The sequence below is a fragment of the Polyodon spathula genome, chromosome 13 (genome assembly GCF_017654505.1).
Source record: "Polyodon spathula isolate WHYD16114869_AA chromosome 13, ASM1765450v1, whole genome shotgun sequence".
Classification (NCBI taxonomy): Eukaryota; Metazoa; Chordata; class Actinopteri; order Acipenseriformes; family Polyodontidae; genus Polyodon; species Polyodon spathula.
This window is the reverse complement of record NC_054546.1, coordinates 8,877,368-8,949,456: the sequence shown is the minus strand read 5'-3', so window position 1 is coordinate 8,949,456 and position 72,089 is coordinate 8,877,368. Positions and strand designations below refer to the sequence as shown.

The 72,089-nt window shown below is 38.4% G+C and overlaps 1 protein-coding gene across 1 annotated transcript; it reads right to left on the bottom strand.

The window, feature by feature from the left end:
- Window positions 1–31,549: 31,549 nt before the first annotated feature.
- On the bottom strand, window positions 31,550–69,248 carry LOC121325144 (zinc finger matrin-type protein 4-like). Its single transcript, XM_041267455.1, has 7 exons — window positions 68,944–69,248; window positions 61,435–61,539; window positions 60,235–60,327; window positions 52,479–52,647; window positions 48,548–48,772; window positions 43,721–43,817; window positions 31,550–34,064 (listed from the first exon to the last, which is right to left on the bottom strand). The coding sequence occupies exons 2-7, from the start codon at window positions 61,537–61,539 to the stop codon at window positions 34,046–34,048; spliced, it is 708 nt and encodes a 235-aa protein (XP_041123389.1). The 5' UTR covers window positions 68,944–69,248; the 3' UTR covers window positions 31,550–34,045.
- Between the last annotated feature and the right edge of the window lie 2,841 nt (window positions 69,249–72,089).

Sequence of the window (72,089 nt, the reverse complement as noted above, 5' to 3'; positions counted from 1 at the left end):
GGAAAACTTTAATAAGGGTTGTGGTTGTCTCGCAGCTCTATTTTGTATTTACAGCTTGCTGGGATACTGTATGTATGTTTTTGTCATGCTTGTTGAATCTGTTTTCATCAATAATCATTCGTTGCAAATTATTAAAAAGAAAAGGCAGCGAGAATATACTGTAGGTAAAAAATAGAAGCACTTCCAGATCAGCGTTTACATTCACAGCTTCATAAAAGTGTGCTCATAATAACTGTGTTACTACAATGCAGAATTACTGATGTACTAAAAGTGAATACAAGAATCAAAAGAAAAGGTACGTAGAAATTGATGTTAATATCTGTCCTGCAAGTGGGGGAACTGTTTGCTATGCTACAAATCCCATGTTGATTAAATGTAAATAACCATAATAGTAACCCTTTCATGGATGATATATTTTTAAAAATAGCTGACAAAAGTAGCTTTGGACACATAAAAAAAAAATCTGTTTGGTTTTGCACATTCCTATTATCTACGTAGTATGTTGTGCATTAGTAGAACTCTGGGGAAATTACTTCACATGTCATTTATTCAAGGCAGTTTTCCAACTCTCCACATTCATTGCCTTTGTTATTTACAGCCAGTTATGTATGGGAAAGTAACCTTCTGTCATTCATAGAGGCCAATCCAATTGCTGGTATATGATGTAGTGATGAGGCCTAGGACCTTGCCAAGGGGTAATTAAACTCATTGCCTTTGCACACTGCTTAATGATGTATTCCTGGAAATGACAGCTTCATAATCAAGAACAGGGAATAGAGTTTGTGCAGGGGTCTCACGTGTATACAGTGCATTCATTTCTTGGCCAGGGTTTTAGATGGGATCAGCCTTGTTATGTTCCAACTTGAACATTGTGTGGATAAACAGAGCTGCACATTACCTAGTTATGAACTACTAAACACAGTTCTACTTTTTCTAAGTTAATTTTTTTTTTTGTGCGCATGTGTATCATTTAAACCTTATTTGTACATGAAAAACTTACATTTAAATGAAATGCACACTAGAATATTAAGGATAAACAAAGAAAACTATAAAGACACAGTAAAGGTGCACAGAATACAACATAAATACAAAAGCATTTCGGACATTTTGGACATAAGAGTCCTTCATCAGCTAAAATGCCATAAAGTAAAGTGAGTTGTTTATTTTTCAGAATTCATTTCAAATAAAGCCAAGTGGTATTAAACTGTTAAGATGTTTAATTATTCCCCATACGATACACCTAACATTTCTACTGTAGTTTTAGAGAATGCTAAACAAAAAAGTTGTTGTTGTAAAACAAACATTTAAAATAGTAATGATGTTTTGTTTTTTAATTCATGCAATAATTCTTACAAGACACCTTGCTGGAGATGAAAAATCTGATAATTGAATTTCACTGAGCTGCTTAGTGCAGGGTTTGGAATGTCAGCTTTACAAGTGTGTGTGTGAGAGAGAAGTGTTTCACAATCACCTTAATGCTTACCAGACATGACACAGTTTGCAGAGTGAGGAACCGGCTTTGCGTTGGACTGGAAAACCTGGGGTTATATATCCATTGGTGTCTGTACCATTCTATACTCACTGTGACCGAGACCACATCATAGGCTAGTTCATAGGATTGGGTGGACAGACATTTCTTTGAACCATGCTGCTAGGCTGTTTTAATCATCATTCCAGTAATTGAAGACGGCTTTTGTCTAGCCTTGTGACATGCCTGCAGTCATACAGAGTGTAGTTTTTTTTTTTTTTTTTAGAAGGACCTAGACCACTGAAAGAGTACTTTCAGAACTAATTCATTTGTGTTTTAAACTGTTAAGATTTAAACTTTAGGTTTACTGGACAAAAGGAAAGTGCCCCTTTAAATGTGTTTTAGATGACCTCATTTTCTTTTTTTTTATTGCCTGTCCTTTTTCTGCAGAGGTCAATAACAAGGGGGAAAAAAAAATCAATAACAGTTTCAGACACAACATTCCAGTCAGGACCTGGGGGAAGTGACATCACTTCCTGCCTCTCTGAGGCTGAATTAGCCCTCTGTTCCAGCAGCATGTGGCAGAGGAAGTGCTGTTTGTGGCCTGTGGTCCTATTGGTAGGATCCTGGAAATGCCAGCTGGTTCTCTACTGCCAATTTGTCACAGATGGTAAGAATGTGTTATTCAATGTGCTGCAGCACTGCCAAGAAGCCTTGCTTCTGAGAGGCTCCTTTTCCATAAAACAATGACCTCACCTCTATGCGCTCCATAGGTCATAGGAAGCAGCCCTTTCTTTGAAAAGCAAACAAAGCACTCAGAGTGAGGCAACTGAATACAGGGCATCTACAGCGGGTGAGAGATTGTTACAATTAAGCAACAACATGCATGCACATGGTGTAGCGGTTCAGAGGGATAATTCCCCAGCATTTCATACCTTTCATGCCTGGGTTCAAATCTGGTACAGTTCAAATGTACTTAACCACTACAGAAAACAGCAGTGCATCTATTGAGTGAGGACCAGAAGTTTGCAGCATTGTTTTTTTTAATGATTACGAGCACCAAAATTTAAAAATAAAACTCAAACATTAGCATTTCAGATCAGGGGCGTAGCTAGGAATGGAAATTTGGGTGGGCCCCAATTTCGGGTGGACCGGCAAGTACCAAAGGTCTGACGTCACAGGAAATAGTTTACATTACAAACATGATTTAAATCAATTAAAACTCTGAATACATCAAATATCTCCCTGGGGTTTGGGCAAAGAAAAGTAGTCAAGACTGAAAATGTATGCTGCTGAGTGAAGCAAAGCAAACATCGTTTGCAGTTTATAACAGTGGTTGCACGTATACACTACAAATACAAAGCACATATACATACAACCTACAGAAACAAACACACTGTGCACAATAACTGCAAAAACTGTTTCATTGGACAAAAAAAGTGTAAAAAATCTGTATTTTTTTCTTAGCTGTACTGTAATCTCTCAGCTATACTGTAATAACTTGTTACATCTGTAAGTCACCCTGCATAAGGGTTCGCCAATGCTGCAGTACACATTCCAAACACACACATATTTTTCAGTTCCCAAAATATTTTTAAGATGGAAAACTGTCTATATAGACAGAACACTCCCAATCACTATATCTCCCATGTAAACCATTTAAAATGTTTTAAGCAGACAAAAAATACATGTACTTACATATATTCACTGTGAATGCATTTTAAAAAGTCAAACCAGAGTCACCAAACCAGCGAGAACACAGTATTACATTTTAAGCAATTACTAAATACAATGAAAGTCAGTAGATTACCATTGCCTAGTTAGCATCCTCTCATCTCCTCTCCACCTTACACAGGATAAAGCGTCAGGGCTTGCAGTTATATAGTCATGTCACTCCATAAAATCGCACATATCTCCTCAAAGGACAGCAATTTTAAGCTATTTGCCAGCATTCGGCCAGCTGTCTTAATCCTGTTCACTCGAGACCTTCTGCTAAACTAAACTCTTAAAAGCTAGTGCAGCTTTGTTTTGCCATGTCGACTGCCACACTACTACTAACTTACTTTAAAAATGCACATTACAATAAACATCTCAGACTTTTCAAGAGACTTTCACAGATCACCGCCAACTGTCTTCAAACTGTCAATCAAACGTGGCTTGCACATGATTTGTTGTGTGAGAGGAAGATCCCACCCGACTATTGCATCACAATCACTACTTTGCTTTGTTTGGCTATAGCCTGCGGTATTTAAAAAAAAAAAAAAAAAAAAGCCTATTTGACTCAAATTTAAACACCCGCCATTGGGGCACACAGTTGACGTTTATTATTATTATTTATTATTATTATTATTATTATTATTATTATTATTAATTAATTAATTAATTAATTAATTAATTAATTAATTTTTGGGTGGGGCTGTGTGCAAACTGGGTGGCTCACTCAGGTCCACCTGTTTCAGACCCTTTTGTACAGCAACAGCATATTTACAGTATTTCTGAAGGAAAACACGCAGAAATAAACTTGCTCTCTGTAATGTTGGCAGAGATAACCCTCCAAAATGGCATTAAGTTATTTTTATTTTTAAATCGAATAATCAGGATGAAGTGCAAGTGCAGTTAAAAATGCAAAGTGTCAATACGTGCAATGATATAATAATATAATTCTGAAGAAAACCAAGAAACATACTGCACTGGAAGGACCCACAGTTGACTGACCTCTACAGAGCACTATTCATAAATTAATAAGAGGCTGGCTATGAAACTACGATGTAAGATATTCAACATTCCACACAAAATTACCAAAGTAACATGCACTGAAGAGTACTTAATATTTCTGCACAGACCGTTGCCAAAAAACACAAAAGGTTGCCAACATCTGATTCCAATTAATATAAAATGTGTTCTCTCCCTTTTGTAACCCTCAAAACATTTATACAGAAACCAGCTATCTCGTGCTAAAGATAACGACTTTGAAAGGCAAAGGCAAGATTTCAATACGTTACTGGGTAAGTGCTTGTTGCGACTCGCTTAGATTAAGGATTGTTGCTGGAATTGACAGACCTGTTAAAGCATGTATTAGCTGCCTGTCAGATGATGATAGCAAACCGGGCTGATCTTCTTTATACATGATTATCTTTCAAATAAAAATAACATGCCTTTTTATTCCTCCTGACATTTTAGTTTCAATGAGATCTATGCACAAAATAAAGTGTTCACCTTTGCTGGCTCTGTGTAACTTATATGACGTAAATAACGTTTGCTTGGTGGAGAACGATTCTGTTTTCGCTGCCTCTTGGATCCGGGGCCTTTCCTTGTTCAATTTCCAACAAGAATATATACTGGCTGGTAATCATCTTTGAGATTTATACTAGCCATCTCTGAGGTACAAAAAAGCTGAACATCTTAATGCAAGGGGGTTGAAAAGCTTAACTCTAGAAATCCTACAGTCATTCAATTAGTAACTTTGATACTTTTACTACTGTAGTACTGACAACCGATCAATATTGTGCGTCTTATGCAGTAATATTGTATCCTGACCTATCTAAATTGTGCTAATTTAAGGTACTGGCATTGTGGGGTTGTTGTAGCAATCTACATGGTCGTGGAAGAGGGAGATTAAAAACGGGATACGTTTAAAAAACGGGATTTTTTAGTGTCCCGGGAAGGTATACTGAAATCTTGGGACACCTTCCCCAAAATGAAAAAAGTCACATTAAAAATTGAAATTGAATTTTTTTTTTTCTTTTACAAAAATGTGTTTTTCTTTAGCTAATTGGCTAGAAAGACAAACCACAACCTATACAGACATTGAACAGTACGAAGCGCGGTAGTAACCAGATAAAGAGAATTTGACACTGTCAGATGCAATCTATGTTGCCATCTAGTGGTAGTTCTTTAGTAGAGCAACCAATTTAATTAATATACCAATGGATCTAAATTTGCCTTAAGCAACAACAACAAAACCAAGAGTGTTTACATTAATGCAATAGCTTTGCCAGCTTTTCAGACTTGCAGAGACTTCTTCAATGACATCCACTAATTACTGGCAGATTCCAACACAATTTTTTAAATGCAGCTGTCATTTCTTTTTTTCTTTCCTACTATTTTTACACTTGTCGTGCCAACCGTATTGTAGTTATGGTATGTTTGGCATTGTGCTGCATGATAGTAATATAGTATTTTGATCGATGAGAAACAGTCCTGCGCTGTACTCTATTTTCACTATGTGGCACTGTTGACACACACACAGAACTATAAGGCTTCCAAACCACAACCATTATTTATTTCTTTATGACTTTCTGAAAGTGTTAATTTTCCAGGTTTTGTTTTTTGCAGTGTGACTTAAAAGGCTGACAGATTGAAAAAAAAAAAAAAGGTGTTTCAGTTCCATTAGGGATGCAATCATTGCAACGGTTTAAATGGATGAAGTAGAACAGCAGCTGTAGTATCTCATTCTGAGCTTGTGGGCTGATTGCCTGTGCAGGGGATTCCTTTGTGTGTTCTGTGTCTGTATGTGCACTGACTCAAGATCAGGATAACCTTTGCCTTCCACATTCTGCACGCTCTTTTCAGAATGGGGAATCTCTTTTGGAACCTCTTTAAGCTCAGGGACTCGTAGTGTAACAGAGCACACCAGTGTGGTTTAGAATTGACAATACTGAAAATAATGATAATCAATCAATCAATCAATCGCTAAATAATAGCGATTGATTGATATCTGAGCGATTAGGACAGGGAGATTGAAATTAGATTCTGTGTGATTTCTTTTGAATAATGATACTCCCTGCTTGGGTCATTTGGTTGTCAGAGAACTAGTGGCATTATTCGTACAGTCAATCTTAGTCCAACATGGTGTAAATTAAGTCGCACGGTACATAGGAAAATATTTATATTACTGCGTTGTGTACTGCCCTTAATGAATGGATGCATTGGAGGAATGGGCTTCAGCTTTATGTTGAGGGGAGTCCCCAATTAGAATATTTATTGTTGGAACGCTGCCTGTGCAACGACTCTGCCTGCAGAATGCCCTCTGATTTATTTTCCCATTGATGGGGAATGTTTCACGGAGCTGAGGACCCACTTACACTGCAGATGGATGTAATTTGGGAGGGTTAAGTGTCTTTCCTCACTTGCAGGATAAACATCAAGCCAGCTCAAAGCCACCAGATATCTCCTCTGTATCAATTACCACCAGCAGAAATGGATTAGGGAGCCTTTTCCACGAGCCCCTATCTAATCTTCCCTGGCTGGCTGGGTGAGAGAGATCTCCAGCTTTATCTCATTCTCACATGCACTGTGCGCACACAGGAGCCCGCAGTGAATTTCCCTCCATTCCTGAAGCCCCTGTTGGTCAGCTTTGTGTGAGCTTTGCTATCACTAGGCTGCACTAGGAAGGGAAAATATATATGAGTTGACCCCGACAGAAAATAACACCCAAGCTAGCTTTGCCTGACTTTTTTCTTGCGGAGCTAGAAATAAAAATCCTCATAGGTTGGAGATTAGAGGTTTGAAGTCTTACAGAAATGCTAAGTCTCTGGTGTGGTATACAGTATTGTGGAAATTGTGTTCTTTGTACCACAGATTTGAATCTTTTTCCCCACTTTTTCTTTATCACTATCATACTGTTCCTGCCTATTCTTTACCGTACCTTCTTGCACAATGCTTTTTCTACACACCATAGCAAATTTTTAAAAGCATGACCCGGATGGACCACTGGCTTACACTCCCCTTCTCTGCCAGATCGTATGGTATATTTTGTGACAGACTTGAAGTGAATGGGGGTGGGGGCTGTAGCAAGGCAGTGAGATTTGGGGAACCATTGAATGCAAAAAAAGGGAATAACAACATCCCTAAAGCTGTAAAATAAATTGCTAAAATGTAGAATTGCGGTAATAGATATACTGTATATATATTTTTCTAAGTTACATGTCAAGAAGTCAGACACTTGACCGTTACTGAGTTAAAAAATGACACTAATCAAAACAGGGATAGACTTGACTCCTCAGAACATTGATTCTTGTTAGATGTTTGAAGTAGAGAGGCAGAGAGAGCTCAGACTGCAACAGATTCAGCCAATGCCTACGCTGAAGCCGACAATAATCCTTCTACACCTGTTATATAGAAGGAGGCAACGTTGAGGGCAAATTAATGCAAAAACAATCTTCGTCAAGGGCCTTTCATAAGAGAAGCTGTTGGAAAGCTGACAAGTCTCCACTTATTGACCAGCCAGTCTGGCTGTGTGTTTGTCTTCCCCCAGCAGGATTGACAACTTCTGGGAATCGTGCATTTTGGGGAATTCTGGCTCTAAATCGCCGAATTTGACAGAGCAGAGCACAAGGAGGTTAAGTGACTTGCTCAGGGTCAGACACAGTGAGTCAGAGGCTCCTAGTATCCAGCTCTTTTCTTTAACCACTGGACCACAAGGTGAGGTAATATTACAAGGATACAATTGTGCAACCTTTTCGAGCCTGACCTGCCAGACGAAGCAACCCTGTTGTTACTGGCTTCTAGGTATGTTATTCATCTTTTGAGCTGCTGAGACACAGTGCATGAAACTGAACAACATGGACCCACTGCTTTATACAGTATACAAACTACAGTGTGCTCTGTGACTAGCCTGGGCACCAAGTGATCCACCGCGATCCTATCATCGCACAACAACTGAGCACACCTGTTTATGAAACAGTAAGCCTAAGAAGAAAAAAAAAAATAAAGCCATCTGTGAGAACATGTGTTGTGTTCCGATTTGCTTCGATAGGGGTTTGTAATGCTGGTAAAATAATACACTCACCTGGCTTTGAAGGGTAAACTTTCTACAGAGCTCTGTTGCCTGCCAGCCAGCAGGAGTTAGTTTCAGGACAGAGCTGATTTAATTTGATTACTCGCTTTCCAAAAGCCTCAGTGCTGTGCTTTTCTAATTATACAAATAACAGAGTAATGTGTTTTCATTTATCCAACTTTAATTGCTCTTTGTTTGTATATCTTAATTACGTTATGGCTGGTTCAGTAGAGGCAGACAGTGCAGTGCTGCAAGCAGACTCCCTCCATCCCTCTCCATGCTCTTGTTGCCTGCTTTTTCACATGTATTCTTCCTGTCCAAGGTGTACAGATCATTTTGATCCGCATCTCTTCCTGAAGACTGTGAGTTGACAGATATTTCCTGGTCTGGAGATGATTCCTCTGTTCTTATGAAGGTGCATTAATGAGTGTATTGTGTATTGATTCCTATCAAGATAACCTTCAGCTTTATGTACCAGGTTATAGAGTACAGTGTGATGTCTTATTGTAATATACCATGCAAATACATAATGGCAAACATCAAGGAAATAAAGAAAAGTCTATCTGATGTTGCTGTAAATTAGCTGTCTGTCCTTGGCAAGTCACCTGATTGCATCGTGCAGTAAACCAAAGTCAAGAGCACCCCTAGCTGTGAGTCATCCCCTTCTTGACGTCCTGTTAGAAATGTCTAATTTTAGTTCATTGGCTTTATTAGTGTTAAAATGATTTATTCTTCTGCTATAATTGGCGTTTCAGCAAAGTTATTCTCTTTATGCTTGTCTAATAAATAATTGCACCGTGGTACGAAATGCTATTTCCATTATTGTAATATAAGCATATTGTCACTGCTTCTAGAACGATCATTGAGATTCAGGGGGGTCAATGGTCCAGAATGGCTTTCCCAAGGTGTTAGGAATTGTTTAAAATTGAATTTGCTTCAGTTGTGCTAGAATATGTATACAGTGGAGTCACAAACTTCACCACCACCCCTCCACTAGGACTAATTTACTCACACTTAAATAACAATTATAAATACTTAATAGATTATATCCAATGCATTATTGCAGTATAAGACAGCAGATTACCCTAGTTGAACTGCAGTGTTTTCTTTGTACAACACAATCCCACGCAAACTTGACCCCCCATATATTCACAGAATATTCACAGGCAAGTAACACTACACATTTCAAGTCTTGTAGGTGAGTCAGACCTAACAAGGTTTTAAAGAATTGGGTGAGCTAGTTTCTGGTACCTATATCTGTATTTTTGAAAAAGCAATTCAGCTATGAACCTCTTTCTTGATATTATTATCTTACTTGCACTTTTGCATATGAGGGTACGTGGTCGCTCTGACTCTCAAGTGGTTTTGTTTCTATTTATACCAGCAAGCAAGGAATGATTTTTAAGGTCTCCAGCCCTCTAAGTAAAAAATGTGAAAGACACTGCTGCTTGTGACTGCTGTCAATCTGGTACTGAGAGTCTTTGCAGGCCAAGTGGAAACTTTTTTTTCTTTTTAATTGGGCCTCCAACAGATCCAATCTCTTCCAAACTGAAACATGTGACAGGACAGTTGAGCATTTCTGAAGCGGTATTAAACAAGACTGTTCCCAGTTCAGCTTTAACCTGCGCAGGTCAGTCCTGCCTTTATTTTTATATCGTTAGCAGTCATGCATGGTGGTTCTGATTTCTGCTGGTCCAATTTTGAGTTTAAAAGCTGGAGTCTGATTACACAAACCCAGAGTCTCAGACACTGACAAGAAGCTGGTTGCCAAGAGTATTGTGTACTAGCAGTTTTTAAAAATAGGAAACAGAATCCATTTCAAAGTGCCGTGATAACCATCTTAATATGAATGAGTCTGTTCAAAATGTTTTTTACCAGCGATTTGTTTTTAATGTCGGACGCCAGAAGTGATTTAGCACTGAACCTTTTCCGAATCCTGTTTCTTTTAAATTATTCAGCCCTTTTCCACAAGCCTGACATCAATGGAAACGGAGCAGGCAATGAGCAAATTATCTGAACAGGGGCTTGGGTTATGATGAAAGGACTCTACACTGACTCGGGGCATTCAGCTGGTGCATATTTTATTTATTTATTCAAATAAAAGAAAAATTAAATGATGATTGCAAAACAGAAAAAAATGAAATGATGTTTACATACTGTTATCCAGTCAGTGGATTAGTGGTGTCTAGAGTGTGTGCCTGATATTTAATCTTTGTGTAAACTTTCTTTTTGCACCTCACTGCTATTCTGAGAGATAGGGGCACAACGGGGGGGGGGGGGGGGGGGGGGGGGGGCACTACATGCTCCTGCTGTGGAAAATATGAGGACGGTTACCATCTTTGAGATAAGAAAACATGGCAGAATTTTCAAAGTACACTCAACTCATGATGTAACAGGCATGCATCTTTTAGAACACATTATGATTAGCAACACAGCAACACATTGTGACCAAGCTATTCGATCATCATTCTGACTATTCCTACTTAAATGTTTTAATTATTATGTCTTGTGAAAGAAAAAAAAACAAACTTTGACTTGAATTTTTCTTTCTTTTTAGGGCAGAATTGTATTAACCATTAACAGTTTCCCAGCTTTCTGTATTTTACAGATATATGTTCCAGTTATACTTATTTCATTTACGCCAGTTATATATTTTGTATTTCCATAAAACTTGCTTATTTGCCTAAATGAAAGGCAGTGGAAAACCCATCTCCTGGATCACCTACCGTGTAATGAAGTTAGTAATTGTTCTTACTGGCAATATGAATTTTATTATATTTTCATATTTAGTTTGATTAATTTTACTCTGTTTCTAACAGCTAAGTAAATCGCTGGTATTGAGTATGCATTGTCTTTCCTCGCTCCAGGCAGGTATGTGTTGCTAGAGCTGCTACAGTCATTAGAAACTGTTATTGGGAAAACAAATTAAACACAATTTTGAATCACCAGAGCTTAGAACCACTTAGAACACCCGAAAAGATCATAAATAAAACAGTAACATTAAAAAACATGAATTGGTTTGCTCTTTATAGAAAGTAAATCACATGAGTGAATTTAAGGCTGCAGCTAGTTTCACAGCATCCAAGTTAATGTGGAATGGGAGAGACATATAAGAACTGACATCTTAAAAGCGCTTGAAAGGAACATTTGCGTGTCAATGTAAATGCTGTGAAAAGTGAGAATTTACTGAAAGGGGCTATGAATAGTGTTGGTTATAAAGCTGCCCTATGTAGAGATTAATGTAGAAAAGACAGTGTTACCCTTTGCAATAAGAGCCCTGCTGTTATACCCTCTGTGGGGCCACGTTCTCATCTAGTGGTGTGTCTTAGAGAGAGACTGAGGAGGAAGGTACATAAAAGTGCGCAAAAGAAACAGGATAAATATGTCAAAAGTAATAGTTGCCTATGTGGCTAAAAAACCACCAAAACAGCAACAGCTTGTGATGGGATGAACAAGGCTTGTTATGCTTGATTACTGGATGTCAAAAACAGTAACACAGTGAAGCTAAATAATGTACCCCACTGAACCAGTTTGCAAACTAAGTAGCATAGGTATAGGTTTTTGTGCTTAAACTTGCTACTGTGCATTTGTTAAAACAAAGAAAAATAAGAAAGGAAGATGGATGAGTAAATCTATTTTTAATTCATGTCCCATGTGGTGTTGATCAATTTCAACTCATCAGTTTATTCACATGATGCAATTAATGTAGGTTCTACCATCTGCTAGTCTAACAGAAATGAAAAATGTATTCATCCCAAAATACCTCTACTTTTTGAGTCTGGCAGGAATGAGACAATTCTGGTAAATGATGCCTGTGGAACTGAGTGTTATGGCTAAGCAATAATGTGAAATGATCTAAACAAGAAGAATGCCATTTCATGGAGTGGTGCAGAGGTGTGAATCCCAATAAACCCAAATACTGTCGATATTTTAAAAAGTTACAATAAACGGTGCAAGGTCTGTGTTGTCATAGTCTTCTCTTACTGTGCTTCAGTGCCTTACCTACAGCATGTCGTAAATAGAGAGAAGCAGTGTACTCAGAAAGCCAGTCTTTGGGGTCCTCCCTACACTGCCATGCCAGCATGTCTTTCAATAACACTAGGTAAGGCTGAAAGACTTGTTGTGTTCTTAATAAAGGCAGTCTTTTTTAACACAAGCACTGTTTTTCTCACAAAGGGGGTTCATTTAAAGTAAATGTCCCTACAAGGTGATAAAAAAGAAAAACAAAAGCATAATTAAAAATTTGAAAAAAATAAAACGGTGAATGCCAAGAACACCTTTAAACAGTACATTTATGAAGCTGCCAGTGTGAAGCAGTAACAATCACTCAGAAGGCGAATACATCTGGTAGGCGGATGAGACTCTCCTACTGCTATAATTTCTCCCTGTTCTCTGCAATACCCATGCCACTATCTCCTCTGTCAGCCCTGTCTAGTTACGAAGCCCTCCTGAGCCCTCTAGTCTGCACTGTCCAAGGGCACCACTTTATGCCTGACTTTAATATCCCAGTCGCTCTTATAAGTAGCAGAGCCACCCAGAGCCTTATTAAAGAGGAATAAAGCAACTGGGAAAGAGAGTAATTACACATCTTTCATTGCTTTTCAGTTAACATTTTTTTAAAAAAAACAATTACATTAACAGAGGCAAGAGCGATTATGCAGTTTACCCAAATGGGACGGCAGCTATTACACACTGGACTGGTCAAAACAGACTCAGGTTAACTACAATAGTGCCCATAGATTTTTACCCAAATGCACTTTTAGGATGGTTTAAGTGTTATCCAGATAAATCAACCCCAGAATACTGTTTAATGTAGGTTGTGAGTGAATTCACCATAGAGACCTGCCCAAACTGAGAGGCAGTAACATTTAAAAAAAAAAAAAAACCTTCTCTGGGCATTGGTTCAAATCACACACTGAAACACTGTTTTTCAGAGCGGACTCCTGGAAGAGATTACAGACAGAAGCTTTGAAAAGTTGTAAGTAACTGTCCTGCTGCTAAATGGACAGAAAGCTGCTGGCAATATTTTATTGTGGTGAATTTTCCTCCCACTCTCCACAGACATGTTCAATACACAATGCAATCCACACACTTGGTGCCCCATGTGTACTCGTTTACACTGTGGACTCCCCTTATCCTGCCAGGCTCTGCAAAAACAATACCTCTTTACAGAGACAAGCAACAATTGACTTCCAGCAATAGTTATGGCAATATCCTAGGTTCCCCACGAGGTTTGGTCCTGCCTATATCTCTGTAGTTTTTATCCTCTCTGGAGGTGTAAGACAAATGCATGCTAAAACTCCATTTTGTTTTCTTCAGCTACCAAACGCCTTTTGCCAAACCACCAAGGAAGAAAATCCTTGCAGAAAACAAAGTCGACAGTGCAATACAGACGCAATGCTTCGCTCTGTGGGAGACTGTCAAGCTGTATCAGGCAAACAAGCAAGCATTCCATACCTCTGCATGTGCTGGTGGCTTCACGGCAGTTTTTTTGTGTTTGTTTATTTATTTGGAGACTTGTTAGATGTTGGGACTGTACAATACTATATCCACATTTCTGGTGTCTATGACTTGTACACAAAGCCCTGAGTCTGTGCATGTCTTGGGGAAAGAACCATGGCTACTCTACCAAAACCCTAAGCATATAAGCGAGCACTGTGATTGGGCAGCTATCGACGGTTTAGTTGGCGCTGTCTGGTCAGCAGAGAATACCTTGAAGGTCCTGATGGCACGCCCCTGAACAATTCACTAACTTAATGTCAATCAACATTAAAATCGATGGTATCTATATTGTTTGGTCCAGGGATCACATGGTCAGTAAAGTAATCAGCTTGACTGTACAGACGTTTAAAAATGAAAATGGATATGGCTATACAGAGCAATGCATAAATAAGCTATACTGCAGTGTCTTACAAACAAAATGTCCATGAGCTTACATATATCTCACTTTGTTAGTCCCAAGGGAGACGATAATAAAGTTAACTCTTGCCTGTTAGTCAGGCCTCCAATAAATCCAGCCTGGAAAGCAGTCAGTGATTTTTACTGAATTTGCTACACAATCAAGAGAATCAAGGGGCCTATATTTCAGTGACAGTGAAAGAAATGTAATTTATGTAAAAGAAGTGCTGCGGTGTATAGTGGTCACATTTTAAAGAAACGCCTTTTCTAAAGTAGTAGATCCCAAAGCTATATACACAAAAATCACAGTGGTGTACTGCGACAAAATCTACTGGGGTAGCAGAGTCAACAGAAGCTCCCCCCCCCCTGAAACTTTTTAGAGGTACCCGAAAATACTCTGGCCGTTGACAAGTGATTGCTTAACATGCTGTCATAGTCAGAAATCAGAAAAAAGTAATTCTACATAATTACCTCTATTTGAGGAGTTGGTGCCTCCATTGTGCCCTGTGAAAGCCAGTTATTGCTTGCCAAGGTAAACAACAGAATCAATCAAGCGTTAAGAACCTCATGATTTTTTCTTACTTGTTCATCATGGTGTATTGTATCTTATGCTTCGGCTCATCCAGTTGAACATCAGTCTGGGTTTGTCCAAATGTTTTCAGTGTTACAGCTGTTTGCAAGTGACTGGGAATGCTCATGTTTTTGTGCTGACTTTGTTAGGCATCCTAAGTCCCTTTCATACTGGCACTCACACTCGGGTCCTGACCCAGGTTCTGGCTACCCGGGTCACAATCCCGCATCGTGTGAAACCACGTGATTTGACCCGGGTTGAGTGAGACAAAATGCATGACGGCTGTTCATAAGCCGATGAAATACCAAACAGCCACACCTGCTTGAAGATTTCACTTCCGCAAGGAACGTTTCTGCTTATTCTGTTAAGCCATATTTTTATTATTGTTGATTTGAGACACACCATGAGCCAGATTGCAGCAGGGATTAAGAAACATTTGCTCTAATCAACATTTGGGCTGACGGTTCAATCCAGAGAAGCGTCCGTAACAAGCTGCTTCCGGGTCATTGATACGCTCATTGTGCACTTGCTTCTGTCACTCAGGTCGACCCTGCTCTATCAGAAGCAGCGTGAAATCACGTAGCCGACCTGCATGACACCAGGTCCTGACCCACACAGGTTCTGACCCGGGTAGAGCATGCCAGTGTGAAAGGGACTCTAGATTACTGTAGCCAGTGCTGTTCCATATCTCCATTTCTGTACTGAACATAATGCAATTCCATCAGTATAATTTTTGTAACTCACAGTTACCGATAAGACACAAACACATTTCATAATTTGAATTTTGGAAGTGGCGAGTATATTCTTCCCCTTCCTGTGCCAACCAAATCAACTACGATGTCTCCCTTGTCTGACGACATTTAAAAAAAAAAGTGTAAAAAGCAATTCCAAATATTACTTAGACGTTCTCAATATAACTCTCAATAACAGTCTCTATAATAAGCTATAAACTGCGAAATTCAGCTATTCTTACACAGTTTACCCTATCATATTTATGTCCCGCCTCTGCTCACTCATGACTGGACACCTGCATAACAAGGCTCTGATCTTTCACTCTTCCATTGGTTCAACTTTCTCAAGACCTTCAGATGAGGCAGAGACTACCTTCAATTGTTTACGTCCTGCCTCCACTCAATTATGATTGGACTGCCGCGAAGAAAATGCAGATCTTCTATTGGTAGATCAGATCGCAGGCCCATCAGTAAAACATTAGAGTATGTTTCGCAGCATATAAGCCAACACTGTGAATGGGCAGCTATCGACAGTTTAGTTGGCACTGTCTGGTCAGCAGAGAATACCTTGAAGGTCCTGATGGCACGCCCCTGAACAATTCACTAACTTAATGGCAATCAACATTAAAATCCATGGTATCTATATTGTTTGGTCCAGGGATCACATGGTCAGTAAAGTAATCCATATGGTACAGACAGGGCTACATCACATGGTTCTACATACATCAGTACATACATTTGCAGACACATCATGAGTATTGCATACATAACGCATGGGATGGTATAATGCATCTACATTAATAGTTATAGACATAATTTAATGAAACGGTTCCACACATTAACATGATGTACTATTTACACACATACCCTTACTGGACTCACTCAGGCAAGTACCTTCAATCAACATCAAAGGATATAAATATCACATGATTGGAATACTATAAATTAACTTTACAGATTCAACCTATTTTAAAAATGTAGGAAAATGTGCATTCAAACCTGAACAGGAATGCAGACTTCTTTCTTCAGGGCCTGTTTGAAGGAATGGGAGACATTTCGTAAAAGAGCATTCAAACTTCAAATGGTGCTCTGCTTCAAAGTAAAACAGACCTGTCAGAGTATATATATATTTCATGGAAATCTGCAAGCCTAATTCTGGAAAATAGAGTATCTATGTCAGTTCAAATTATTTAATTAAATAATTGACTTTTTTTAAAGGTGCTGAACTTAGAGAAAAGGGGTAAATTTTCAACCTGCATAAATACAACTTTTTAAAACTTTTAAAGATTAATTGTTCACATTTAATCCGTGTTAACAGTGACAGCTGTTCTTGTACTTTTAGACTGCAAGACAAAAACTCAAACATGTAACCCAAAATAGCAATCTTGATTTCATAATGTTTTGTAAACTTCAAACAAATAAATACATAAATAAGTATACAGTTCATAAATGTGAAACTAGAGTTTAGAAGTGTTGAAACAGGTGTTGTTTAGCACGTGTCAAATTTAAAGTACTTGCTGCGTGAAATTGCTGCATAGCTTGGTATAGCTTTGTAAGAATGGTGTGTCAAATTGAGTATCTCTAAAAGAAATTAAAAAAATTGAATTTCTTTTTTTTACACTTTTAACACCTAAGCAACAGAGCACCTTTAAAAGCATCTGGGCGTGCTGAGTGTGAGTGAGGGTCCTGCCACAAAAGCGATTTTCTGTTTTTAAAGTAAGACATGTTCTCTATGTACCACAGAACCTGGTTAACATGCAGAACAGAGTGCCAGAACAATGGTTTAAAACCTCTACTGTGAAATATTTATAACTGAGGGAGAGGAGGCTGTGTGAGGGAGACCCAGGAGGTAATGTTGTGAAGCTTGGGTATAGAGCAGAAGACACTTCTAATGGACAACTGCATTTCATCTGCCCTGCCTTCCAGCTGGAAAGAAAGAACATCCTGTGGTTTGAACTTGTTTCCTGGAGTTTCAGCTGAAAGAGTCCCAATCCCCCATGCTCTCTGCTCCTCTCCCCAGGGCAAGACACATCGGATCAGAAATTTCTATCACAGAGCAAGTGTAGCTGAAAGGAAAATTGAAACAGCATTATCTTTAAAGATGAAAAGCATGTGCATTATAGATTCAATAATGAAACTTTCTTATATGTTTTATGTGGGGGTGTGTGGGTTTTTTTAAGATCTACTTACCCTTCTCACTCTGCTCAGCCCTTAAATTCCAGTAGAACATTCTCTTCTCTTAAACTCTCAGTAGTGCAGATTTTTCTTCCTGATAAAATTCCTAACCATATGAAAAGACTCAGGGGACAAGTACTGGGAGTTACACATACTTAACAGAGAGACCTGGCTAGCTTAAAGTCCCTAAGAAACCCAAGGAGTCATCAGCTCTTAGCATCAGAGAATGAGACTTTGCACGCTTGCAGAATCAGGAGCTAAGAGAAGTGCCAGTCAAAACTCTGAGGATGACTTTTCCAATGACATTTATTGATAGCATGTCTTTTTTTGTTACAAATTTTCTCACCCCATTTACCAGGAATGTTCCTTTCTAAATCTCATGTATTTTTCAAGGGATTTTGAATCAATGTAATTGTGGAACTACATGTTGCTAGGATTTTAAATGCATACTAGTCTATAAATAATGTCTTAAAGCTGCAGTTCCCCTAGTTCAACCTCAGGTTCAAAGGTGATTCTTCTGTAACTGCTTACATTCTTCCACCTCCTCAGAAACAAAACCTTGCAAAAAAAAAATGTATTTGTTTGTCCCAGTTTTCATATAGATTTCAACTGTATTTTAAAGCAGTTAAAACGTTGGAGCTGCAAACAAATCCATATGGTTTTCAATTGCACTGCATTAGAATTTATTATATACCGAGTGTCTTTAAACTGTGTTGTACCTGAACAAAGTGCCCTGTCCCTGTCACCCCTCCTCTGCAATAGTAAGCTGCTTGCCAGATCTCACATCCAAACCTTGATTGACCCCTTCCAACAGCTTCTTCTTCTTCAACCAGCATGGGTGCTGCTCGCTTCAGGGTGCAAATGTGAGACCCTGGCCTACATTGAAACATCATCTGATTAAAAATGTATTTGACAATCTAACTGTGCTGCAGCCTTGCTTCTTGAATTTAATAATTCAGTTGATGAGTTTCCAGTATTGGGTATATTAGCATAGAAATAGCTCACCCTGCTCCTTTAGGCTATATCCTCTGCACCTTCTCAATCCTTGCCTTGTGGAATTTTGTTACTAATAATACCAAGTTTTCAGCAGTGTCTATTAAAACATTTAAGACTACTTCAAATCTACGGTAAAGACTTTAAGAAAAGCACAATTGCAAAGATATTTATTAGTTAAAGTACTTTTCCTTCATTTCCTTTTGTGATCAACTGGGCAGTTAGCTTTACATTTCTGCACACGGTTGTCACAGTTATTTAGAACTTCAAATAAAAGGTCAGGTGTTGATCAGAAGCAAAGCAAAGAATACAATTTAAATTAGTTGTTTTGCAAATTTCAATAAAGAACCAGCGCTGGTTCAAAAATAAATACTTTACTCTGAAAAGTATGTTGATTTATTAGTATTCTGTGAGCTCCTGAAAAATAAATGTGGACAACGAACAAGCCTATGCTTAGCTACTGTTTTGGGATGACTTTTTAAAAGACTGCTGGCACTATTTTAGTAGCAGAGCTCAAAGTAGCCTGGGTTCAGACCAGAGTAAGTGGATTTGTCTGTGCTCAGAATGGCTCTGTGAAAACACTTAGCTGCCTCTTCAGTTCAGTGCAGCCACAGCCAGCCCTCCACACCCAGCTGCTGGTATCGGACCCTTCATGTCACAGTTTTAGCATTATTGCTAATGCTCAGCAGTTTTTTAAAGAATAATTTGCACTGTTTAATTGAACTTGGGAACAGCAATTTTATTCTCACCGGGGTGCTGATACTGCCCAAGTTTACAGCTATACTGTAGTTAGGCTACGAGTAAAGATATGCTTGATGTAAGTAGGAATTCTATTAATATTGATTTGCTTTGTCAAATGTTTTCTTTTGTTTTTGCATTGTTTAATATTGATTTACCATTACTTTCCCCCTATTATCTAGTTCACAAGTAAATTGTTTTGAGCTCAATAATGACAATATTGCTGAATTCAACAAACTTTCCCTCTCTCTCGCTCCCCCCTCCCTTCTCCAACTTTGCATCGTGACATTCATGTGGGCTCTGAGGTCTAATTGAATTGCCCTCTCTGCTGCTCACTTAAATTAATATGCACTTTAATACAAACAAAATGAGGGTACCACTTAAGCTCTGACCCCCAAATGACTGCAGTCATTGAAATTAATTAGTGTAAGTAAAGCAGTGTATCTCCTGCTGGCTGCACAAATGAATTGAACTGGAGGGGACCGATTGTATTTGTACTGTCTAATTAATGTTTTCACACAAGAGGCTGTGTCCTCTTCTCTGTTTCTTCTTATCACAGCTGCCAGGGTGTAAGTTTCTTTTTATAAACTTGTTTCTTACAGTTCCTTCTTGCTTCCCTGGAGGCTGGAGAAGTCAATGAAATGTGTGGCATTTCCACACATGCAGATAATGCTTTACTCTAACCTTGTAGAGCAGGGAGACTGCGTTTGGAAGGTCTAGGTCAATGTCTGGGAGTTATGCATTAACATACCAGAGGAGGCAAATTGTTTTGTAACCCTCACTAGTGCAGTCAAAGCATGGTCGTGTTCACTTCTACTAGGAGAATGATAAGTTCTGAATGTTCCTGATTGTGGTGGAGCTGTATGAAGTAGATAAAACATTAATAAAACATTCATTTGTATAATTTTTTTTTAGAAAAATAAATATTGTGATTGGTGTCCCAGTACTTTAAGATGCAGGACTAGATCACTGTATGTAAGGTTGGTGGTACCTCCAGCATACTTTACTTCAGCCTTGCATAGACAACATACCAGAATGATCTCCGTGATGCACCCTTTGTGTTAGCACTGCTCCCGTAAAGAGTTCTCCAGTAGACGTTTCCTGAATCAGTTTAACCAAAAATACTGGTGTTGGTGTTCAAATACCGGTTTTGTATTGCCTAATGAATATTGCAATATATCGGTATATCGGTATTATCGCACACTCCTAAAAATAATAATAGAATAAAACAGCATGGTGCCATTTTATTAGGCATGATTTGACTTCCGCTCACCTCTTTAATAATTTTGTTCGCGCCGCAAAGCTTCACACCCACCTTATGATTTATGATGTGCCCAATCCTAGTAATATAGATCTTGCCCAAAGAATGAATCAGCAAGACATGTGTTGGTAGTTATTATTTTTTATTGTTTCCACTTGATATTATGGGCCATATTCATAAAACATTTACCACCAATGTAAGTTTATTCCTTTTTATAACTAATAAGAAAACAACAACATTAACTTGTAAAGTGTAGCCTAATGTATAAAACTCATGATGTTCATTTAAGAGTCCCTTTAGGTATTTTAAATGTTTGTATTTTTAACACTAAATACATTTAAATTTAGATTTTCTTAACAGGACAGAAAAAAATGCCAAAAAATCAAGAGCAAAACATATTCAGCATTCAACACCCAATCAAGATTTTAGCAGAAATATTATGTGCTGGCCTACTACCAGCCAAGTTCTTGATGTTCTGAAAATATGGGATATCTAAAAGAGGAACCAGACCCTTTTCTCAACTGCCATCCATGCATCACAGGAAGACTCAGAGGTCCAATTTGGACCTTTTTTTGATGACAAAGATGGTTGCCTTGATTCAACAGTCCCTGTGATATTTAATGCACATGACCTATGTGACCAGTAATTCTTCTTGCACGTTAGGGCCCTTTTTATTAAGATGGTTACAGACCTACTTTATTAATACCCAACTAAAGTTATTTGTAAATGAGAGACTATAGTGTACATCTCATATTATATAAATCTGCTAAAATACAATTGGGTTGTTAATGTCACTATCGTGGATGCTTTATTCCTAATTATTGTTTTGTATTGTGCAGGTGTCAGGCGCTTCAATGTTCTCTAGCTTCAAAAATGTGGTGACAGCACAATGCATGATTTAAAAAAAAAAAATATTATACTCTATGGTGAAAAAAGACTAAGTATAAACAAAGAATAAAATGATAAGTACTGTGACTTGGCTTTGGGGTATACTCAATTGTGTTTTTCTTTTGTTAACTGGTATACTATTCTTATATTTTAATTTTGCAGGGTTCAGTATTGAATGATCATTGAATGATATAGAATCTGTGGCATCTTTGTCAAGAAATGATTGTCTTCCACCAGGACCACCTGAGCAATGAACAAATATGAAAGAGTAGCCATATGTAAAAATACGATGGGTATGGTTATCAACGATCTTTTGGAAATTTGCAAATTAAATTGAGTTTGGAGATGATTTATAACCATGCAAGCCATAGACAGAATTACGTTTAAACATCCCAAAGTACAATAGGTGGCTAAAAACTGTCCCCTTTATAAAACTGTAATTCAGTCTATGGCTATTGATTTGTTATCAATCACATATAATACTTTATTAGCACTCTATAACATAGTTATTAAGCATCTATTATATATTAATAAAACATTTATAAAAATTAATAAATCAGCGAAACTAATAATATAACTAACTTATTTTGTATCTGACCTGCCCACTCCCACAGTCACCAATGGTGAATGCAAATTAATATTTGATCGCTGAGACCAATTTCGGTCACCCCTTGCGACCCACAGATCGCAAATTTGAGCCCTGCAAAGTAACAATTGAAGTACAGTTGGTTAAAATAACATTTTATTTTAAAATCTGTGTAAATTAAAAATGTGTCTTTATTGAACTAGTTAAAACACTTAATTAGACATTCATTTAAGAGTGCTAATACTATTGTCTAAGTGTAATATAGTTAATGGAAGTGTAATAATTAGTTAATGGAAAGCCTGCTATGGAATGCAGGCCTGTGGCACATGGAGCTCTGCTTGAACTAGTGCATACTTTGAATTCTTAGTTTTTTACAATGCTCTGTTTGGTGATTGCTTATGTACTGTAATCCACACCAGGATACTAGGGGCCAAGTAACGAAGTTGCTGGTTATTGTTGTTATTCTACTAAATTTTAAAATGTTTGTAACATCAACAGTGTGGCACGAAAACTCATGAAACTTCAGGCCATAAATCGAATTGCATTTCTTCTAAAATATACACACATTCCTCATTTGCACAATGCCTGTATACAATACAACCCCCTTATCCGAAAATCTTGGGGGACATGAAAAACTTTCCACTTAACAGGGTTTCAGTTGGGTGAGGGAACAAGTTAATCTTGCATGAATTACCAATTGTACATTGGAGCAACGTTAAGCAAAGCTAGGCAATGTACGAATCTTTATTAATGATTCCAAACATAACAAAACTGTAAATAGAATTGGTAGAGTACAAAGAAAAACATTTTTTATATGAAGCAATGTAAAGTACAGTATTACAATTGTTAACAAAGAAAAATAAACATTACTGAGCTTTCATTTTTAGTCTTTGTCCATCACTTATTTTTAAGTAGGCTATTTTCATTGTTGCATTTATGTATTGTTTTGGAAGACGATGCATTCACGCCTTTCTTCCAGGGATGCAGCAAAATATCATATTTTTTCTTTTGTCTGCGTATATCGCAAACTATGGCATTGCCAATTCCAAAACGCCAGTAAACTTCCACAATCTTTTTTCCAGCATCCAGAGGCTCCAAAACACAGAGTTTCTGCGATATGTCTAGTACAGTTCTATTTCACATAGCCATGCTGTTTTATTGTTGTTTTATTGTCCATAAAAAGACCCACTACACTGTACTCGTGCCACTAGCTCACGAGGCCAAAAGCTACTTAACCAGACAGCTCGGGGGACAGGTCTAACTTTCAGATAACTAAGGGTTTCGCTTTTCTGAGGTTCGGAATAACGGGGTTGTACTGTAATTCTTAAACCCCCACCTACAATATATTGTCACAAAATATGCTCCTTTATAATATTATGTATTCATAGGAAGAAACTAAACCTTTAAAAAATCTTACCTCCAAGTTGCCCTCTGTAGAAACACAAATCCTCTACTAGAAGAGAAATCCCCTGATCTGACTATACCTGGGTGAATCCTTATGGGTTCCCCAGATGTTGGTGACATACTTTACAATCACATTGTAATAGGCTAGCACTATAACCCAGTTTGAAAGTGGGTAAAAGAGAGTCTGACATAGACTATGGTGAAAAAGCACTCCCCATGTGCAAATTCATTCAAGCGTTAACACAAAAAAAGACAGGACAGTTACCCCTGAATAATATAAAGCACACATTTTAAACAATCAACTGTAAATACATTCAAAAAATATTTTACCATGTTACATGGTTTTTCCCCCAGATATTTCAGATTCCTACATATTAATTTAGTTAGAAAACTGAAATTCCACAAGTTATTCCTAATACATTCACACGTTCCTTAAAAGAAGAAAAGGGGTTCAGAGATGGTAACTTTCAAAGTAGTTGCGTTGGTCTGTGCTTGACACTGCTTGGATCAAGTTCTAGCAAAATTAAACAAACTACTTCTTTTTTTTTACATGCAGACCCCTTTCTCTGCATTTAGCATACATGCAGCCGTATAAATGGAGTTGAAGCTGCGCATGGCTAAAATTGACAACCTCGTCATACTTCGTTGTATCCATTTCAGCGAAATAGTCTTCTGGATTTCAAAATACATTTTAAACATCTTTCACTTATCACATACGCATGGGTGTAGAGTACAGAGACTACGTCTTTATATTTAAGCCAAAGGTGAAAGTAAAATTCAACACATTACACAATAGTTATCAATGCAACTACTAGGCTACTGTCCTGTGCACTTGCAGTTCTGGCCACCTGGTGTGAAACAGGACATACTCTCTCGCGCTCACAGGATGCTATCTTGTGCGCACGAGATAATATGTTTTTTTTTTTTTTTTTTTTTTTCTTTAACCATGTCCCTTCAGGTCTTCCGTATTAAAATAATAATACAAAAAATAATAATGAAATTGTATCTTTGAGCCAGAAGAGAATATGACCTGTGAATACCACCCAGAGTCATCCAGTTAGCGGTGTTCCAGCAAGCTGCTGCCCTGCTGACAGGAACTATAATAATTTGCTGCTCCTGACAAGTTTTATTTAATTTTTCGAGCCTTGTAAACAGAATGGGTTAGAATGATTAGCGCAGGGACAGGAAAGGGGTGTTGCTTCAACTTTCTACTGTATTGCTTACTCAACATTTTTATACTGTAGACTTTTGTGAAGTTAATAAGTTGTCAATAAATCACCACTGGATTTAAGCCAGCAGGATTATTATATCCATAACTTAAAAGATTTGTCTCTTTTTACCTATAATATATACCAACAAAACAACCAGGGCTGTTTAGATTTTATTTTTTTTTAATCTGGTATGAAATAAGACAAGCTTTCTTTTTTCTTGTTCAAGAATATATCTCTCCTTTGAATATACTGTATCTCTCTTGTACTGGGCACAGATATTGGGCTCCAAATGAGATCTTATCCCTGGTCTCCGTAAATAGCAGACCACTGCACCATGCGGTCCCATGGATTCTGACATGAAAACCCACATCTTCCAGCATATCGCCGGACAGCTGGCAATTCTTAAGGTTCTGCAAGACCTATGAGATAAGATACTTCATTTTTCCCTTATTGACTAACATGCTTTGAGCCAGTAACGTGACTTGACCCAGAAGACCCAGGGAGTGCAAGTGCAAACAAATAACCCAAGAATAAGGCATATAAACTGAGTTTTCTTTAACCTAAAGTAATACCAGCTACCATGTTTTAAAATTAAAATACAAGTGTGTATAACATGTGTTTCTTTCAAAACTGCACATTGGTGACCTACAGTGTGCAGCTAAAGGAAGTGCAAAATAGCTTTGGTTTAAGGAGTTCTTTTGTTAGCTACAGCTACTTTAATGTATGCAAGTAAGAGCTGTGAGAGTGATGCCTGTGAATGCTTTACTACTACGCAGTAAGAAGAGTGAGTTTGTGTTGGTCTGCGTGTGTGTGTGCGTGTGCGTGTGTGTTTGTTGGTTTTAACAGGAAGTCTGTTTTTCTCCCAGGCGATCACCTCCCTTTGTGAATCAATGACTGACAAGCTATTTGTTCCTCAGTTGTGTTTCCCACCTTCAGACTGCATTACCACTAATCTGGAGTGGAGGGCCGAGCACAGGAGCAGTGAGAGCAAGGCACTAATAAAAACCCTATTGACGGGACTGCTGCTCCAAGAGCTTCTATAGAATAAGGACACACACGTCTCCAGTTAATATTCTTTACTTTTCTCTCTTTAACGCTAAAAGGTTCCTGTCAGCACTGGGAAAATGAAATGTTTGCTTGGACGACCTTAAGATGAAGTTTATAGAGTTTAAGAACTCAAAACCTTATTCACCCCATACATGCAAGCCTGATAAAGCAAAGATACATTTTAAAGATGGTGACACACGTCAACAAATGCCTAAAATAAGCTTAAGGGAAAGTTTTGACTATAGAAGCGTCCAAAACTATTAGTTCCCAGAGGTTTAAACAAACTGTAGTGTGGTTCTGCAGTTATGGTTTTACAAGGGGCGTCAATCGATTTTTTCCCTAATTCAAACACCTTCTAATTTAAATTGCGCTGAATCTACAAATTTATTGAGTTGATTTCGTGCAGCAGCACAGCAAACACACGGAAACACGAACAGGGTTTTCTTATAAAAACTGCCTTACAGGTACATAACATATTGTACCAGCCTTCAACATTTAAAATATATCCCTCACCCTCAAAAGCTTACAGAAACACACACACACACACAGACAGCACCATTGCTGAAGTCAGCCAATTTACAATCCCCTTTTCTCGAACATTTTCAGTTCTGTAATTGAAATATAAACAGCCCCTAATGCACTTTTTTCCACACATCAGCAAAACTGTGCCAAACTGGTAGGGTTCATCTGCCTATCTGAGGGAGATGAGCATGGCCCTGGTGTAGATTACACTGAAAGTAGAGAGACAGGTGACCCTGCTGATTGACAGCTGTGACATTATGAAAGATATATGATCATAGCATTGTTGACAGCTCTCAATGACAGCCAGGGGGTTCACTGTCTGGTCAGGGTAGCGGATGAATATGGATATTATCTATCTTTATAAAATATGCAGCTCTAACCTTCGTGTGGGCGCTGCCAGGAGTGGAAGCACAACTCCAGGGAGACTGGCTGTGCTGCTCATCTCAAACTCAGCTACTGTTTTTATGATTTTCATTCCATTTTCCTTTCTAGCGCTTAGGTAACAGCAAAAGGAAGTTGAGAATGGGGAGAGATGGTGTGCACAGCACACTGTTAGAGCCCTGCAGAAATTTCTTGTTCTAAATGTGGTCCTTCTGTTGCTCTGCAAAGCCGAGCACTTCACATAGCTTTTTGAAGGGCACGTGCATTTTGATATCAAACTGTGGATGTATTTGTAGATTTCAGTGCATGGTAACTGATTTTGTTTCTTAAATAAAGACTAACAACAACAATATGTGGCATCACCAGCAGAATAATGTATAAAGAGCTGATCGAATGAATTGCAGTATAACCAAAACACACAATTTCATGTCTTGAAGCTGTTGCTTGTTTATAATATATGGAGAGCAACACATTCTGAAACCAAACCATGAGTCAATGAACTGTATAATACTGTATAAGCAAGACCAATAGTGTGAAAATCCAACTGCATACAAGTTTTCAAGCTTTGGACAATCTGACAGTGTGGGTGGGGAGGCGTACAGCCATTCCAATCTCCCTTTCAGTTCATTGCAGCAGCTACAATATTTCTCCAGCGGGCAACGCTGAGTGCCCAGTTAAAATATAATTAGCGCATATCCCTAGTGGGAAGAATTAAAAGGCTGAGATGTTTGTGTGAGAGAAGCAGTAAGTGCTGGAAATAAAACATCAGCTGCTATAGCTGCTGAGCACTAGAACTGCAAGGGGCTGATAAAATCGGTAGGGAGTCTGTCTGGGGTGATTGCCAAGATTTCAGAACAGTCAATTAAACAATAAACAGAGCTGAAGGGTTCATTAATCAAAAAAAAGCTATTTATAACACAAGCTGCGGTGTATTACCATGACTTTCTACAGTTTTCAGTAAATTAATCTGTATGAATATATAATCTGCAAAAAAAAAAAAAATTTTTTATTGGAACAGGTCATGCCAGTTTCTAGGCTGCTGACAGATTCCTGTGCCCATTCATTTCCCTTTTTTTGTTCTTTGTTAGGTTAGCTCTCTGTCTTGTAGTCACAACCTGACACACAAACGCAACGTGTAGTGAGGGAGGAATTGACTGCTTGAAAGCAACTGACAGCGTTAATTCAGTGGGACCCTGCTCAGTACGACCAAAAGGGAGATGTGTTACTGAATTAGCTGATTTATTTCAAATATTAAACAGGGAAAGTGTCTGCCACACAAAGACCAAGCCACACGTCAAATTAGGTCAAGAGAAAACTTGCATCAGGTAATACTCAACAGAAAAGATTAATCGGTCCCTTCAGCTTGGATGTTTCAGCACAGTGATTTAAGGGAAACAATAGAAAAGCAGCATCAATGCTCCTTCTGTTAATATCTCATTATACACGTCTCTGCAATTATACCCCTGAAGAATTTTAACAAAGACAATCAAGGGAGTTTTACATAGAGGGAAATAATGTTCATTATATTTCTGCACACCATTAAAATCATTCAAGCACAACAACAACAACAAAAAAAAAAAATCAAACAGTTCTAATAAACAAAATCTCCTCTGGGGTATAAAGTAGTTAATTGTTGTTTGCATTATTTGTCTGGGAATGCATAACATCATCTCTCAGGTTAAATGAAATTCTTGATTTAGTCAGTAAGTGAACTCTAACCACACATCCTCCTTTCACTTACATCGAGTCCAGAAATAATTGGGTCTGTTTTTCCACGTCATAGGGTAACCAAGTGCATTTGATATACAGTACAAAACTTAACTTTCTCTCTGTCTTTAATTATTCCGATATGATGCAAACACAGGATTTGCACACACACAGGCACACATCTGCAGGTTGGTTCACACACTCATACAATGACTGGTTCATACACAAAATGACAACAATACTAACACTTTGAAATATTACATTTGACTGTAATGTATGTTCAATATTACTGAAATGTCTAAATTAGTCATTTGTAAATAATCCCATAATTCTGCTAGTCGTGTGTGAATCCTAGTAAAGGCACTGTGATTTTCATACATGCACACATGCACACACACACACATTATGTCACCATCTCCTCCACAATTTGCATTGCATGCCCCTGCTGTCAGTATGATTAGTGGATGATCTGGCAGCTCAGAAGCACATAGTGGTAATTCCTGGCCAAGGCTCTTTCTATTGATCCATTAAGATGTCGGTGAGTTAAAATGAAAAAAGCCATCTGTTAGCTGTGATGTGTTTGAAGATCAGTAAGGTTACAAAAGAACCGCAACCTGCGTAGACTCAGCCACCCCCCGCCAACACATTCAAAACTCAAACTGAAAACAGAAGATTCTGAGAGGAGCTGCTGAGGGGGAACAATGTGAAGGTGGGGTGCAAAGAAACAGATTTTGGGCTCTCACTGTAGTGTTTGTATTTAAAGCTATTTACTTTCCCCCATACCCTACTCATTTTTAACCCTAATCTACTGCATATATGTACAGGACATACCTATTGTAATTTATATACTAGTAATGTACATAGTACAATTTTCCTGAAAACTACTGAACTTGATGACCAGTAGATTTGTCACCATTCGCGCACACACAGTATATTATTGAGAGTATCAGAATCTGGGTGTATATGAGGTATCTGTCAAACTACTGTATATTTAACAAAGGTCTGAGAAATTCTGCAAACATCCTCCTGTAAAAATTGAGACATCAAGACATCTTGGAGAGGCGGTATTGTATCAGAACAGAGCTATCCTGTAATAATATATCTAGATATACAACACACCAAATTGCCACTTAAGGGCCAAGGACTAGAGGTACACCTCTTAACCACGCTTTGACAAATGCCTCTTAAGCCGTCTTCCTCACATAGAGAGTTTATATAATTGAGACAGTTTCTCTTGGCAGAGCCGAGGACTGCACACTTTTGGAAATGGGCCTGATGGCAGTATTACACTGGATTGTCACAGTAATTCATGGTGTCTTGGCTTGCAATGTGCATGGGAAAATGAATCATCTGCAGATATAATAAATTATGAAAAAGACAATACATTGCTGACCTCTTGGGAGTGATGGGAGGGGGGCCTGTTCTCCCTTTTTAAGCAATCCCCTCACATCGAGTAAACATAAAGTCCACAGGGTAAAGTACTAGAACTACAGTGCTTCCCAGTCCTCCATCTCTAACTGCTGGGCCACACTGTCAGTCATCCCACACTGCCTCCCAGTCCCTAAGCTCCGACCATTAGGTCACACTGTCTAGAACTGATATGAAAATTAGCACACATAAATGTGTAGAGGACTTCTAGGGAAAGTTGGAGTGTGGCTGTGAAATTACTAGCATATCCTCACAGAGCAATTCAACATGATACTGTCACAAGGAAAGAGCCAGGTGGCAAGCTACCCAACATTACAATAAATACTGTATGACAAAGTCGTCTCCAGGTCAAGATGGTGAGGGATGGAGAACGCTGCTTCGGTTCACAGGCTGACTCTAGTTACCAGCATAATACAGCTTTCCAACCAAAAAGGAGGTCACACAGGGGTGATGCTTGCATACTAAAGCCAATTCTAGCTTTGACCCCTTTGACGATCTGCAAAAAGAGAGAGCTTCTGTTTTCTAGGAGACTCATGATTCTTATTAAACTCCCATTGCTTGTATAGCCTGTGTGCAATATTACTTCAGATTCCATCAACACATTATTGATATGTACAACTAAATAGTTTTTTACATTAGCTCTGTTCAGTGCTGTTTCCAGTAGGGTAATGGTTTTCTGATATAACTTGAAGATCTGTCTGTTTTAACCCTGTTGGTAAAATATAAAAATATAAAACCCTGTTGGTAAAATATAAAAAGGTAGTCTATCAAACTTTAGCATGAAACTCACACAGAAGTTCTTAAGCAGTGTCCTCTGACAGTATCTAATGCGCATTGACATTTCAAAAAGGTTTTATACCTATGTAATGTATTGTCACTGGCTGCTCCGATGTATACACACGTCTGCAGAAAAAGAAAAGAAAAACACAGATGCTCCTGTCCACAGAAGATGCACAGAGCTGTGTTTTGTTTACAAGGAATCATTTTGTAGTTTTCTTTAGCATTTTTGCATTTCTGTTTATTTTTACACTACCATGTACTGTGGCTTTTTGTGTGCTGAGAAATAAATCTTGAGCGCCAGGACGATGTTACAACTGCAGCCTTCTGTGTGCTCCCCGGCTGTCAGCGGATAACCCACACACCCGATCATAACGTGCTCTAGGACTGAGTCTTTTTTTATGTATGATAGAGTTCCCTGACCTAGATGGAAATCTGGGTTGAGAGTAAAGTGAGAAAAAACAACTATAAATGTGAGCAAAAGCAAAGCATTCCCACGGGAATAATGAATGGAGAATGTCATATCTTAATGAATGGTTCGCAAACATTGGGAACATTTTCACTGAACAACACCAGTAATGGAACTTGACTAAAAGAATCATAGGAAACAGCTGTGAAGACAGTTAAGTGTGTGGCATGCATCATTGATAAGGCCTGGGGCAAAACAATGAACTGTATATATGAATTGCCCAATGGCTCCTTGCCTTCTAGTTTGTCTGAGCATTGTGATTTCTGAGAGGAAACTGATTAAAATAACCACCATTGCTAAAGTGAAATCAATTTTACATGCTAGCTGCCCAGACAATATAGGCAAAATGTAATGCAGGCTAACAATAAAAAAAAAAAAAAAAAAAAAAAATCCATAGCAAACCTTGTATTAATCAACAAAATGAAAAAGGTATCCCTGGTTTACACAGTCTGCCATGGAATTAAAATGGAATGTACAGATCAATACAGAGCCACGTAGAGCAGTTTGGGAGGGACATTTTACTGCAGGCACATAATGTCTAGACATAAGAACGCCAATAAACTATCAGGAATGCACTGGGACTTCTTTACATGTAAAATATACCAACTTGTTTATTCCACAATAACATTTCAGTCTAACTAGAAAATAATACCACATCATTATGTGGTCCATTCCTTTGGTTTATAACAATAAATCTCAGATGCCTCAGCTGACCTTAAGTTCTCCTGGCAGGACGAAAGACTTCATCTCTTATTAGGGCTGATCTGGTTACCCTGGAAACTAAGATGTAATATAAAAATGCATTCCAGCAAGTGTTTCTGTTTCCTGGACAAATGTCTACTCACGTGGATCAATTCATTTACTGTCCAGTAGATAAGGTCTTATGAAGACTGGTAAAATTCTTGTATTGGAGTCATAACCCTGTTAAGATAAGAAGACCCCAACTGTTCCATAAGCTAGTCAAGCTAATATACAGGCAGTGCTTTTCATTGGCAGGTAGCAAAGTACCTTTTATTGAGCCTTGTTTGGACAATCATGCCTTTCTGAAACAGTCCTGTAACTGGTGACAATGTGAAACTCCCCATCTTTATCGCTCTCGGTTTTCCATGTTTTTCTGATCTAGTGCAAGGTTAAATATTTCCAGAGCATCACATGACACTATTTAAACAACTAGTCTTTAATTTAATCTCTGTGTTTTCTGTAATGAGGAGAGGGTGAGGTGGCAGCTCAGTTTTCAGTGAATTGTTTTATCTCATTACCCGTCCTACAAAGTTCAGTTCTGCCACATGTATCATGATAGGTATCAGAGGTGTGTAGAGTGATATGGTTTATATAGTGTATAGTTACACCTCTATCCTGCAGCGTGGTGAGACTTCTACATACACACACACTGAAGTAAAGCTATAAAGTCAAAGTGACATGCCAGTGTCCCACTCAAATACACAATCAACTTGATTAAAACATTTAGTTGCTTCTTGAAAAAAGAAGAAAATATGGAGCTAGTTTAATTTTACCATAAACAAAGAAGCACCCACACACTCCATGCTAGGGTGCAAGGAGATGAAGCAGGATGCAGGATTGACTGGAGAGTCATTAACTGTCCTGAAACATACATTTATTTAAGACAAATACGTTTTACAGAAAAAAAAGCAGATTCCAGCTGCTCACATTATTGTTTCAATCTGGGATAAACACACTAATAAGCACTGTCTCATCCTGTAAACACCCTCGCTGCTCACACCCGCCCACAGAGCGTCTGCTGCTTGCAAGGTCACATCTCTCTGTGGCTAGGCAGAGAATCACTGGCTCCTCTTCACACTGAATAATCCAGTACCCAGCATTACAGAAAGAGAAATGTTTGGGAGACAACCTGTTTCATCACATACACAGCCAGCTCCTAACCAGGGAAATCAGTCCAAAGCTAGCTAAACTGACACAGCATGACTATTTTCAAAATCTCAAAACCTGATTGTTTACCTGTCTGAATATTTCTGTGGAATTTTCATGGAGTTTTCTTTTTTAAAATTAGGCCAGTGTATCTCTGAAAACAGTAATTTACATATGGTGTATGTACTAAATTAGCAAACAAACAAATACATAAATAAATGAATAAACAAACAAATAAATAAATAAATAAATAAATAGACAGACTAACAGTGATGGAATCCTTTTACAGAAAGAAATACCTTTTTCTATCCTGCACCCAAAAGAATCTGAGCTCATTAATTTGATCTTTTGAAGCAGGGGATTACAAATGATCTTCATCTAGCAGAATATATAGGATGTGCCCCAGTTGCCTTCAACCCAGACCTTTGCAGACATTATAAATCTGATTTATTTCAAACTTTCAGTTCCAAACAACCTGTTTTTCAACTGTTTAAAGCACACACACACACACACACACACACACACACACACACACACACACACACACACATATAAACATCTGTGAAATATTAGTTAAAAGACTTTGGCAAATGAATGCCCTAGAATACATTCCTGAATCTGCTACTAAAACTGAACAGGGCCAGACACACATATTTTGAAATGACCTAGATTACATTATTGAACTGAAGTCATACTCTGTATAATGCTAAACTAGGTCAGACTTTGTGAATGCAGTTAATGGTCAGTAGCCTTGTCTGTTTCGATGACTTTTTGAATGTAGTCCTGTACAAAAACCCCAGACCACTGACGCTGTGGTGACTGCTATAATGATTTTTTGTTGTTGAAAAATCTCAGTCTCCAACAACCAGCAGAATCAAGAATTTCATATCAGAGGAAAAGTCAGACAGGGTAAGGCTTGGTGCAGACTGTGATAGCGTAGTAGTATGTACCATCACACACCAAGCTCAGCCAGGAGATAGTGTTTCAGTAGAAATGGCTGCCCACACGTGGCACTGGTTGTTCTTCTAAGAGCACAGGAATCCTTCTTCCCGGAGCGTTTACAAATAGAGATGCTGTCTTCTCCCCTCCAAGACTCTTGGTCCCACAGATAGGGGCTGCAGGATCTCAATGCTGCTGCTTCAAGCTGCAATAATAATGAGAAACTGTTGGTTAGTCATCACGCAGCTACTGGTCTCACTGCCCCACTATGCGTCTATGGGGAAGTGTACTACCAACCTTACCAAGCGCCCTTTCCGATCGGGAGAGAGATTTACAGCATCAATTCTTTCTCTCTTTATCACACTACATTACAGTATTAAATTAAACAGACTACAGTATAGTTATTTTTTTATCTCTCTGTAACAAGCACAGTATAGCAGAGAAATACATTAAAATAAACACATTGATATTCAATTCAAACAGTGAAGAGAACTGACGAGATTCAGACGAATAGACAAATTTAAGGAAACATTTTTCAAGCCAGTTGAACTGAATTAAAGTAGATAATGTTGCTGGGTTCCCAGCATCATCTTAGGGATGTAAATTTTTATCCACAAGGCCAGTTTTGGAGATACAAACTGGATTTTTTTTCACCTTAATGTTGAATATAGTTTAACGGCAGTGTTTAGTAGCTCTCCCGAGGAAGGTTAGCTGTGTGCGCAGTTCCCCCAAATCTCTGATCTGTCCCGCGTGATCCTCCATCTCAATCTGTGGCTTGAGAGTTTGGGGATGGGGCAGTCGATGGACTAGTAAGACAGGGTGTCCAGACAAATTTGGGATGTGGGAAGTACATACAGAAATGCCTCACAGTTTGTGATTGCTTTTATCAGAATGTTGAGGAAAACATTTGGTTCTTATCCCTGCCTTTAATAATGAACACTAAATGCTCTATTTGTAGTTCTATCCACACTGTTAACACACTTAATATTGACCATATCACCTTGTACATTAGTAGGGGCTCCCACACACTCTTTGCACCATCAAAATCTTTCTGCAGCATTGAAGCAAAGCAAGAACAGAAGATCAGGACCCATAGGACTGTCTTCAGAACTACAGTACTTCTTGACACTGTGCTGCGTTTTTTACAACTTTGATGAAAAAACAGATCTCCATGGTTTTGGCTACTATCTCAGGATTTACCATCAAGGACAATGACAAATACAAAAGGCACTATTCTTTCCAGTTAGGCATCAGGTGTTTTGCTGCACTTTAGTGCCTCAGCTCAACCTTGGAGAGCTGGCAGGAACAATGGCCTCTCTTCATTTGTGGAGAATGCCTGGCACAACCCCCAGAATCTGAGAAATAAAGTAAAATTCACAGGCTGTCTACCTGCTTGCTGAGTCTGGACTGGGCTGATAGGTAATAGTGTCTGTCCTTGTCTCCAATCAGTGCAGGGGAAATGTTGATTTTTAGACTAGTTGTGGAAGGCACCTTGTCCTGCCAGCACCTTTACAACAACCGGCGTTGCTGATTGGCACTCGTTATCATCTAGAAATGACAATTAATATATTCTAAGTGTGAATTTTTCAGAATATAGCAGTAATGTTCAGTGCCACATTCAGTGCAAGATGTATTTAATCTTCAATACCTTCAAACCAGGAGGCAGCATCCCTATCAGAGAAGATACCTCTCACCTCATATATAAGCAATCTGTCACAGCCAGTATCCACACAGTAGACCCTGTCATAAACATTACAAAAAATGGGTGACCACAGAATAATTAGGAGCCTCGATCTGCTGCAGAACAAACCCAACAGACTGATGATGCAACCTTTAATTACTGATCTTGAATATAATAATAATTAACTAGGCACAAACGCTGTTGCTTAAATTAGGGCACTTCTCTCAGGAAGCGATAACACTTTCCTATAAAAAGGTTCTATGATTCATTAACAAATTAATTCATTAAATATTATTCACTTACTAGACAGGAGGCTGTGTGGTCCAGTGGTTAATGATACAGGCTTGTAGGCAGTTGGTTCAAATCCCAGCTTAGCCACTGACTCATTGTGTGACCCTGAGCAAGTCACTTAGCCTCCTAGTGGTCCGTCTTTGGGGTGAGATGCTGTTGTAAGTGACTCTGCAGCTGATGCATAGTTCACACACCTTAGTCTCATATCTTGTAAACCGCTTTGTAATGGTGGTCCACTATGAAAGGTGCTATATAAAGATTATTATTATGTGGGATTCCCCTGAAAACTGCCACAGTCAAATGCATTGTCTTATTTATTTAAAATTATATTTGACCAAGTATTGAGGAGTCACATCTCATTTACAATCAGTAGGTGGAAGAGTCTCACTCATTCATACAATAAGCAACAACAAATGCAATCCCAAACGGTAATGAATCCAGGCCAACAAACAAACAAACAAAAAATCCTCACCCCAGGGATAGCACCTAAGGGAATGTCATATCAGACAGAGAAAGTAAAATGGATATTCAGAAAAGCCATTTCATTTGTATGTCCAGAGTTTAAAACAGTGTGGTAGTGAAATAGTTAATAAGGAATGGACACCACCTGTAATGGAACTGTTAAGATGGTATGAAGGTGAGATATCTGTATCATTACAATTGCCAGAGGTAAACTGTAATGGAATTTTATTGAGAGAAATTCATACAACGCTCCCCTCGTGTGGATTCTTAATAAAAGGCACAGATAAGGTCATTTGCCTTATTAGCTGCTACTAAAGGTACAAAAAAGCTATAAACATGTCTAAGTGCTAAGCTGATTTTATATATATATATACTTTCAGATCCAGTACTGGATTCCTTGTATTAAATCCTCCCTTACTGAAATATATGGTTTTTTTCTTTATTTTTTTTTATAGATAAATTATTTATACAAGTTCAGAGCTGAGAGCAAATCTCAAGTGCTTGCTAGCAGATCGCTATTCTTCTAGAAAATATCCTTAAAAGAGCAAATGCATATACTGTCTTATTTATCGAGTGGCAGGTACTGCTACTGTCAGAAGTAGAACCAGCCGCCCCCATGCAGCTTGCTGCAAAGTCTGGCTTTGAACTTGCATTAGTGTTCCTCATTAGGCATTTCATTCCTAAGAATCCTTTCTGTCTCTCCTCTGATTACTCCTACCTGTAATGCTTTCAGGAAATCTTTCCCTTTTTATTTTCTTGAAAGTTAACTTCCATACATAATAACCACTTTAGTCACTGTACAGTTCAGAAGATTTATAAGTATGCTATACAATGGGATGAAGAATGCTCAATTTATACTTTCTACATGATTTATTTATTTATTTATTTTTTTTACAAACCAGACAGAATCTTGTCTCAAGATTACACATTTTGAAAATGAGAGTCACAGTTTTGTTCAGGGCAAAATGTAGAATAGACTACTTTATATTATGCTTGTGAGCGTTCCAAAGTATATCTGTTATTCTTATTTCAATGAGCAGCTTGTAGCAGTGATGTCACAATAGTGGCTTCACCAAGCACTGAATTCACAGCAAGGTATGTGCGGGTTAGTGTGGAACACATCTACCCTCAGCACATCTGCAGTGGTGTATACAGTGCAGTACGGAAGTTTCCACCAGCTCTGATGAGATAATATAGCTCACAGTTCTACCTTATATCTTAGCTTTTCAATCCAGACCCAAAGGGCTCTTCATTAATAATTTGGTGGCTCAGACAGACCTGTGGTGTTTCCTCAACAGCAACAAAGACAGGTGAAGGGCAATGAGCTGGATCCCTCTCCCCCTTATTCCAGACAGCCCTGGGGATCAATAAAGGTGCTAGCAGATATAAACACTGCCTCTGGAGTACTTATTTAATCGATAGTCACTCTTCCTTAGCTCTTACTGTGTAATAATTCTCATGCATTGACCTTAGTAGAAGTGTCACTGGAATTCCACGTTCAGCCTTCAAGGGCTGGCATCTTACACTGTGCATTACATGTATTGAGTAAGAATATCCACTGCTATACAGGACAGTAAAATTTCAACTCCTTTTCACTTATAGCACTAAAACTCTCCAGTCTTGTATCCCTACACTCTGGTAATACTGTTTTACTCAATCAAAAATAGGTCAAAGCTGTGAGTCTGAGGTCAGCAGATTGATCTACTGGCTGAGAAAAATTCTCAATTTTCACTCCTGAAATGTGTGTCCTTAATCATGCTGTGCCACGCACTATCTCTACATCCCAGGCAAGAGAAAGTTACATCCGCTGTGGGAGAGGATCTCTGTTATCTCCTGTAGTAGCAGAGTTAGTGTAATGTTATGTACTCTGTATAAATAATAAAAACACATAAAATATGAAATCGGAGACAGTCTAATCTAGATTTGAAGCTGAAGGACTTGGGGGCTGTGTGGCCTACATCTGGACTAGGCCCAGTGGTTATAGCTGAAGGATTGGGAGGCTGTTTTTCCCATAGAACAGAGCTCTGAGGGGAAGATAAAACAGTTGTTGCAGTGCACTGCTAATGAATTCTCAGTGAGACCCATTAGTTAGTTAGCTCAGGCTAGTTTGAAACATGTTCCTTCCTTTTTTGTTGACAAACATGGGGTTTCCATGCGGGTCAATTTACAAGTGAAATGGCGATGCGTGTGCATGTTTGGGAGATCTTCAGCTATAAATACTGCAAGGGAGCAGGTCAGTTGTTACTGTGGATTCCAAGATGACAGAAAGTAATGGCTGATGGGCAATTCTACGGTTAGCAATGGTGTAGTTCATCTTAATGATAATGCAGGTGGCTTTTTTTTTTAAATTGTTTTTTGTTGTGCTGGTCTGTCGTTGTATATCTCTTGTGGGTGCATAGTACTACATAAAACCACTTACCATGAACTGCTTTATGCCCTTGTTATAGTATTAAAGCAGCTGTTTGAGAATACCCTTGCTGTAAAAACTAAGCTGCTTAAATATCTAACTGAATTAATTTGGGTTCTTTTTTTAAACCCTGGCTATGTCCAAAGACAATACATGTCTGCCCTCTACGATAATATATATTTGGTGAACTGGATATCATGAGCTAGCTCGATCACCCAAAACAGTGCAACTAACAAGTTGTTGATGCCCTCTCAGAACTGACCAAATAAAATGACAAATTAACGTATTGATTGTGTTTTATTTGTTTGCATCGTTAATATTTAACACAATAGTAAATCCAACACAATTTAAAAGAAAGGATGAGCCAGCATGACAGTCTCTGACAGCATGAGCCTCCTCAGATCACTGCTGTCTAATTGAAACTGACAGCTGAGGTAACCTTCACAATTGCTAAGTCTGCTTATTATATCCAGGATTGGGCTTGTTTTTTTGCAAGTCACATGTTTTCATTTGTATAAACACCCATACTCATAAACATGGGTTTGCTTGTTTTGGGCTTGTTTTGAAAAGCAGTGCCACTTTTTTCTCGTGAGACTTGGCAACACTGGTAACCTTCCCCGTCTGTCTCACTGATTCCTGAACACCTCATTTTGCTGTTGACAAGAGTTTTGACAAGACTTCAGTCCATTTCATCAGTATCCGCTACCTCCTTTTCAAGGGCCCATTATCCGTATTTGCCCAAGCTTCGTGTTGAATGATTCCTCAACAGCTGTCAGCTGTCTGGATGGGTAGGGTTTCTAAAACAGGGTAGTATACAGAGTTGTATCTGTATATGCTGTATATGCTATATGCTGTATACACTTGATCCCCTATATGCTGTATTGCCTGAATGAAAGGGAAATATATATATATATATATATATATATATATATATATATATATATATATATATATATATATATATATATATATATATATATATATATATATATATATATATATATATATATATATATATATATATATATATATATATATATATATATATAATATATATATATATATATATATATATATATATATATATATATATATAGTCTCTGCTGGTTTTCAGCCATGGTGATCTGCAATACCTGTTGTTCAGTTTAATTTTATACCACAAGTTAATTTTTAATTTATGAGTTGTAAGAGAAATTAATTGAAACAATATTCACTACTAATGACATTACACCCCACCAATGACACTTGAAAAACTATTTGGTCAAGAGCAGTAAAACACATTATTAACCAACCAGATTAACTCGTTTACCAGTTCTCAGAGCATGGAAACCACATTTGCACAAAATGTCACTAGTAATCTTCAAAAACAGCACAAGTACTTTACGCATAGCAAATTTACATATCAACCCCCACCTTTCCCATTCGTTTGCATTACGATGGGTGAAAAGCCCGGTTTACTCGAGTAAAATAAACTGAGCGAATGGAAACCAAAAAAACATTTTACACAAGACAGTTTTCTAGTGTAAATGTCTCGAGTTAAAAAAAAAACCTGGCGCATGAAAGTTGGCGCTCCTGCTGCATGTTCTAAAGACCAATGCACATGATTAGCTGTGAGGCACAATACGAGGACAGAGCTATAAATAAACAGGGCCCTGTCTCCACAGGTTCCGTTCTTCTTGCTATTACAACTAATAACCTGCCTAGGAAGCGAAGCTGCTCTGTCTAGTCACAGCCTCCGCTGCACAGCGACATGTTGACTTTGTATTCAAAATGATGGACAGGCTTAGGGACAGGGCACTCTCCAAATCTGCTGCAAATCTTCAGCATATCTCTCTTTGACTTTGTTTTAAAAGATGAAGCCGTAGAGACGAGGCAAGAGATCTGATGATATAGTGTTTATTATTAAGGTACAAAAAAATACCTGCTTGATAACTGACCATAATAATAATAAAGCATCCCAAACTGAGATGATTAATTAACTTGCAGGTAATGTTTTCTGATATTATTTGTAGTTGTGTGAAAAGTAAAATTGTTTTTGTGTATAAAGACATTTTAAAACATGTGCTTGTTTTTTTTTAACTAATGTTCCACAAAATGTGTGTGTGCAGCCACTAATTTGTTTGTGTCTCAGTTCAACCGAGTAAGATGTGGGGTCTCATTTGGGCTATTCTGAGACTATAGTTTTTGTGAAAAGTGCTTAGCACTTACCATCGCTGGTCTTGTAACGATTTCTCATTAACGGGGAAGTTTGTACTAATTGCAATTGACAGTTGTGACTCACGAGCTAGATGCCCCCCTTACCCCACAGCTTGTTAATCAATCGCTTGTTTGTGAGGCACAATTAGAGCGTCAATGTAACAATGAATCACTTGTAGTCAACTCACACAGAAACCTCACTTCCAGGCCATTAGGAAATCAGCTTGATCCATAATAGAAAGGACAGCGAATTACACAGCAGCTAAATTCACTGGCAAGTCTCCTCACAGGGTATCACTGAAGGTTATTCACAGCAGGAGAAGTCTCGCTCCTTCCTCCTTATACACCCCCTCCCTCCCCCCTCCCCCATTTCTCTCTATTTTTATGCTAATAAGCAGTATAGGGGCTAAAAAGCAAATTCCGCTTAAATTCTGTTCAAAGTTACTGAAGTCTTATGCTGTTTACTGTTACTGGGGGCACCCTAGTATCAGTATTAGCGTTCAGTATATTTTTACACTGAGGCATTTTCTGCCTGTCACAGCCAAAGATTATGATCTTCCCTTTTCTAGCTTTCAAGATGCTCCAAGAACACACTGTAAAAAAAACAAACAGTTGTTTTTATGGTAAAAATCTGGCAGCTGGGTTGCCAGTAACGTATCGTATAAAAAACAATATCACAATACTACTAATATTACGATAATCCTTCCTGGGAAACCGTAAATATATGATTTGTAAAGTTTAGCAAATTAACTCTTGATAATAAGAGTTTAAATATTCTTTATTGAGCTGCTACAGAAACAATACTAGCATTGAACTTGATAGAGAACAACGACACAAAGTGAAAGAGGGGTCTCCCACTTCAAGACCTGACCTACCTCAAGAGTGGTGACCGCACAAAACATAAAGAAAACACATAAATGGTGAAGGAACACAAAGGACATGCAAATTTAGATATAATTTCAACCACGTAGCACATTTAACACATAATAACACAATAACCCTGTTAAAACACTGCTATTTGAAATCTGCCCCACAATGGATACTGGGAATCCAGTTTTAACACAATTAGATGTAATCGTAAACTACACGTGATGTTTGAAAAAAAAAAAATTATTCCATTAAAACAACGGAAAATATCAGTTTTTAGTTTTTTTTTTTAACATAAAATGTTTTTTTTAAGGAAATGTTCTGTAAAAATAAACATATTTTCTTGCTTTTACCTTCACTATTTACCCTATTTTTACTGTTGAATTTACTGATATTTTTTACAGTGCATGTCTTTGTGCACTGATGAAGGCCAGTGGCTGCAACGTGTCTGCATGAGCATGAATACTCTTGTTCTAAGGTTTCTAAAAAAGGATTTTGAATAAAGAATCAAGTTTGATAACTGACATTTGTTGAGTGCTTGGCATTTGATTATTTTATTTTGCACTTTTATTTGAGCCTTTAGCACCCGTGAGTACAGAACAATGCTGCACGTGCTTTTATCAGCGTGCTCTTATTTCTTTATTTAAAATACTTGAAAAGCTGTTCAGGGTCCTTAAAATGCAGGTACCTCATTACACTCCAGTTTGAGAAAAAAAAAAAAACATGATACAAACCATGCCTGCCAGAAAAATCCAGAAATGTTTGTAACTCCTCAAACTGTTACCTGATAGACACTTTCTTTGCATGATGCATAATCTATTGTGGGAGAACACTTTGGGTCACAAAGAGCTCTGTGACAGTGTGACATTTTACAGAACAGTTTTCAAAGGTGTGAAGGAAAAGTAACTAACCATAAGACACTGTCATGTGAGTAGACATGCATGGCAAGACCTTTAACTTTTTGTTTTAGATTGACAAAAAACCTGTCTGCTGGAGGACAATAAATGCCAAGCCCATGTTACTATTTGTGAATGGCACAAGAGGAAACAAGGAGGGCAAACACTCTGCTGACAAACAAGTACCAAGGTCATGTCCTCACGTTTAATAACGACAAGTGGAGCCCTAGCGACATGGAGCAGTTTCCATGGAAACTGCAGCTGCTGATAATTACTGTCAAATAAAAACATGTTTGACTGAGGTCTCCAAGAGACAGCAGCCCTACAGGAAGGAATGCTCACCATTGCACAGCAACTGGAATCTCAGACCCACCACAAACATGAATATACAGTACAGGGGCTGGCCAAAAACACACTCGCCACCTGCACAAAATGTGTGTGTATACAGTTACTCACATGACTTATTAATGTGTTATACAAATGGAATCCTTAACGATTAAAGGAGGTCATTAAAGAATAGTGAAGAATCATGTTGAATCAGTGCCACTCTGGGTGTCCACGTGGATGTGCACCCTAGTCACAAGTCATTTTTCACTTACCTCATTGCATATGAAATCTCTTACAGAAAAGGTGAATGGTATATGCATGGGATGATGTTATTATACCACTGTATTAACCTGAAGAAACTTTAGCAGACCGCAATACAACACCATCAAAGACAAGAACTTATACTATTGTGATGCCAGAATGCCAATAGCTCATGCCATTGTGGTGGCTCTTGTGCACCATCACTGCTTTTCCATTGAAGATCATTTGTGGGGAAAGGATTAGTATGTATTTTACATTCTTGAGAGGCTGTAAACTTTAAATAGATTTTCACCAATTTGTGGCCACACTGTAATCCCTAAAGAGATCATGCTATTGGTATGTTAATCCTTAAAGATAAATTGGTCTTTAGAGGATGGACTGTATTTTTTTTTTTAATAATAACTGGGCACTTTCTATAAACCAGCCAATTTTTATCAAAACATTGTGAGTGGTTTTTCTGAGGAATTCCTTACTTGTTCTGGTGTTTGGATCCCTGAAGGTGTGCGTGGTACTGTTCGATGGAGTTCAGGACCACGTTGCACACGGCACACGAGTATCTGCTTCTCAGCGCTGTGAACGACACAGAAACACAGAGTGTGAGAGAAGAGGGGGGCGGCACTGCAACAGCAGCATGGAGACCCTTCACTGGGCAGGCTCAAGGGCAAATCAGTCCAAGGTAATGCAGCTTGCCTTCTCTACTATGGGGCAATCACAGGTTAAAAGCATTTTTATGGGAGGAAAAAAAAAAAATCTTGTGATAGAATACAAAGTGCCTCAAAAGTAACCTCACAAATCTAATTAAGAAATATTGATCCATTGCCAAACCCTTACAGATGAACAGAAGGCACAACCCTACACGCCATGCCTGGACACCATAGTCGCAGCACGCAGACAGTCACATGTGGAAGACCTAATGAAACAAAATGAAAAGCCACCTAAGGGTATCCATTGCTCCATTATAGTCTCAAAAGCATTATCTCACTGTTAAGAAAGTTTGATACAGATATCTGGTGAAGCTCTGGTATTCTGCGGGGCTAGTACTAAAGGGTTTTCAATGGATTCTGCAACGATAGATGGAAGCCAAGCATTTGCCCACAGGTTTGCAATGCAGGAAACAGATGTATGTTAATTACAGGGTTTGTAGGTGGTACAGAATAGCAGTGGTCCACAAATAAATAGATGGAGTGTGGAGAAGACATTAGTCATGCCCACAAACACACACACACACACACACACACACACACACACACAGTAACACAGAAAGGCAGAGGAATAAAACTAAACATAACATTTAACAACAAAAAAACGTATTTTATATTAATTAATTGTTTTGTTTTACTAACAGTTAATTTTTTTTTGTATATTGTAAATAGTTATTTTTACCCATATGAAACACATCTACAGTTGCTTGGAGAAACAAACAGCTGCAGTTTAATTGCACTGTGATTTCATCGCAATTGAAAATTAGAATTAAACTATGCTAATGTAACAGCAATGTTACTTGACCAGTTCCAGTGCTAAAGTTGTCTGGTTACAGCAGTTTAATTCAAATCTAACTACACACAGCAGTTTGTCTCAGTCTAAGTTATGTTAATAAGGGGTTTCATAAATCACTCCTGAGGAACAACACCAGCAGGACTACCTCAGAGTTAAATATGTCTCATATTTATATTTAGACCCTGTAAGCTTAACATTTAGGACCTCCATAAGCAGTGCTGGTACCAGGAGTCCAGTATGGCACCCTGGGGTGTTCTGGACTATCTCTCCATTTACTCTGATTATCTCAAGGCCTTAGGGAATAACTAACTAAAATGTTAAGCCACTGCTCTCCTCAATTAAACATTTTGATTTTTCAAGATAAAAACACCTACTGACTGAAATGTGCTTCTTTTTTTCCATTCAGATGATGACAGGGGATTAATTAAAACCATGCTTGTTCTGTAAATTTAATTTGAAGCAAAGGAGGGGGGACAGATGGATTGCAGATAAAAGGGTGAAGCAACAATCTGTTATGTTTTTCAAATTTGGAAACAAGAGGTTGTATGAAATGATGATTAATTGCTGTACTGTGTATTTATTACAATTAACACGTCTTTTTTTTTTTTTTTCATGAACATTATATTGTTGCAACCCCTGACAGCTGTGTGGTGGTGTTAATAAAGCAAGCTGCCATTGTACAGATGATATTTAACTCCCATTAATTAAAACTGAATGATTACCACCAGATTTTCACTGAGCGCAGAACTGTGGAGCAGGCATTCCAATGTACTTCAATGGCTTATGTTCAGTATATTTTGTGTATTAATGTATAAAAAAAGATACAATATTCATGTAACCACAGTTATAATTTAGTGTAACTAAATTTTACTGTAAAGAAGATGAAAGCCTATCGACAGATGTGGCATTAGTTGTCTAGATCTGTACCGAAACCTTGTACAACGACATTCAAAAATTGGGATAGTTGTGGCAATATCCCGGTTTTCCCAGTATCACGGTAGATGCTCTACAGTATTTATTCTTTATAACTTGGAAGAAATACGTAAAATAACTGTCAATAATATACTATAGTGTTTTGGTATCGAGGAGGTGACACTCAACGTTAATGTTAGACACAGATATGTATTAAATTCTCAAGAGTACATTGAATTCTAATGAAAACGTGTAGAAAGTCAGATACAACCTAAAGAACTTTTCAGCTGATTTAAATAAAGGTTCTCCTCTTGGAGCTCGCAGGTTCGAATCCAGGCTATGTCACTGTCGATCGTGACCAGGGGTTCCCAGGCTCAGTGGCACACCGCTGTGGGTGTTAAAGAAGCCAAAGAGATGACATGGAGGAGTGAGCAAGCTGCTGTGAGTCACAGATCAGACCCGAGGGAGAGTGATCATTCCTTCAGCGAGGAAGACCTTTACATTGAATCTGCATCTTGTGGTACTGAGGAAACCCCTGGTGAGAACAGGCGGGATTAGAGGAATGAATCGCCTTTCCAAGCAATAAGTGAGCATCTCTCAATGTCAGACAAGATCCATTACTCTTGAAGAGTTTTGCGATTTAGTTCTAGTTGTTATTTCAAGCGGGATTCACAAAGCTCTGTCGCAATGACGATTGCCAATTTTTTTTTTTTTAGATCTACTGAAAAAAAGTTAAAATCACTAGCTCAGGAAAAGCTATATAAGATTTAAATGATAAAGTCATTATTGCTATAGCTGCACTATTATTTATGTAATCATTCTATAGTGCTGCTATAGCAAGCGCTGTCATTTTTCCAATGCTGACAATCCATTATATTTAAATGCCTCAAAAGCACAGCTAGTTATCAAACTGCATGACCTTGCTGTACCTGCTGTGTACAGTAGACATAGTCAGATTTTAAAAGCTGTTTTTTACCTTCTTTCTGCTTCTTATCTCTTTTTTGTGGTGTTACTTGGATCCAGCCTCAAGATAAAACCCCAGTCTGAGCTTGGTACTCCAGACTTACCTTGGTTAACCCTGACCCTAACACTTTAATTTGAATTTACAGTATTTACATTACAACATTGTAATTGCAATATACAATCTCTGTAATAACAGTGTACTCCAGCAGTTTCTGATGATGTTTATACAAATATTTCCTCTTTCTCAGCAACTTTCAAGTAGCTGTTACTTTTCATGCAGGGGTGCCTGGGGCACTCATTAAGGCTCGTGTCTGTCTAATTAATCGGAACTAAAAATTTCTAGACATTTGCTACAGTTGTAAATATGGTGAGGCTCCTTATGCTGTCTTTACATTTATCATTTATCCCACTTTCATAACATCCCATTTCTCTCTCTTTGCTCTCACTCACTCCCTCACTATCACGCCGGGAGATTCTTAGGCTGCCTGTTTCCACTAATTAACATATAAATGTATTCCTCATTATTGCCTTCCCCTGCTGGGACCAGTTATTCCTAATTTGTTTAGTCTCACATCTTTTTAAGTAGCCAAAAACAAGAAAGGACAATTAAATAGGTAGAGGGAAACATGTTTATTTGAGGGGATGATGTTTCCTTAGGGATCTGGAAATTTAATCTTTTTAATGCTTCCTTAGAATCTCCATTGTCATGCCCTGAGGTCAACCACTAATGGCATAGTCTGTAATGTATTTAAGAGTGAACAAAGTAATCAGCCCGTAACTTTGTATGATGTTGCCAATTATCAATATTGTTTCTGAGTTTAATAATTTCCCTTATTAGCTTTTAGTGAATTGGTTGCTCACTGTATAGTAGACAGCTACTTGACTGCTGTCCAGTCTTTGCTTTCCTATATATAATGTAACACTTATCGTTTGATATGAAAATAGCTGGAGGGGCGGAATTACATATGACTAAGCAAATGCCTTTCCACCAAATCTTATTAGACACAATACAGTTGGCAAGCAGCACCAGCATTTTAAGCTGCAGATGACAAGAATGTGTAAATACAGTAACCTAAATTTGTCTTGGATTTTACTCCAGCAGCCACCCCACAAGGGGGTGCTTTTAGCAATGCTATCAAACTGGGCTCCATGCTGCTTTGCATAAACACTTCAATAACAGGAATGCTTAAGCTGCTGCTGGTCAGGGGTGAGAAGCTTTAATCAGGGACCTGTTTGCTGTTTGCCGGTCTGGCAGTTAGATTGAGAAATGGAGCCTCAAGAGCTGCTTGAGATCTGTGTCAGGAAACTGATCTAATTTTCCTCAGCAGGACAGAACAAGCAGAGCCCTTAAGTTAACTGGAGCAGTTAGGCACAAGGTCCCCGGCATTAGTTGCATGCAATTAGTAAAATAGTTCTTCATACCAAGGTTCTTTGTGTAGAACACAAATTGAAGGTCAAACCCCTGACACCCTATAAAGCATCAAATATAAGGATGGGAAGCAAAATTACAGTGGAAGGGCTTGAGAATCTTGCAGCTTGAAAAAGATCCACTGTGTCTATACTTTATTGTCCATTAAGATGTTGTAAGGCTTTCTGTATAAGTTGAAGTAGTCATTGCTGTCCAGAGTTTCTCCACAGGTCTTACTTTATTTCAGCATAAAAGACATTTTGTTATACCATTCTCCTGTAAGTTTACAAGTCAACAAATACCAAGCTAGAATAAACTCCATCTCTGAAGAACAGAACAGACAAGTCATTCTTCTTAATAAATTCCCAATATAAAGGATTAAAAAAAAAACTACAGTGTTTAATACAATGGTTCATCTTGCATCTTTAACTACTGCACCTATAATTCAATGCATTTGAAGTCAGTCCCTAACCAGCCTGAACTATAGGAGCAGTCCTGTAGTGAGCATGTACACACTGACCTGTGGTTTCTGTTGCTCCCAGGCTGCCTGTTAGCTGTTCCAGGAGTCGTGCCCGAACTGCGTTCCTCTTGTGTTTCTTGCCCTCGTAGTGTTGTTGTGCCATCAGCGGGTTGTTGAACCAGGCGCCACACAGGCAGCAGAACTTCCCTGCCTTGCTATCATTGGCTGGGGGCCACTCAGGGAGTGGGGGCTGGTCAGCAGGCTGTGATGCGATGGCGGTGGAGTCTGGAAGGAACAGCAGTGGAATGTACCAATGTAAAGTAAAACTGTAAAACAGACCGTCTTTGGTGTTTTCTTTGTGGTTTGTTGCCATTAATTGCAGTGCTTGATATTGTTTAAATCCAGTGCATTTTCAACAAGCATTTTTAAGAAAAGGGCTGTATTTAGTTACGCATTTAACCAGGGGAGGTATGTGAAAATTTAGTGCAATACAGTTTTTTTCATTTTATTTTAGGATTGCCCACAAACCTACTTTTATTTTATGTGGGATTCTGCCAGCCCTACATCTGCAAATAAGTACAATTTAGGCTAGGCCTAACAGGTAAAGCTTGTTTCCATAGTAACTTGCCATATAGAGTGAGACCCCACTATGCTTGCAGCTACCTCTCAAGTGACACTCTGCTATCAGCGCTGGGCTGGACACAAAGGGCACCTGTATCTTTCGCAATGTGTCGACTTCGATTCTATAGAGCAACCTGGCAAAACTAGCAGAATCAGAAATGTTTTGGCACTTAAATTCAAAACATCGCTCATCTGACACGGTGGTCTACTTATTTTTTATCATGGGACTTAAAGTTATCATAAGATCTCAAGATTAACTACAGAAGATAGTGCCTCTATTTCTTTTAATGCTGAGCGTGTCTCACTGTCAATACTCGATTCATTATGCTGGGTGGTTCAGCTCACTGAGTCTCCATAACGGAGGGTTAAAAATTAAGACTGCAAGCTGAAACATTCCCCAGCAAATTCATGATGGTACACTTTTATAAGGGGGAGTGTTTTTGTTTAGTATTTAGAGAGTTTTTGAGAAGCAAAGGACCCAGGGCCTTGAATGCCATTTCAGGGAGGGTAAGGCATTACCTCTGGGTAGAACATGCTCCACATGCACACATTGCAAATAAGATGCTTGTCTGAGATATGTTATCTTGTGTATACTGAAGGAAATCCTTCCTTGATTCTGTAATAAGCGCTGTGGATCATGAGTGAATCCTGGGGTCAGAGTGTCAGACCTGTTTAATAAAACAGCTATCGTGAAAGCTTGCTCTGCTACGACAGCTACAGAAACAGCAAGCGCTTTGCCCTGCCCACCTGGACACTTGAAAGAGTGAGCCGCAGCTTTTAATTAGATTCAGGGGCAGCCGAGTGGAAGTAAGCGCTGGTGACAGATGAAGATTTCATTTTAAAAAGGAATGAAAGATGAGGCTGAGGGCGAAAAAGTCACCCGTAACAACAGAAAGGACAGTTGGAGGTCAGACACAGAGCCAAGATCAACAAGGAGCTCTTAGCAATATAAGGATATTATTATTTATCAGATACATGTAAACATGTATATAATTTTTGATAGCACTAGGGTTATTACTGGGGTAAATAACAACACGTAACTTTTCTCACAGCCAAATAATCAATGCATCCATTCCTTCAAGGATTCAATCAGTCTTGTCTTATTTCATGTGATATTAACCATCAACTTTAATTTACAATGCTACATCTTATTCTCTGTGCAGTGTCCCATTATGCCATGTAGCCACTGCTGGTATCACTGTTAATGCATTGTAGCCTCCACACACATTCTGGTGTATAGAAGTTCCTACACACCCCATCTAGATACAATCTAACAGATTGAGCTGAGGGATATTCATTTAGATGTACCAACACAGCAGTATGGTATATGGGGCCTAATTACTGGATTAATTAATGTAAGGCCATTTCAGCATGTGGTGGTGCTGCAAGCTATATCCATCTACCAGCAAGAAACTACTCTCCAGAAGATGCAGTTGCCTGTGATGTGATCAGTGTGTACAGCTCCAAGAAGCTCTGGTGTGGCAGTCAGTTTGAAACAGAAGAAAAGCCCCCCCCCCCCCTTTGCCCTCTGTTGAATGATTTATTGGCATGAAGTTCAGATAATCTTCCCCTCAATTAGACAATATGCCTTCTCATCATCAGAGTCAGCGAAGCAGCTCAGAATAAAGAAGCAGGCCTGTTCATGTCGGGTTGATGAGGCCTCGCAGCCAGACGAATCAAATCCCTCTACCCACCTCATCTTTTTGCGATTAATTTGAGTTCTTAGAATACAAATAAAACAGCAGCCAAGCAAAAACGTTTAAAACCAGTTCAAATAGAAAATATTAACTATGTATACTGTACATAAGTGCTCATTCCATTCCAGTGGGCCAGGAAGAAGCAGTCTAATCCTGAAACTAACAGTAATAATGGTCCCTCCCAAAAACACAGGAAGACTATAAATCACTGCTGGAACCTGGTCCAAGAGAGATCCCACATACATTTTATTTTGGGCACCCTGTGTGGTCTTGTGGATTGTAGTTCTGGATTTTTAGAGCCGTAAGCAACACCAACACCATGGGCTTTCAGTTATGTTAGTTTGATGAAATGAACCTTTCAGTTAGCTTACAATAAAGAATGCCGATGCCTTCCATGTGGTTTCAAGGATGCAGTAAATTGAATACAGTAAACAGTCAGTTATATAATAGGGAATAGGGAATCAGCAAATTCAACACACAAAAAAATAAAATAAAAAATCAGCAGCATCATCAATTCAATAGAAAGGACTTGGCAACCCAAACAGTTCAATCCAGATATATCAGAAATGGGGATCTGAAAGATAACATTTTCTATGCATAGATTTCAGTGCTGACCATCTGAGATAGAACAAATCTGTAGGGGCTGGGTTATAAATTGAAAAGCTTTGTTTAAAAAAGAAGCATTGAAGAGAAAGAGGACTGAGCAGAAATCAGTCCAGTATCCCAGTTCCCACAGCTCTGCTCTTTAGCATTGACAGATCACCTTCGTCAGCTGACTCACAGCCTGCACAGTCATTTTGCTTGGGGGGTTTATTCTCCCATTTGAGATTTGATAAACTGGTTTTGAAAATGCAGGAGGCGACAGTGCTAAATATCTCAACAGCAGTCTGGTGCCAGCTGGCAAACCCTTTACCACGTACAACATTTTTATGCTGTGCTTATCTGGACTGGGGGGATCAATTTGATTTGGAGTAGCTCTGTCAAAGGTTTCTGAAGCTTGTTTTTATAAGGGTTCAATACAATGAATAATAACTTCTCAAACCACAGGAACGTGCTATAAAATAACCCAGATTAGCTTTTGTTGGTACATTCTTCATCAGATTCTGATACCACAGAGAGCAGGTGCTAAGGAAAACCCATACCATGTTTCAACACAATTGGAGAGGGAAGTTCTCAAGATATAGCCAAAAAATATGTTAGGGCATTCTCCACTATAGCCCTGTCACAGGGTACATGCATTTCCTGGAAAGGAAAAGTACACCCTGTCAGTATATGTCCTATTTTACCAATGCTCTTTCTCTACAGTTTTTTTTTTTTTCATTAGGACAGAGCTGGCGCATACAATCATTAGCAGCCAGTACTGGTTGGAGGGGAGCCTGCAGCTACTTCAGTCCCTGCAATGCAGCTATTGTATTTTACCTGTTATTCCAGTTAGAAACATCAACATCCCATATCATTATGCACTATCCTTGCACTATTGCATTACTAATATGTCATTGTAGATATAACTCTCCCCGTTGCTTTGGCATTGCTATACTACTGATATGTGTTTATGCATTGATGGCTCTATAGACCAATCTGGAGAATAGATTTTGCTGCAGATTTTTACCATAGAGGGTGTACTGATTGAGGATTAATCACGAATCCCTCCTTCTGTACCCATGGTGCTGTACCTGGACTGCTGACAGTGGTGGGCATGCTTGGAGGCTCCCCCAGGACCAGCCGCACTCTCTTGGCATGGGTCTTGCCCTGGTAATGGGACTGGGCCACAATAGCTGACGTGAAGAACATGTTGCAGAGCGTGCAGCACTTGTTCCTGTCCACTTCACTCGCATCACTTTCCTGGCAGGAGAGGAAAAGGGATGGCAGGTTATCCAGTCACTGATAGTAAGTGATGTGCTTCTGTATATGACATTTCAGGTGTCACTGGATGGTGCTGAGTTGGGGGGGGGGGTTGGAACTCAGAACAATCTCCTCATATTTCTACCGCTCAAGAGGCTGTCTAAAAGTGGTGGTTCGGGATGGGTGGCACATTTATATACAGGCCATTTAACATGGGAAATATATTGTAGAGGCATGAGTGATCCTCATTAAGAAGTCCTCCTTATAGTTTTCACTGAGGCCCTGGGCTACTGTACTATGTTCCGTGTAGCTGATCAAGTGAGGTAGAGTGGCTTTGTAACAGCACAGAATCTACATGTGTTCTTATGGACAGGGCTTAGCTAACTCTCCTCTCTTACTGTGAGCATGCTGTGCTCCTCTACTCTTCACTAGACTGATTCAATATTTATCCTTTCCTCTTGTTTGATCGCATGCCAGCCATTGTTTTTAATTATAAATTAATCAACATTTTATTATAATTAAGGCTTCTGATTTTCATTTTTAACCAATAAAAAAATGATAAAATACCCCAGATACAAAAACAATGAAATCGATGTATAGCCAATAAACACCAGAAAAACACTGGAAATGGTTATTCAATTCACAATGGCTTGACCCCTTTCCCTGTGAAAAAAATAAAATTTGTTCTGAACACTTTAAACCCACTCCAACTACTGACTGGCAGCTAATTCCTACATTTCTATTGGAGAATTATAATACGCTTGTGAGATTTAAAACAAGATTACAATTAGAAACAGAGGATTTTTTCTTGTTCGTGAGACTCAAAGCTATATTACAGTTCGGTAGGGAGATTTTACTTGCTTATGGAATTTAAAGCAAAATTGCAAATTGTGGCGAATTGTAAAAAAATGACTAAAAACACAAAAACCCCAGAAGAATATGCCTGTCACCATAAGGGTTTTGTTGTGGAAGACAGCAAAGGAAAGAAGGTACAATTGAAGCGTGCAAGTACTGTGTCAATTTACTATACATCTTGTGACAGAAAAAAACGGCCAAGAATTTTGGAAAGTAACCAAAATTCATACAGTATATAAAAAGGGAAACCACTGAAAAATATTGATTTACACAAAACTCTAAAATAGCTAAAAATAAGCATTGAAAAATGGAATTAATAAAAACAGAAGCCCTAGATACATTCCTCTAGTCACACATTCACGTGCCTGCCTGTTGGTTGCTACAAAAAAACAAATAAACAAACTGACGTTTTTAGGTACTGTTTCACTTCCAAGCCAACTGAAACAAAAACACATCTGCAATGTATACTGTACAATGCACTGCCTCTGAACGATCTTTAATGATCCCTACTTTAGGCTCTGCCAGAAACTCAGCAAAGAGGAGACTGGAGGGGAGAATAAAATGAGAGCCATAGAGTTAAATCAGCCTTGACCAGTATCTTGGTCTGAGAGCAGCAGCACATGGTAAAGCCATTGCCTCTCCCTCTCTCCCTGAAGCCAGAAGCACTCACACTTCCTCTCCCTCCCTCCAAGCAGAAACACTCACACTGCCTCTCCCTCCCTCCAACCAGAAACACTAACACTGCCTCTCCCTCCCTCCAACCAGAAACACTCACACTTCCTCTCCCTCCCTCCAACCAGAAACACTCACACTGCCTCTCCCTCCCTCCAACCAGAAACACTCACACTGCCTCTCCCTCCCTCCAACCAGAAACACTCACACTTCCTCTCCCTCCCTCCAACCAGAAACACTCACACTGCCTCCCCCCCCCATAGCTTTCTTTCTCACTTGTGGATTACACGCTCAGTTGAGCCGGTCAGGGCCCTTCCTGTTCGATCCTCTAAATGGGTTTGAAGGTTTACCAGTCATTAGGCCTGACTGGGAGTGGAGAGTTTGTGAAGAGCAGGCAATGCATGTAATTCTATCTGTGCTCTGTGACCAGGAGCCCACTCAGTGGCCCACAGGGGACAGAACTTTCTGACAAAAAATGGTGTACTTCCAGTAAGACAGAGGTGCTCAAGCAGCACAGCCTCCAGTCTGAGTCAACTGTCCTGGCTTTTCCTCCTAGGGGTCTGTGACAAATGTGTTTTGTTTAGCTTAACTGGGAGAAAATGATTGGTTATGAGAATCTCTGTTTTCCATCCCATACAGCTGGTAGAGCACACTAATAATAATAATAATAATAATAATAATAATAATAATAATAATAATAATAATAATAATAATAATAATAATAATAAGAGTTTAGTGGCCAAGAGTTTTGTCGCACGTAACTTATCTGAAGCAGCAGAAAGGAGCAGCAACTGGCTGTGGTTGAGACGGAAACATTCTGTCTGGGGATCTCAAGCACAATAGAAAGAAAGCAACGCTGATGTATGGGTAAGTAAGCTGGGCTGAGGGGGGGACGGAGGGGTGATGCTAGGACGCCAGAATCACTGTCAAGCCCTCTTCACGTGTCATGGTCTAGTCGACGAAACACTGAGGATGGAAGGTGCCCACTTGAAGACCCCAGAGATGTACCCTAGTTAGCTCAATCCAGACGGTTGTCATGCTGATGCACTGGGGAGAACGCATTGTAGTTGATCCATGGAGCCAGCATTGCAGCCATTGTGTGTGTTGATGTGCTGGGGAGGCAAAATAAGCTGATCCCTGGAGCCAGCATTACACTTCAGCCATCAACACTACGCAGAAGGATATCTACATCATCAGATGGAATGCAAATGGATGGAGATGCAGATGGATCACATTAGTTTACTGTAAAGCTACGTCTTAGTTGGTGCTTATCTTGGCGAGAGCGGAGTTCAAATCAGCATGACGTTTTAACATCTACTCTCATATACGGGATTAGTGACTGTTTTGAGTTCAGTCTTTCATTTCTGCACTTTTACAAAAGCTAAATAGAAAAGACAAAAAATAATACTGTTTCATTATCATCTAATTATTGACCATTAGGCCATTAAGTGATTAATATGCACTCAAAATTGCTTTCAGTGATTCAGTTCAGAATTAGTGTGCCCTATGTTTTATTTTGACACTTGATAGGTCATTTTTGACACTGCCTAAGTGATTGTTTGCACTGTGCCTGTCATTACATCAACCCTCTAGTGTGCTATATGCTGACTCAAGCATTATTTATGTCAACAGAGAATTTTTGATTATAATTAAACATATTTAAAAAATAAATGCTATGGCCCATGAAATTCTGGACAAAGAATAGGATTACATTTTAAATAAGGCCAAAATTTTTTTTTAAATTAGAATATTTTGTTGCTTATAAATTGTGTTCTAACCCTAGGTCAAACAGTTTTTTAGGCCTTGAAATGATACAGAAATTATGAGAATGTGGATGACATAAACAGTGCTCTGTTTTTTCTTCTGCTTGTTGAGAACACATTGATTTTTTCGAAAGAAAATAAGGTATATAAACGATGGACAGTGACAAAATGTTTTTGGTTTCTTATTAATCACTCGATCATTCATCCCTGACCATGACATGCTTGAGTGACTATGACTGAAGCATATGCACTTAATCACCTAATTAGTGAGACAGTTGATTGGACACTGGATATGGAGTGATTTCAGCTATTGAATTGCAAGCTTGAATAAAAGCAATAAAGAAAATCACAGAAAAAAACAATATGCCACGCCTGTCAAGAGAGCAGTGCCTTTGTGCAATCGGCATGTTGGAGGCTGGACTAGGGCAGGGTATTGTGGCTCATCGTCTTGGGTGCTCACAGCCAGCAATTTCAAACCTGGCGAGACGGTATAACCAGACACATTCTGTCAATGACAGGCCACAAACTGGGAGACCAAGAGTCACAACACCTGCCCAAGATCGACAAATCATTTTGCAGCATCTTCATGATGTCAAGCACAATAAAAAGTTACTGCACCTGCTCTAAAACAGGGTTTATCATTTTTCGATCACACCTAGTGAATTTTATCCAAATATAAGTGATACGTTTCTTTTGATGCTCAAATATAAAAGTTAAGTTAAGTATAAGTTTCTTTTGACGCTCAAATATAAGTGATACGTTTCTTTTGATGCTCAGTATATGTCCTGTAGATAGTACACTGTTAGTAAGACTTTTAATGGAAATCTCTCCTGTCAATATGTCTAGTTGCAATGGCCCTGGTGACAGAAATGTGAGTGGAAGTTGTGACATTAAATAGTCTAAATAATCAATAGTCTGGTGGCAGAACACATCTACCAGAGTGGAAAGAAAGCCTGAGCAACAAATCATAGACAAATGATAAGGCACTTGCAAGAACATTGTTATGCTATTTATCTGAAAATGTATTTCTATTTAAGACCCTTTGTCATTTTTACTCATTCCAAGAGAAATGTAAAATAAGATCTAAATAACTACCGGAGGAATGTGTTTTGTGACCCCACTGATGATCTAGCTGGCTACACCACTAATTTGTCTCGGAGGAATTAAACACAATGTACAACACTACAAAACAAAGGACTGATGTTGGTATATAGAATGCTTTATTTTTTTCTCTTTATGAAGTACTGTTACAATAGGTGAAAATATACCTTATATTGAATATTAAGTTGGCCATTTTTGCATCTGATTTACATTAATGAATATTAAATACCCAAATATTTTTCCAGACATTATCTGCCAGCAAGAAAAAAAAAAAAAAAAAAAAAAAAACATTTAAAAAATACATATACAAAACAGCTTCTTGAAGTTTGATCAGTTTTATTTTGTCTGTCCCTGCCCCTCTCCAGTTTGAATTAATCGTATTTTTATTTTGTTCTTCTGTTCAAAATGTTGTCTGATGATTATGTCAATCTAAAAATAAAAGTGTTTGCTGCTGAGAAGGTAAAACTTTTTTTTTTCTTTATCTGGTATAAATATAAAATGTGTGAATGCTTTCGGGAGGATTCTCAAGCTGACAAAGTTTCGAGTCTGTTCTTGGCCCTGGGATTCAAACCCTGAAGCTTCATAGACAATTGCCTGCAGTAACATCTGTGTAGACACTGACAGAGAGCTGGCAGACCAACACGGTCACATGGTGAACAGGGCCAATATTAATGTATTGTTTGTTACAGAACTGCAACACTGAATGCTGGCATATGCAAAAGATTTATCCTCCACCAATCCAGAACAGCTCACTACAACAGGTTACACTGCAGCACCCCTGGAGAACTCAAACCTGCCACCAAAACCACTAGTAGAAGATTTTAGGAACCATCAGGACCAATGAGCTTGCAACTGACATTTTTGTGTTCCTTATCTCTCCTTTCCTGCTTTCTCCCCAACCCATCATTTTCACAAAAACAACTTGTGTTCTCACTTAAATCAGACTGTTTGAATAACCTAATTGCATTGAAAAAATAATTTAGTACTGTGATAGGCAAAGGGTCACTCAGAGAAAGTAGCTGTGGGTTGCACTGCTGGGGCGTGCATTTATTAAACAAATAAAATCAAAACACAGCTCTCAGAGCCAAAATAAAAAGGTTAAACAAAACTGAACAAACACACACTCTGAACCAAAAATCCCAAGTCTCACACTATCCCAGTGAGTTTATATATACAGGCACATTTGTCTCCATCCACACACTTCCAAAACCTTGCCTTGCAATGGAGCTTCTAGCTCCCTTTTTATGCTCAATTAGCACCAGCGATCTAATTTGGGAACAGCCACATTCTCACATGTATTTGTGAGGGATAGGAATTAACCCCATCCCTGCCAACCACCACCACCACCACCACCAGCATACAAACAAAACATTATTTACAAGCAGGGCTTTGCCCTGCCACAAGTATACTACCTATAGCTGCCAAAAGTCCAACTCTCAAGTTACATTGAAATGGTATAGTTAGTTGGGAAGCATGGCAAATAACAATAGAGAATCATACAGAAAACACAACAGGATATCTGTAAGAAATTAAAAATATCTGTAAGAAATGAAATATGCTATTATTCTTCTTTTCAGAGATGGACAAAAGTACTTTTTAGAACCGTTAAAATCAAATAACAGAACCACCGGCCATGCTATAACACCACTGCAAACAAAATGTAAACTACCAGCTGTAATTTTGCCACCTCGCTTCCAGCAGCCTTATCTGTGCATCCCAGCGCGACCACGATAGAATTATTTATAGCCATCGAAAACTACCAACTAATAAGCTTCTAATGACAGAAACAACTTCTCCTCAACAACTTCCTCTTATCGCTGGTTTAATTTTTCATGAGGCCATTAATCGCCTTCTCAGAGATTCCTTTGCTGTTAGACCCAGTGTAATAGTAACAGCCAGGCGGGAAGACAGGCAGGCAAGTGAGTTGGGTCACTGCACTGGCCTGGGATCCTGAAACTTCATGAACGAGATGGGGAAGGAAAATTAATAATGAAAAAGGAGGCTAAATACTTGACATATTTACTGGATATTGTGCTTACCGATTCCTCTGATCTTATTAAAGTAGGTAGGTTCATATACTGTACCTTTGGGTTGTTGAATTCCATTTTATGTCTTAAATAAATGAGCATTCAAATGTTTAAAACGAAGCTGGTCATATTCAAAGTTTGTTATTTTACTATGTTGAGTAAATCTGTTAATAAAAATTCTGGAACGAAAAAGCAAATTCCACTTTAGTAGTACAAAATGAACAAAAGAGAATATAAATTTAGATAGAGATACAAAATTAAATGAATTTATAGGATTGAGTAAATACATTCAAAATTAACTTAAATTACCCTTTTCGTCTATGTTGGCAAACATATTTTTAGCAAAATGCTAAATGTTTCACACCTGAATAACTCTAAACAAACGACTAACACCTGTCATATAAGAGGCATGAATGGGATACAAATTGATCATCTTTTGGGATCAGCAAATCTGGGGCTCATTGAGGTGCACGGAATAATATAATATTCAGACAGCAGCGCAGTGGAGGACCCAGATTGCAGAGTAGTGGGGTGTCACTGGGCTGAGGGTGCTGCTTGATTTCTGAGCCTTGCTGGCTCTGTCTGCAGGAGTGAGATAGGGGGCTCAATCTGAGCACGAAACAAGTTTCTGAATCATTTAAGTGGAATCTCCTTACAGAACCAGAGACAGGTCGCATAAACAAGTCCCCCTGGGAATCATGCTGGGGAATGACATCTCAGAGCAGCCTGTCAGTTCTCTGCCAGGCTCTGGAGCTGACCTGTGATGAATATAAAGGCTGCCAGCCTGGGAAGACGACTGATTGGATTTCAAAGAGAATGAAAGAAACTGAAATAGAGCAAGATAACACTCACACAGAGAATTCTTTAAAAAAAAGGATTGATAGATGTCCCTAAATAACTTCTCCTTTCAGGAGGTATTAGTTATCCAATTTGAACCTACTCATCTACATGATTGAAACTGGAATGACATTTGGATATTTTGTCTTTATATCATTTGGTGTAGACTGGTAGAAATAAGTATGGTGACCATACTCACTGCCTGCTGAACAAAGAGGTATAAGAAATGCAATATCTAAATATTGTTGAGCCCCTACACTTAGCAGAATGAATCACACAGAGACAATCATACAGAGACAAGGACAGAGACTGCGTAAAGGCTACGTGCTTACCGGGTTGTCAGGGCGCAGTTTCTTGGAGGGAGGTCCTCCATCCTCTGGGTGCAGCATGTAGAAGAGTCGAACCTTGTTGGCATGTTTCTTACTCTGAGAGGATCAGAGGACAGGAAGAGTCAGAGAACTGGGGCTGCAGCAGGGAGAAATGCTGGGAAAGTGTAGTGAACTTGTACAAGCCACAGCAGTGTAGACAATAGACCCAACAGCAGTTTAACTGCTCTCATTTCAATTGAAGAGCAATAACATACTAGAACTTACATTTCTGGTCACTTTAGGAAGACACTGAGACACAGTAGTGTCATTTTAGTCATTGTGAACTTAACTGTTGCAATAGCTTTGACCTACTGTATTTCAACCAATTTACTGAACGTTCAGTGCAGGAAACTGCAACCGTTTGGATACTCAGTGCTACTGCTGAAACATTATGAATTGAAAAGCTAATAGAGAATATAAATATCTACCAAGCATTGTGTTCTGTATTTCTTAAATAACCTTCTTGTGCCTGTAATGAGTGTGCAGGGAGGGGGGTTGGGGTTGTGGGAACAGAAACAGTAGGAGAGACACATTGGACAAAAGGGGCAAGTTCAAGGACATTTCTATTGGTTATTAAAAGACAGAAGGAGCCTTTGATGGACGACTCAAAGCACATGCTATTTTTCTACCTGTCATTTGTGCTGAATGTTTTTGAAAAAGTGACAGCTGCGCGCTAGGGGAGAGGTGGAGGGGGGGTAAGCTGCAGGGTTTATGGAAACACCATAACACCTGTATGGAGTGCTACTGGTATGTCCCTTTTGATGGGGGTACTTGCAATTTCTCCAGCATCATCTAATACATTATGTGGGCATAGTAGTAGTACTACAGTGTTTATTTGTTCTTTAAAAAATTGATAAAAAGATATAGAAATACATATAAAAAAATGAAAAGGTATTTTTTTGCATGAGCACAAAAGGTTTAGATAGATAGATAGATAGATAGATAGATAGATAGATAGATAGATAGATAGATAGATAGATAGATAGATAGATAGATAGATAGATAGATAGATATTCAGTATGTCAGCTGTAACATGTTTTGTACATTCCTGGTGAGTGTAGAGTAATGAGTTTGATTGCATCCTTCTGGGACTGTCTGCTAACATGTTGTGCCGATAGCTGTGTGCTCCACATGAATGGGGTTGTCCCGGTCACACAGACTCACCTCGTAGTGTGCGACCCTCTGGGACTCGGAGATCAACTGTGCATTGCAGATGTTGCAGTAACTGTTTGTAAAGATGCCACCATTTCCGACCCCAGCAGACTTCATCTGTGTAAATAATGTAGAACTAAAAGGCTAGAATAAAATGTTTCCAAAGAAACATAACAGAATTTACAATTAAATTAAATTTGCACCATGTTTTATGTGAAAGGAAAATCAGTCTGATTCATAACTAGTAACTAGCCACTTAGACACATTTTTCAGCCCATCTGAAGTAGTTTTTTCACTAGTCTCATAAAATTATATTACTTTAACAAAAAAAAAAAAAAAAAAAAAAAAAAAAATTTTTTTTTTTTTTTTTTTTTTTTTTTTTTTTTTTTTTTTTTTTTTTTTTTTTTTTTTTTTTTTTTTTTTTTTTTTTCTTTTTTTTTTTTTTTTTTTGTAGTGGAAACTGCATTTTGGTGTAAGCACCTTGATGAAGATGACCTGAATGTACTTTTGTTGGAAAAAAATGTGATTGTTGTTAAGGGCATTTTGAGAGAAATAAAACAATAGCAAGAGTTTAAAACTAGCAAGAAACAACATAATTACATGAAGGAGTACAGTAGGGTCTCGCTCATGCTAACACTACTGTACTCCTTTCTGCCTTTGCAGTTGCTTCATTTCAGGGCTCAAAAATATATATGATGTTTCAGTTTTTGTTAGCTTTTTAAAATGTGTTTGCATACTTCTTTTATGAATTCATAATCTGGGGTATTTTTCAAGAGGTTCTGATTGAGCAGATTAAAGAATGCATGTTTTTTACATTGGTGGTAATAGATAGTTTGTGTTCATTGCAGTGCTTATTATTTTCCCTGCAATGTCAAAAGATCTTTTAAGGTGTGTGGCAAGTTAACTGCAGTGAAAGCATGCACAAAAAAGCACTTTATAACATTCTAGCCGATTAGTTTTAGAAGTGTGTAGTAATTCATGAAACATTTCTTTGTAGCACAGCATTTTGTGTGTGTGTGTGGGTTGGATGGAGGGTTCCCTGAAAGCCCCTACTCCACGTCCAGATGAACCCCCTCCTAACCACACTCCTCTGTGAAATCCCTCTATTTATTATTTAGTTGTAGAATGTTTTAACATCTTGCCTACAGCGTCATTGCATGCCACAGAGGCAGAGCATTAAAAATACATCTGAACGCGGTGAGGACAGAACATTGGAAATGACAGCTTCGGAGCTCTGCTCCTATGGAGACACAGCATGGGGGAGATAGGGACAATCTCAAACCTGTTACAGAAAAGCTGAAGGGTGAATTTGAACGTTATTCAAATATTAACAAGCTCTCTAGTCCCAATTCTTCTGTGTGAGGTGACAGGGTAATGATACAAGGTTTGCTGATAGTAAAAGATGTATTGGTTTATACCTTTGAGTTAGCTGGTACCAAAGCCAATGACAACAATCAAGTGCTCTAAACAACAAGCTTCTAACTTCTGTACAGAACCTTTACCATTCAAACTCAAACACACTAACTTCAGCTCTGTGACCCACAGACCGAACCTTTGGGCTTCCCAAACTGCAGCCCATCGCTCTAACAGAGATGCAGACAGTAGTGTTCTAAACACCGATATACTGGTGATTCTTCTTAGTGCTAAAAAGAATAAAGAAGAAGAAAAGTCAATCAAATTAGTGCCCTCCCTTAAAATACACCATAATGTTTTGAGAAAAATAACAGCTGATTTTAATCAGCTCCTTCGAGGTAATTACAGAAAAATCTGATCGGGTTCATACAATGTGGACAATGTGGGGAAACTATAAAAAAGGCTAACAAGATGCTCGGATATATTGTGAAAAGTGTTGAATTTAAATCAAGGGAAGTAATGTTAAAACTGTACAATGCACTAGTAAGACCTCATCTTGAATATTGTGTTCAGTTCTGGTCACCTCGCTATAAAAAAGATATTGCTGCTCTAGAAAGAGTGCAAAGAAGAGCGACCAGAATTATTCCGGGCTTAAAAGGCATGTCATATGCAGACAGGCTAAAAGAATTGAATCTGTTCAGTCTTCTACAAAGAAGACTATGTGGCGACCTAATTCAAGCATTCAAAATTCTAAAAGGTATTGACAATGTCGACCCAAGGGACTTTTTCGACCTGAAAAAAGAAACAAGGACCAGGGGTCACAAATGGAGATTAGACAAAGGGGCATTCAGAACAGAAAATAGGAGGCACTTTTTTACACAGAGAATCGTGAGGATCTGGAATCAACTCCCCAATAATGTTGTTGAAGCTGACACCCTGGGATCCTTCAAGAAGCTGCTTGATGAGATTCTGGGATCAATAAGCTGCTAACAACCAAACGAGCAAAATGGGCCGAGTGGCCTCCTCTCTTTTGTAAACTTTCTTATGTTCTTATGTTCTTATACATTTCAAACAGTGTATTTCCCCTAGTAATCTTTTTTTTTTTTTTTTTTCACTTTCCAAAGCAGCACAGTGAGTGTGCCGGGATGATGGCGAGCCTGGTGAGTGGGAGGACACAGCTTCATTCAGGACCCCGAGCTCTCCCTGAAATTGGGAAAGAGACACCCTCTTCTGATTTACTGGAACACATTCCAATATGAAAAGAAAATAGATCATGAAGAGGACTTATGCAACGCCTCATTAAAAAATAAAAAAATAGGACGTTACAAAGAACCAAACAGGCTCAACACCCAACTGTAACATTAAATTACTTTGGAATATTAAAAAGTTCATTAAGAAAGCCATATTAAAGGAATGCATTAACTACAGCAGGATGACATTTAGGATAATTACAGAGTACATTATATATACATGATATATATATTCTTCCATTAAGTGTTCTACAGTTATGGATCTCTCAGCAACTTTACAAAAAGGGAGTAATTTTTTTTCTTGAAATGCATAGAGAATTAAAAAAAAAAACAAAGTCTTGTCCAACCTGCTCACTTGTTTTGCTGCCTTCAACAGAAGAGGTGGGGGTGCTGGATATAAAAGCTTAGGCACGTAATAGTTTTTTTTTTAAACTCTGCACGCAGGGTATAACCATGATGTAGCTGAAAGACGAGAGCATGAATTATACATTCATGGAAAACTTTAGAGGGGAAGTCCCTGAAGTCAGTTAAAGTGTTCTGTTTTTTTTTTCATTCTCAGTCGGGAATGTCTAAAGTTTCTGACAGTGTTTTGTTCATGGGATATTATTAGTATTAGTATTTATTAGTATTAATATTAGTAGTTGTAGTAGTAGCAGCGGCAGTATTGAATAAAGAGAGGTTTCTTTATTCCACATCAGTGATGTTCATTGATTCCTGACGCCATTCATGTTAAAGTTGAATATGATCCTTTGATTGGGGGGCTGACCAATGCCAGAGAGTTCAAAAGACTTTCATTGAGGTACAATGATAGGACACTCAGAGATAGCATGATGTGCAGCTAAATACCACAGCATCCTTGAGACAGATCCCCTGGTCTTGAATAGGTGGGTGCTAGTAAGAAAAACCATGTGAATTGTTATTTGGAATACCGAACAACTTGTACGTGAGAGAATCACTGATACAAGGGTCACATCAGTTTACTAATAAGAATACGATTTTTAAATCCTTTGGTTACTAATTTACAGCATATTTGTAGTTTTAGTTCTTTTGTTAATAAAAGTGATTAATCTGACCACCCAGGGTTCTCGTCATGGGAAGGTTTCAGGAATGGGAATGGAACTATCTGTATCTTCCTCAGTCGCTCACTATCCTCACCCACCTCTACTCATACCCCTCTTGCTTTACCTCTCTATCTTCAATCTCCTGTACCCCCACCCCCTCCCCCTCTCTTGATCCCAGTGCAGCTTACATATTGTATAAAGATGGTAGTGTTTCAAGTGCAGGACTGTTTAATGGATCATAGTAGCCTTATGCGTATAATTTTTTTTTTCTTCCCTGTAGGGGCCCCATTATCACAGTCCAAATATTCCACATAAATACAGCTTTCAAACAAGACAGGAACTCTCTGACAGATTTATTTTACGTAATGACGGGATTTTGATTAATCTGCCTGTTTCTCTAGTAGCAATTGGTGCTGAGCTGCTTAACCATTCTCAAAGGGTTTCAATTACCGCCTCTGTCCTCATAGCAGTGTATCGGGTGATTATCCCTAATTGGTTCTCAAAGAGCTCTTCTGCTCAAACTTCTCCTTCCACATCATACATTTACTCATAGGTATCTTAGTCCTGATCTCAGCTCTACAGTGACTCCTATTGGGCAGATGTGCTGGTTCAGCTGTGGCTTCTCCTTTCAATTATCACAACTATAGTGTGAATAGTGCAAATGCCTGCAGACAGTCCATGCCCTCTGGATAGACAGAGGGTTTCAGACTCAATTCCTCACCTTTCAAAGATTAGAAATTCATAGGTTTAAACAGAGGCACAGTTCAATAATGTATGCATTTAAGATGTCAAATTTAATTGTTTCCAGCTGTGTGGATCCAGATTTTGAAAAAAAAAAATCCTATATTTTATGCATTGTGTTTTAGGGCTATAACTAAGTTGCAATTAATGTTTAATGTTTCAATGATTACTTCAAAGATTGTGTTAATACTTTAAACTGTACCTCTCTCTATCCTAGCCAGGGAGGAACAAGCCTCATAGCCCTCTACTCTCTGATGACCAGGTGGACAAAACAATCCACTGCATAACAATGAGCAATAGTTTTCTAAACATTTTTTATTATTATTTTTTATTACTGACTTAAATTAAACTATTTGGTCTGCACCCAAACAAGCGTAATCATTTATAGAATTGATTCTTATATATTGCAAATGTGTTCAAATGGGATATTCCATAAATAGCACTTGTATAACTCAATTTCCAGTATAGGTTGGGGTGGGAGCACATTCAATTAGAATGTATGTTAAGGCCAAGGCTGTAGATCATGTTTAAAATGATGGGAATCATCATTACGTTCCTCTTACAGACTAAAGCCTTTAATAGGCTAGGCTTTTAACTGCAACTCACCCAAGCTGTGAAACATGCACCCTGACTGTGTTCAGGTCCAAGACTTCTCTTTTTAGACAAGCCTTTTCTACCTTACTATTCAGTTTTAGCTCTGCTGTTTCAGTGTCACTATTAGCTATATGATTGTACAGCACTTTATGATGTCATACATTAATTTGCAGCTGTCTCTTCAGTTGGTATAATATAGCCTAATTAAGATGACAATGGCTATCTGGTATTGTACACATCTATTTATCAGATAGTTTCATAATTTGTATTATCAGTGTCAGATATGGCAAATCAGACTATTTTGTTGAGTTCAGTCGTGACGGATACTATTTCTATTTTAAAGCACTTCAATGGGTGACATAACGATAATTTAATTAAAAACAAAAACGAATTAAATAATGGGGGTATAACTGGATGAACTGGAACTAATTATGGATCTATGTATGGCTTTAATTGATAACAAAATTGGTCCAGTAAAATATGTATCAACAATCAGTTATACCCGAGAGAAACCAGTCATTGCAGCGTTTAATGTATTTATTTTCCATGGGTTTTATGACCACTTTTTTTTTTATTTAAAGTTGTCATATTTCAACTTACATGTATCAGTGCAACAATAATGTATTGATACAGCAACTATATAACATGTACCCTACGGCCAGATTGTTAAAAGTCCAGATCGTTATCAGTACATTCATTTTCGAAAGGAAAAGCATCAATTCTAAAACTAATAAGAAACAACATCATACTTCGTGTTTTGGTTTGGTATCTTTATTGGGTACATCTTTCCTTTCAGAAAAAATTCTGCTGATGACAACTTGTTTGTAAAATATAACATTTATATTTCAAAAGAATTGTAAAACATCAATTACGCTGTTCTCTTTCCTGTACCATAATCATGTTCTTTGATGGTTTTAGAACTGATTTTATTTAGAATGATCCCCGCTACCTCTGACTCACACGCTTCTGACAACTCTTTCTTCCACAAATAGGACAAAAGATCGTCATTACATTATATATATATATATATATATATATATATATATATATATATATATATATATATATATATATATATATACATACACACACACACACACACACACACACAATATAATTATTTACTGTCTGATAGTCCAGGTAGTGCTTTCAAAAGACTCTTAAAACACAGGCTTAACGGGCATTCCTTTGGGCAGTGGCACTGGAACAATTTTTAAAGTGGGGGTGCTGAAAACCATTGAACAAAACTGTAACCCCTGCATATGATAGAAGCCATGCAAAGCCAGGGGGTGCTACCGCACCCCCAGCACCCCTAGTTCCAGCGCCCTTGCCTTTAAGAGGATTTTCTCCTGATATTTTTTTTTGTTTTGCGTGCTATAATTTTTTTTTTTTTTTTTTTAAACAAATACCGTTCAAGCACAGCTGGGTGTTAAGTCCTAACAAATAGTTTGTTCTGTTTTACCACTACTCTGAAAATGTAAATTGCACTGGGAGGATGTAGAAATGAAGGCAAACTTGATTGGTAGTTTTATTTAGCATGTGCTGTGTGAGAAGGTTAATATCCAAGAACAATCCCAGTTTGTAGACTGCAAACACACTGGGAGAAGTTAGTCATTCAAAAGACAATGTACAGTATTTTGTAAATGTACATGCAGCACCACAAGCTTGAACTGTACTAGGCACCAAAGAAGATACTGTAAACATCGGGGGCTATTACAGCTTTGAAGTTTTCAATAAATATTTCATGTTTTTTATTTTTTTATTATTATTTATTTTTTAATATGCAGCTTAAAGATTTTACAAGGGGGTTACATATTTCACCTTATAAACACACATCGGTGATCGGTAATATATGACTACATTAATCGCGATTTGAAGTTTTAAAAAAGCGAAGACACTTGATTAAACATTAGGAGTGCCTAATCAAACTAACAAAGTACTGAAAACGAAATAACGCTGGTATTTCCACAATCAAGTAGATTTTTAACACACACACACACACACACACACACACACACATAAGATCGTGCCGGTTTACAACAATATAGACCTGATTCACAATTAAGTTTGTTTGGTTTCTCCAAGTTAGCAACACAAATGCTAATGGCATGCTTCAACGGATAACACTCCTCTTTGAAACACCCAACAACAAAGTTCAACTACAAAAACAGTTCAACCCTTAGGACATTGATTGCGGAATAATAAATAGATTCTCTGTTCAGTGTTCTACTACAATACATTGCATCTGTGCGCATCTCTTTCTTGATATTTGGTGGATGAAGAAACTGCTCGTCTCCAGTCACGTACATGTACATTTACTTTTCATTGGAAAATAAACATAACGGAAATTACATGTTTTTCAGTTTGTTTTTTTTTTTTGGGGGGGGGGGGGGGGGGGGGGGGCAAGATCATTAAAAATTTTTATAACAAGAAAGAAAAAAAATGACTAGGAACAGACCTTGAACCTTGACCGTAAAAGCGCCTCTATTCTGGTATCTTGCGATCGCATCCCTTCAACTTACCTCGGCACTTCAGTATTGTGAAACCAAAAAGTTGTTGATTTTCCCACTGTTATTGTTGAAGGAGTTTGTTTATCTTTTGTCCTCCCCACATGTGCGTACTGTACGACGTGCCGAATGCAGCTGTTCGGTATACCGCTTTATAGAATAGCTTTCCCTTTCTTGTCGCAGAGTCACAAATCCAGGTCGGTAAAAGCTCTCAGGCTCCCCCAACACTTGAGGAAGGCAAGCGGGGAGAGAAGGGCTGCTTCACAGCGCCTCCAGCTCCTCTCATCTCTTTCAGACAGCAGCAGCGATTTCACTGCCTATTTTCCCCCCACAACACAGAGAGTCATAATGAGGGAGAGAAAGAGAGACGTCAAGGGCACACCGCGTGTACATGGCATTAAACCAAACACACGCACAGGCGCACCCCACCCACCCTTGCCCTTGCACTATTAAATAAGCAACATAATACACTACAACATAATTGCAAAATACACGACACACACACACACACACACACAGGCTACAACTACCAGACTCTCTTAGGGACGGCTTAACTTACTATTGCACCTTCGGAGGTGTACATATACTGTACTGTCATGTAGAGAACCAATGTAAGGGGTTTCTAACGCACTCTGCACATCAATAAATCAACGAACAGGAGCGCATGCATATGCATAATTCCCAAACCAAATGTACTATTGTTATTTATTGCAAACTTGTATTTTTTGTTTTTGTTTTATAAAGTAACGTATTTGACTACACCATCAATGCAATAATACAAAATAGACGTGGAGATACTGGATTTTAGAGCAGAAATTAAAATCAGTGTGGCTTTCATTTTTACTGCCACTCACAGGAGCAGCCTGCTAATGAAAACTTCATTGCAAGCACTCTCATTAGAGTAGTGAGAAATAAAAATAATTTAGATGGTCAATACTGAGTGAACTATAGCTTCACAAAAGAGCATTGGTTCTGGACCTGTACATTACAGAATCCACTTTAAAGTAAAAACAAACAAACAAACAAACAAACAAACAAAAAAAACATATGCATTCATTACAACAACCACAGATATTATATTTCTGTATTAAAAACTGACAATAACATTTTTCCTAGATAAAGACCTCATTTGTACCTCCTTTGTTGCTGCCTCTGAGATATAGAGATGGAAGCTTGAGTCTGTACAGTTCACACTGCATTTGGGGCACATATAAAATCTGGACAGGGAATTATACTTAGGTAACAATGAATATGCTTGTGGCGAGGCAAACACTGCATTAAAAATATACAGTAAAAAGATTACTTTACAAGTAAAAGCAGGGATCTTTCCAAAAAGTCAGTGCCACTTGAGAGCTATACGTGTAGTGTTGCCCTGTTGCCCAGGAGCAGTTATCTCTGCAGTGCCAAGGCTGTTCAGGTTGAGGGCAGTCTGCAGGCTCCTGAATCCTTCTCAATTGAATTGGATGGCAGTGATCAAGTGCAGATGCCGTCAACGCTAGCTCAGTACCTTGAGGTCAAACAGGACTTCATTAACACAGCCTGCCTGTCGCAGTTCTACCACTCCTGTCAAGGAACACAACTCATTAGGTAGCTTGCAAACACTGAAAATAAAACCTCTCCTATTTCTGTTGCCCTCAAAGCACGGGGGCATATTAAGCAGAATCGCTGACTGTCCAGAATGTATAGATCACATTTAGAAATTGAGTTTCGTTTTCAGCAGTGTATTAGGTTTTCAAGTCCAGTTTAATCACCATCTCTGGGACTCGTGTCATGCTTGGATGTACAGTTCATATAGGCAAGCCCTGCTCTACTATAATGCAGCTGAGTTTTCTTTTCGTGTTTCAGTGGCTTCTGGGATTGTATGACCTGGTCCTCTATTTAGGACTCATATAAAAGCCCATTTTACAAGCAATAAATCAAAACCCTGCTCTGTTTGTGCTGCACCTGATGTGGAGACAGACAGACAGACAGACAGCTAGGCTTGAGTTCTAACAATTGTCAATCCTTTCCCTCCCCATCCCATTACAGTGCCTTCCAAGTGGTGGGGCATACCTACTCTATTAGAAGAGTCTATAGTGTAGAGACTACAGTCACGGTAGCATATCACATCCAGCAGGGCTCAGGTGATGATAACAATGTGACAGTACAGCTGCATCATTGGAGTTAGAGAGCACTACCCATTGGCTATCAGTGGCAACCCTCTGAATTTTCAGCAATTCATGTTCATGAAATATTGCATGAATGTCATTTTGCTTGGCTTATGTTTTGACAGCATATACCTGTACAGCTAATATGGCTATTTTGAGAAAATACATTTGTGTAGTTTCTATGTGTGTGTTGTAAGAGGGTGTTGGCCAATAACAGTAGCGCTGTACCTGTCTGTTGGAGTTGCTGTTGTAAATTGGCACCAGGCACACTGGGATGTGCTGCCCCCTGGTGGAATTTTTTTTTTGTTATTATTATTGTTTTATTTAATTAAAATAATTGTGTTCAGCCGTGCAGTTGAAACATTCCAGGTGACATTGGTGATACTCTAAATCAGATAAAATCTTGTTCATAACTAAAAACACATACATTTAAAAATCTAAAAGTTATATACTTGCCCTGCCATTCGTCTGACATCGAAGCATAGCAAAGTGTAGTAAGCATGGCAAAATATAGACATTGTAAATAAATATGGTACATTTGCATTGTAAAGGTACCAAGGTAAAGCAACGTAAATTCCTAGTCATGGTCTGTGTAAAGCTGGCTTCAGAGTTCAATCACCTGGTTCATCTTGATCATTAATCGTTTATAGTTTTATAAACAGTCACAAGTATCATTTCACATTGCAGTGTATCATGGAACACCAAATATTTTGAGAATTCGACAAAAAGTTAGAAAGGTGACCATAACGTTCTGAAGATCTGATAATGTAGAACTTCATACAACATTCAAAGTACTTCATCACATTGTTTGGGTTTTACTGACCTCTAGTGGACAGCTGTGGTTGTTGTAAACATACCAGCAATAAACCTGAGTTTAAAGTAAACAACGAGCGCCTCCAGTAATGTCTCCGTGACAGAAAAAATATAAAACTATACCGCTTTTTACCGATAAAGATTGTGAATGTATACACACATGCAAACTGTTATAAGACTGATTTACAGTTTTCTATTATA

Excerpts from the sequence above, each read along its gene's own strand:
- LOC121325144 (XM_041267455.1), bottom strand. The coding sequence starts at position 61,539 with ATGAAGTCTGCTGGGGTCGGAAATGGTGGCATCTTTACAAACAGTTAC. Across the intron at positions 52,648-60,234 it reads AACTGCGCCCTGACAACCCG|GAAAGTGATGCGAGTGAAGT; the intron begins GTAAGCACGTAG and ends CTCTCCTGCCAG. Across the intron at positions 43,818-48,547 it reads GGGAGCAACAGAAACCACAG|CGCTGAGAAGCAGATACTCG; the intron begins GTCAGTGTGTAC and ends TGTCGTTCACAG.